The sequence below is a fragment of the Scardinius erythrophthalmus genome (genome assembly GCF_964197995.2).
Source record: "Scardinius erythrophthalmus genome assembly, chromosome: 10".
Taxonomy (NCBI): Eukaryota; Metazoa; Chordata; class Actinopteri; order Cypriniformes; family Leuciscidae; genus Scardinius; species Scardinius erythrophthalmus.
The window spans coordinates 28,874,407-28,935,568 of NC_138230.1; the positions used below are offsets into that span (position 1 = coordinate 28,874,407).

At 39.4% G+C, this 61,162-nt stretch overlaps 1 protein-coding gene across 1 annotated transcript; it reads left to right on the plus strand.

Annotated features, from left to right (window-relative positions):
- The first annotated feature begins 42,190 nt into the window (after positions 1 to 42,190).
- On the plus strand, positions 42,191 to 55,749 carry lrp12 (low density lipoprotein receptor-related protein 12). Its single transcript, XM_081376772.1, has 7 exons — positions 42,191 to 43,113; positions 45,590 to 45,646; positions 46,435 to 46,570; positions 50,694 to 50,896; positions 51,454 to 52,555; positions 52,705 to 52,837; positions 53,995 to 55,749. Exons 1-7 carry the CDS (start codon positions 43,047 to 43,049, stop codon positions 54,916 to 54,918), a joined length of 2,622 nt encoding a protein of 873 aa, XP_081232898.1. The 5' UTR covers positions 42,191 to 43,046; the 3' UTR covers positions 54,919 to 55,749.
- Positions 55,750 to 61,162: the final 5,413 nt, after the last annotated feature.

The following is a 61,162-nucleotide window of genomic DNA, read 5'->3' on the forward strand; positions in this document are numbered from 1 at the left end:
CACCTCTTCACCCTGTAACCGCACCACTCCACTGCCCTCCCTCTCATTTACGCACATGTACTCTGTCTTACTCCTACTGACTTTCATTCCCCTCCTCTCCAGCACGTACCTCCACCTCTCCAGGCTCTTCTCAACCTGCTCACTACTCTCACCACAAATCACAATATCATCAGCAAACATCATAGTCCAGGGAGACTCTTGTCTGACCTCGTCCGTCAACCTGTCCATCACCACTGCAAACAGGAAAGGGCTCAGGGCCGATCCTTGATGCAGTCCAACCTTCACCTTGAACCAGTCTGTCGTTCCTACTGCACACTTCACTGCAGTCACACTGTCCTCATACATGTCCTGCACCACCCTCACATACTTCTCTGACACACCTGACTTCCTCATACAATACCACAACTCCTCTCTAGGCACTCTGTCGTACGCTTTCTCTAGATCCACAAATACACAATGCAGCTCCTTCTGTCCTTCTCTAAACTTCTCCATCAACGTTCTCAAAGCAAATATGGCATCTGTGGTGCTCTTCCTCGGCATGAAACCATACTGTTGCTCACAGATGGTCACCTCTTCTCTCAGCCTGGCTTCCACTACTCTTTCCCATAACTTCATGGTGTGACTGATCAACTTAATTCCCCTGTAGTTACTGCAGTTCTGCACATCTCCCTTATGCTTAAAGATCGGTACCAGCACACTCCTTCTCCATTCCTCAGGCATCCTCTCACCTTCCAAAATCTTGTTAAACAATCTGGTTAAAAACTCCACTGCCATCTCTCCTAAACATCTCCATGCTTCTACCGGTATGTCATCTGGTCCAACCGACTTTCCACTCTTCATATTCTTAATCGCTGCTCTCACTTCCTCCTTACTAATCCTATCCACTTCCTGCTTTACTAACACCACATCATCCAACCTTCTCTCTCTCTCATTTTCCTCGTTCATCAGCTGCTCAAAATACTCCCTCCATCTTCTCAACAAACTCTCCTCACTAGTCAACACATTTCCATCTCCATCCTTTATTGCTCTAACTTGCAACACATCCTTCCCAGCTCGATCTCTCTGCCTGGCCAATCGGTACAAATCCTTTTCACCTTCCTTAGTGTTCAACCTCTCATACAGCTCCTCGTATGCCTTTTCCTTGGCTTTCGCCACATCCCTCTTTACCTGATGCCGCATCTCCTTGTACTCCTGCCTACTTTTCTCATCACCCTGTCGATCCCACTTCTGTTTTGCTAACCTCTTTCCCCTTATGCTCCCCTGCACTTCCTCATTCCACCACCACGTCTCCTTGTCTTCCTTTCTATTTCCAGATGTCACACCAAGTACCTTTCTAGCTGCCTCCCTCATCACTCCTGCGGTACTTTCCCAATCATCCAGCACCTCTTCACCACCACCAAGCCTCTGTCTGACCTCTTCCCTGAACCTCACACTACAGTCTTCCTCCTTCAGTTTCCACCATCTTATTCTTCTTTCAGTCCTTACACTCCTCCTCTTCTTCTTCGTCTCCAAAACCATCCTACAGACCACCATCCGATGCTGTCTAGCTACACTGTCCCCTGCCAACACCTTACAGTCTCCAATCTCCTTCAGGTTGCATCTCCTACATAGAACATAGTCCACCTGTGTGCACCTTCCTCCACTCTTATAGGTCACCCTATGATCCTCCTTCTTCTTAAAATACGTATTCACCACTGCCATTTCCATCCTTTTAGCAAAATCTACCACCATCTGCCCTTCCACATTTCTCTCCTTTAGGCCATACCTACCCATAACCTTCTCATCACCTCTGTTCCCCTCACCTACATGTCCATTAAAGTCTGCCCCAATCACCAATCGTTCATTTATAGGTACACCATCTACCACTTCATCTAATTCACTCCAGAATCTTTCCTTCTCCTCCATCTCACAGCCGACTTGTGGAGCATAGGCACTGATGACATTTATCATCATCCCTTCAACTTCCACCTTCACGATCATCACCCTATCAGAAACTCTCTTCACCTCCACTACACTCTTACTATACTCTTCCTTCAGAATCACCCCTACACCATTTCTCTTTCCATCCACACCATGATAGAACAGTTTAAACCCACCTCCAATGTTTCTGGCCTTGCTCCCTTTCCACTTGGTCTCCTGAACACACAACATATCTACCCTTCTCCTCTCCATCATATCAGCTAACTCTCTCCCTTTACCAGTCATAGTGCCAACATTTAAAGTGCCAACCCGAACCTCCACTCTCCTACACAACTCCTTTCCCTGTCGCCTCTGTAGACGTCTTCCTCCTCTCCTCCTCCTCCTTCGGCCGACAGTAGCCCAATTTCCACCGGTACCCTGTTGGCTAACGATACCTGAGGTGGTCGTTGTTAACCCGGGCCTCGACCGATCCGGTATGAAGTTCTTATTCGTGACCCGCATATTTGATTTGGCACATGTTTTACGCTGGATGCCCTTCCTAACGCAACCCTCCCCATTTATCCGGGCTTGGGACCGGCACTAAGAGTGCACTGGCTTGTGCCTCCCTAATGGCTGGGTTATACCTTAAAATTGTATAACTTAAAAATAAAACTGGTTTCCCATGCGGGCTTATAAAGACTACCTGATCTCACTCCACTGGCTCCCAGTTGGTCCAGAATCAATTTTAAGGTTTTAATGCTGGTTTTCAGGACTGCCACTTGAACAGCACCTCCCTACCTCAGTTCACTCCTACATGTGCACACTCCCTTCCGTCAGTTAAGGTCACTTAATGAGCGATGCCTAATTTTCTTCACAACTAGACAAAAAGTCACCCCAAAACCTTAACCCTCTCTGTTCCTCTCTGGTGGAATAAGCTGCCAATCATATATTTTAAAGGTCCCATATTGTAAACCTTTCTGAAGTTTTATTTTAGGTTTTGATGTCCTTAAGAATATATTTTTGCGGTATAAGTACCAAAAACCATCTCAATATATTTTTATGTAACGGAGGCCAGCTAGAAGTCGTTGTGCGAGAAAACCTCACTCCTCTGATCTCAATAGGAGCTCTAGCGATAGCCTGACTCTCATGCCGGAGACCCACACAGGGGAGTTACATTTACAGCTCCTTTCTCAGGAGCTCTGCCAAGAACAGGTCGATTTTGGCCTGTCTACTTAATATTCATGAGCCTCTCTTCTGATTGGCCTGTTGTTTTCTGAGTGACGCATGGCCAGGCCAACCACAGCTACTACATGCATAGTTTGGCATGACAAAAATGGCACAAAGTGTGCTCCCTTAATAATTCCTAAAAAGCTGATATCTCAGTTCATCACGATCTCACAAAGCTCTGTTATTATCAATGAAGCTGACTGCACAATAAATATTTCATAATGTCAACACTTCGTTTGTTATTGCCTAATCAGAGGATTTGCCAGCATGCAGAATTCAGCACTGAACAAAATCTCAGTTTTGAGTGGTGGGTGGATTATATTTTAAATGCATCTCATTGGCCTTTGCATTCAAGAAATCAACACATGTCTGTGATTGGCTGCATTGCTCAACGCTGCAAACTTGTTATAGATATACTCGTTCTGGCCTGTAAATAGTTTTTATTTATTTTTAGTAATTCTTGTTGCTTTTGTGCAACATATGAATAACAATTTATTTGTTTTTAGATGTTTTATTTTTAGATATTTCTATGTTACGGGAGTCCCGCGAATCTTTAATTCTCCCGCACACACACGAGTAGGCTACCTCACGCCCGCACTCGGCCATCACATCTAGTCCCACGCCGCAATCTGTTGCATTGGGTCCCGCGGGAGTGCAGGTCCATCGACTGAACATGCGCATTTTCTTGACATGTTTCCGTGATGTTGCTCAGGCTGTTGCCAACTATTTTCAAAGGAAAGTAGCTAACGCCTTCCCTAAAAGTCGCTAAATGTCGCTAGATGAGTATTCATGACGTCACCGCGTCGTACTTGCGTTCTGCTTGCCTAATGTGTTTTCTCTCTAAATGAATGCTCACCTACTGTATATAATATAATATAATATAATATAATATAATATAATATAATATAATATAATATAATATAATATAATATAATATAATATAGCCGAATGTCGAATAAAGCTGTTCTCATTTCATATTTATTTATTTATTTATTTATTTATTTATTTATTTGGTCAGACAGTAGAACGAATATGATATAGTGAATGACTACATTTTTTTTATAGGCCAATGTGGAAAATTATCTGAATTGAGAGAGTTCTGGAACCGGATGAACTAAAGCTCTGTGATAGTGATTATTACAAGTAATAAGCACAAGAAAAGAAAGGAAATTAAAATGGTCAAAATAAATTCTTAAATATAAAAGAAAAGGAGAAAAGTGATAAGTCCGTGGAAAAACACTGCTCATTCACGTCTATCAGATGCCGTGCGCTCAACAGAATGAATGAGCTGCTGCTCCTCTTAGCCATTCACTGAACAGGGTAGACGCAGCTGAGAATGATGGCAGGGAGAAAGCAAGAGCTCGCGCTCGCAGGAGTCAGGACTGACAACATTTGGAGGTTAGGTTAGTGAGGTTTGTCCTAAAAGTCGCTAGATTTGTCGCTAGTCGCTTTTTTGAAAAAAAAAAAAAATCGCTAAAGGGGTCTGAAAAGTCACTAAAAATCGCGACAAGGTCGCTAAGTTGGCAACACTCAGCAACGATGTTGTCTGGGGTTGGGCAAAAGGAGGGAGGGACGGTTGGCAGTGTTCGAGGTGGTGACTGAGGCGGTGACTGAGTAGTTCTGACATCACATTTTTATGGAAGTCACAACAGTACGTGAAAAAGTACTGCTATATGCAGGCTGTGTGCATTTGTCTGTGGATTGACTGTTTTGAAACTTATATGGTAGTTACATAGCCCCTAGACCTCTGCTATCATAAAAAAAAAAAAAGGAAATTTCATTTTTGACAGTATGCGACCTTTAAGAAACAGCTCAAGATACAGCTCTTTCACAAGCACTTAACCACCAAACACCCTTAAACCACTACCACACCCACACCCACACACACACACACACACACACACACACACAATCACTTTTCTACTAGTTGTCTAGTCTAGTAGTCAATAAACCTGGCATTGTGTATTGTTATGTTCCTCTCTTGTAAGCTACTTTGGATTAAAGAGTCTGCTAAATGTGTAACTCTATACTCATTAACTCTAGGTCGTTCATAAAAAAAAACAAAAAAAAAAACACTGATGCTTCCAGTCATTCAAGACAACAGTTCTTACATTGTTTTCTGACTTACTCCATCCTGTCACTGACATTTCCATCTTAGATTGAATAATTCTGTTCATTTGGCCTGTATGTTATGAATATTGAAGATGTTGGAGTCAGTTGGACATTGTCGTAGATTTTTCCCTAAACCTAACTAACTTGGTCATTTCCAATCGAAGTTCCCTGGGTCGTCTCCAATCGACGTTCCCTTTCTATTCTAAGTCTACCTGGGTCGTCTCCAATCAACGTTCCCTGGGTCGTCTCCAATCGACGATCCCTTTCTATTCTAAGTCTACCTGGGTCGTCTCCAATCAACGTTCCCTGGGTCGTCTCCAATCGACGTTCCCTTTCTATTCTAAGTCTACCTGGGTTGTCTCCAATCGACGTTCCCTGGGTTGTCTCCAATCGATGTTCCCTAAAAACTACAGATGTGTATGCTGGAGCAGGGTTGGAACTAAACTTTGTTGGACTGTGGCCCTGATTTAGATTAATTAATTAATTTAATTAAAAATGTGTACAGCGTTTTTTAAATGAGGAAATAAATTACAGAGTGCCCCTTTAAGAAAGTAAATATAGTCCATTTTAAATTCATGTTGTTTTTAAGTAGGAAAAAAATTCAACAGAGGACACCTTAAAAATCTGAAAACAATATCAAGCACTTGCACATTTAAATAAAACTGTTTTCCCAGGGGGCTTAGATTATAAAGTCGTTCATCAAAAATAAAGTGCATTGATGCTTTGAGTCGATCAAGACAACACCTCTTACATTGTTTCCATATCTTCCTCCATTCCGTCATTGACATTTTCAGCTTAGATGAACTTTGGCCCATTATCATTTGCAGTGAGACAGGTGCAGGCTTAATGAATGCTCCCAGTGTTTAATTAGCTCCCTGTGGGACAGTAGACAGGATTATCAAATGAACAACTCCATAATTACTATCCATCACATGCTCACTTCCTCTCTCTGAGAACATCCTCTTCTAGCGCTGTCACCGCTGTAGCATCTCGTGCATCAGAGCAGCGATGGGGGCAGAGAGAGTCATCACATGGGGTGAGGGGAGTTCAGAGGCCTGGACAAAAATGCCCTTCTTCCTCATATAATGCCCAGCACCTGATCATTAGAGGTTTTATAATGGCATGCCACCATTATGGTTCAAATATGCAGAAGCCGACATGTCAATTAGCCGCTGAGAGCCTTGAACTGAAGGCAGAGAATCAGTGTAGTGCTGGTAATTAACTTAAACAGTAATTAGGCTTCTGTCAGAGATTGTCATGTCATAACAAAAGATAAAGACAGCTGTTAGCGTGCGAGGAAACAATAGCTCTCAGAGTGTCATCTCTATATACGAGGATCTCTTATAGAGTTATGAAACATCCATCATTGTGCTGCTTCATGATCTGTATCATACAATGAATGTCTTTATTTCCCATTTGTTTTTACTGAAGTTTCAACTCTGACCATCATACTTACTCAACTGGCCTCAAAGAGTAGTAGCCTTTTAGACATCAATGGATCATTGCATTAAACAACAAAATTGTAACATTATTATTATTATTATTATAAAAAAGAAAGAGAAAAAGAAAGATTGCACATCATAAGACATCCAAAAAATGTTTAATAATGTGATTACACAGATAATGTGAGTATCAGGCTGGTCATGTGATTGCAATGTGTTGGGTAACCTGTTCCATGTAATATAAATCAGCTAATATGACTGGTGTCTGCATCACACTTGGGCATTAGTGATTTTAAACTTAATTTTTAAAAGTAGTTTAAGATGGAAGAAGCAATCCCTCAGGAACAGTGTATTCATTTATCCATTTGTTAAACCACATTGTCCTATGTCCAAACACACTGGATGGATTTGTCAGTACATCAGATGGTTTCAGAACAGTGTATTATTGCTAAACTTTAACATGTTAAGAGCTGAGTTTAACATGAATCATACAATAGAAATAATTGGAAACATCTGATAATTTACAATAGTGCAAGACTGAAAATCATGAAAGGGGCCTACAATAAAATGAAAGCAATTTTAAGAATGGCCTCATAGTCTATATCTAAGAAAAATAAATAAAAAATGCAATGACAGCAGTACGAGACAAGGCATTTTTAAGAAGGCTCAAACAACATATCAAATGTGTCCCCTTAATTTTAAAATAAAACGCTCCTCAGCTCAGTTTATTCATTGGTTTTGTAATTAAAAGGCCTGAAGGCATTAGAAACCGTGTGGCTCGTTGTGATTTTGCCCTTTTTCAGTATGGCTGTGTCTTGTAGGAGATAAACGCTGAAAGGGAAAATATGGGAGTAGCTAATCTTCAAATCCGTGGCATGCGGTGAGGTGACTGTGATAGAGGGAAGGGTTGCCGTCGATCTGTGCGCTGATGAAATGGAGGGGAAGCAGATGGGGGAATCTCACAGTGTGAGGTGAAGAGAGGCCGTTTTTTCAAATCAGCAGCAAAGAGAAAGATGAGGAGACACAGAAAAACATTCCGAACACTTCATCAGCAGCGGCCCACAACCCAACCCAATCTCTCTGCAGCTCATGGACAGCATCTGTGACATGATGTTTAACAAAACAATTTACCGTAATACACTTACTCTGTAAGTCAGAATAAATGTTAAAATACAAACTCTTTCAATTGCTGATATGTAAGGCTTGAATATTATACATGTTAACATGAAAGTAGAACAGTAATGAAACAGAACTTAGAACAGTATTCCCATCCCAAAAGGACAATTTTCTGAACTTTACAACTTAAACAACACACAAGGTTGCATGGAAGACAGTAAGTGCTTTAATAAAAACCTTCAGAGTTATTCCACTTTGCTACTTTGCAATCCTCAGGAATATCTTCTCCCATAGATGTCTGTTGTCCAAGTGCATTTACTATATATAAAAAAAAAGGGTTCTTGCCTGTGAAAACTCCCATGATGCTGGGTTTTTGGGGGTAGTGGTCAGAGCTGTGTTATGTGGCTGCTAGGGGTAGTTTGTAGCATATTGCTGACACATTGTGTATTCTGATGCTGTATCCGAAACCGAATAATTCCCTATTATATAGTGTGTGAAAAACAGTATGCCAAAAGAGTTGTGTGTATTACAAATACATAGTATTCGGAAAAACAGTAGGTGAAAGTCCTCGGATGACCTATACCGGAATTCTGCCGAAATTCTGAAGTGCACATTCGATGGGACAGGCCATGGGAGAGAATTTATGAATGGAAGTGAAGTGAAGCAATGGAGGCCTGTAGGTCACTTGACAGTAACGAGATGGATGTGTTACTTACGAATTTCATTCATTCAACCAATAGTCATACTATATACTGTATATCGCAAAGTAAATTCAAATATAGTAACTACCTACTCAGACAGTGTACGATTTCGGATGCAGCGTGAGATTTTTTTGGAATGTTGCTGTGGTTGCAACTTGCAAGGATTTTGCAAGGTTATTTACATCAACAGCAATTCCATTTTGAAATGTTCAACAAGGAGACCTTTTTTAAATGTAAGTGAATTTAGATGCCCCAGTTCCGAAAATAAACAGCTTTTGTGTGGTAACAGTTCATCATATAATAAATTAAATTAATAAAATAAGATACCTGGTTTCCATGACACATTTTTCAGTAAAAATTATTTGGGTTTACAATGGAAAAAATTAAGTAATTTACTTCAATTAAGCCAATGGGACTTTTGCCCATTTTATTATCAATAAAGTCACATTACCCAAATTTTGTAGGCAAAAAGGCCCATTGTTTATTGTCAATAATGCACGCACCTTCAACACGGAAGTAAACTCAGGTTGTGTATGTAACCCGGTTTGCTGAGAGGGGAATGAGACGTTCACGCTATGCGTGAGCCTGTGTCTGAAGCACGTGTCTACACAGGCCAGTTCCTGATTAGTCTCAGCCTTAGACGTCACACCCAAGTTGGCTAAACATCTGATGCATATGGCACACTTTTCTGGAAACACTTTCGAAGTCGCGATCTGATTGGTTGAATTCTACAGGATGTCCGGGTCACTTGTGTGTCGCGTTCTTTAACAGTCCGCCTGAAAACAAATGGCGTGACGCCAAAACCTCTCGTGGAAGAAAGCATTGTGTTTACAATAGAGACCTGCACTCCCGCAGGACTACCGCGGGACCCAGCACAACCGAGTGCGGTGCGGGACAATATTTGATGGGTGAATGCGGGTGCGGGCGGTAAGATATTATTGTGTGCGGGTTGTGGGAAAATACAATTATTTTATAATTATGTTATAAATATATAACAAAATAAAATAACTAGAAACAAATAAACCGTTATTTATCTAATGCACAAGCAACAAGGATAACTAAAATAAAAACGATTTACAGGCGCAAGTCAAGTCAAGTCAAGTCATCTTCATTTATATAGCGCTTTTAACAATGTAGATTGTTTCAAAGCAGCTTTACAGAGATAAACGTATAATTTATGGTAACAGAGATTGTTTTGGCTTTATAGCGGTTCTTTAGTAAAGTTATTTTCCAGCTAAATGTAGCTAAATTCACTTCCGTGGCAACAATCATTTGTTATTAAATTAGGGGCCGCTAATATGACACAATTCTCTCTACAAAGACTTTAAACGCGAACCTGTGAGAAACGCTGATGGCGTTCACATGCGCATTAAGAATTGGTTCTATAGTTATGTGCGTTTGAATATATGTACGCAGGTTTGTAATTCCCTACAAACCAAGCCTAAACAAAGTATTGGTGTTTCCTTATAATTTTTGATACAGAATTTTATTTTATCAATTCGGGGTAGATACGCGAATTGAGTTTCCCGACAACGCTTTATCTGTAGAGTGCTAAAGGGATCCTCCATAGGGAGAGACTAGTTGGCCCTTCAGCACAGTGCTGTCATCAGGTCCAGGCGAAGGTCCTTCATCAGATCTGGATACGGCCTGGATCCGGCAGGCTGCGGGAAAACCTCGGGATAAACAAAGACACTAAAATTAGCGTAGATGCCATTCTTCTTATGATGTAACGAGTACATCAGGATTTATGGGAAGTGTTCCCGGTTCCAGCTGACCTAATCTATGCAGCCATATTAGCAATATTTTAAAATTGATGCGATGTTTGATAGGGAGCCAGTGCAGTTTTGACAGAACCGGGCTAATATGGTCATACTTCCTGGTTCTGGTAAGAACTCGAGCTGCTGCGTTTTGAACTAGCTGTAGTTTGTTTATTAAGTGTGCAGGGCAACCACCCAGTAGAGCATTACAATAATCTAGCCTTGAGGTCATGAACGCATGAACTAATTGTTCCGCATTTGTCAATGAGAGCATATGACGTAATTTAGATATATTTTTAAGATGGAATAATGCAGTTTTACAGATACTGGACACGTGACTTTCAAATGAAAGATTGGTATCAAAGAGCACCCCCAGGTTCCTAACCAACGACGAAGACTTAACAGAGCGGCCATCAAGTGTTAGACAGTATTCTAGGTTATTACGTGAGGAAGTTTTTTGTCCAATAATTAGAAACTCTGTTTTTTCAGAATTTAGAAGTAGGAAATTACGAGTCATCCAATTTTTTATATCCGCTATGCATTCTGTTAATTTAGTGAATTGGTAAGTTTCGTTAGGTTTTGAAGAAATATAGAGCTGAGTATCGTCGGCATAACAGTGAAAACTAATGCCATGTTTCCTAATGATATCTCCTAATGGTAGCATGTACAGAGTGAACAGCAGCGGTCCTAGTACTGAGCCTTGTGGTACACCATACTGAACTTGTGATCGATGAGACATCTCTTCATTTACTGCTACAAACTGATAACGGTCAGATAAGTATGACTTAAACCATGCTAGTTCAATTCCACTAATGCCAACATAATTTTCGAGTCTATTTAAAAGAATGTTGTGGTCGATCGTATCAAATGCAGCACTAAGATCGAGTAACACTAATAGAGAGACACAACCACGATCGGATGATAAGAGCAAATCATTTGTGACTCTGACGAGAGCAGTCTCAGTACTATGGTACGGTCTAAATCCTGACTGGAAATCCTCGCAGATATCATTTCTTTCAAGAAAGGAACACAGTTGTGAAGACACTGCTTTTTCTAATATCTTTGACAGAAAAAGTAGATTCGAGATCGGCCTGTAATTGACTAATTCTGTAGGATCAAGTTGCGTTTTTTTAACAAGCGGTTTAATCATAGCCAGCTTAAAGGTTTTTCGTACGTATCCTAGCGACAAAGATGAATTAATGATATTAAGAAGAGGATCTATGACCTCTGGAAGTATTTCTTTCAGTAGCTTAGTCGGAATAGGGTCTAAAATACATGTTGTAGATTTAGATGATTTAACGAGTTTAGTAAATTCTTCCTCTTCTATAGCAACGAACGAATCAAAATTTTCCTCAGGGAGACTACAATACACTGTCTGATGCGATACTGTAGTAGACGGTTGCATAGTTATAATTTTCTCCCTGATATTATCAATCTTATAAGTGAAGAAGTTCATAAAGTCATTACTGCTGTGCTGCTTGGAAACTTCTGTGTTTGAAGCTTTCTTTTTCGTTAGTTTAGCAACCGTTTCAAATAAATACCTAGGATTATGTTTATTTTCTTCTAATAGGTTTGAAAAATAAGCAGATCTAGCAGCTTTTAAAGCCTCTCTGTAAGCAATCGAGCTCTCTTTCCATGAAGTGTGAAATACCTCTAGTTTTGTTTTCTTCCAGTTGCGCTCCATTTTTCTGGCTGCTCTCTTAAGGGCCCGAGTGTGCTCGTTGTACCACGGCGTTGGAATATTTTCTTTAATCTTCTTTAAGCGCAACGGAGCAACTGTGTCTAAAGTGCTGGAAAAGAGAGAGTTAAAAGTTTCTGTTGCAATATCGAGTTCTTCTAAACTATCTGGGATGCTGAGATGGTGAAACTGATCAGGAAGATTATTAATAAAGCAATCTTTAGTGGCAGAAGTAATAGGTCTAACATATTTGAAACACGGAGTCGGCTTTGCAGCCTTGGCTAAATGAAGTTTACACGAGACTAGATAATGATCTGAGATGTCATCGCTCTGCTGCAGAATTTCAACGGCATCAACATCTATTCCATGTGATAATATTAGATCTAGAGTATGATTACGACGATGAGTAGGTCCTGACACGTGTTGTCTAACTCCAATTGAGTTTACAATGTCTTTAAATGCCAATCCCACTGCATCTTTTTCATTATCGATGTGTATATTAAAATAACCAACAATTAGGACTTTATCTGCAGTCAATATTAATTCTGATAGAAAGTCCGCAAATTCTTTGATAAAATCTTTATGGTGCCCTGGTGGCCTGTATACAGTAGCCAGCACAAATCTCAAACGTGATTTATCATTTATACTATATATTTTTACATTAAGTACTAACACTTCAAAAGAATTATATTTAAAACTTGATTTCTTAGTGGTTTTGAAAATATTACTTTAGATTACAGCAACTCCTCCCCCTTTGCGTTTCAGACGAGGCTCATGTTTATAACAGTAATCTCGCGGCGTGGACTCATTTAAAGTAATGTAATCGTTTGGTTTTAGCCAGGTTTCTGTCAAACACAGCACATCTAGGTTATTATCTGAAATCATATCATTAACAATGAGTGCTTTTGAAGTAAGCGATCGAATATTCAGCAACCCAAGCTTTAGCATTTGCTCATCTGTATTATAGCTGTTTTTAATTGGTTGAACATCAATTAAATTTTTAACCTTAGATGGGTTTAAACGTTTTTTTGGATTTCCAAATTTGGGGAACAGACACAGTCTCTATATGATGATAGCTAGGTGAAAGAGGCTCTATGTGATAGGATTTATCTGACCTTGGAGACGTGAGGCCGCTAGCAGATGGTCGGTTTAGCCAGTCTGTCTGCTTCCTGACCTGAGCCCCAGATTGTCATGTTTGAGCTCTAAGACTATGAGCCATATTACTAGAGAGAAGAGCAGCACCATCCCAGGAGGGATGAATACCATCTCTTTTCAACAGGTCAGGTTTGCCCCAAAAACTTTTCCAATTGTCTATAAATTCTATATTATGTTGCGGACACCACTTAGACAGCCAACCGTTAAGCGAACACAATCTACTAACTATCTCATCACTCCTGCGAACAGGAAAGGGGCCAGAGCAAATTACAGTGCCTGACATCGTACTTGCGAGTTCACACACCTCTTTAATATTAATTTTGGTGATCTCCGACTGGCAGAGTCGAACATCATTAGTGCGACGTGAATAATGATCTTAGAGAATTTACGATTAGCATTAGCCAGCATTTTTAAATTTGCTTTGATGTCAGGCGCTCTGGCTCCCGGCAAACATGTGACTATGGTGGTTGGTGTCTCTATTTTCACGTTCCGTGTGATCGAATCACCAATTACTTGGGCACAATCATTCTCAGTGGGTGTTTCACTGAGCGGGGCAAATTGATTTGTTATGGTAATCGGAACGGATGAGTGTTTTTTTGATCTGCGACTAGAGCGATCCCTCACTGTCACATATTTGCCCTGCTGCGCAGGCACTAATTCAGCTGGAACCGCATCATGTAAAGAGTTCACATATCCAAAATAGTATCTGAAGCTCTAGCACTAGCAATTAAACTTAAATTGCTCTAGCAATTAAAGTTTGGATGCGTGTTTCTAGTTCTGAAATCTTCTCTGTCAGCCTAACTGTCTCCTTGCATTTATCACATATAAATCCTATATTGCCGACAGAGAAGGCTATGCTAAACATGTGACATGAAGTGCAGGTGACAATAACAGGACAAGACATTACTCACCGTGTTTGTTGAGTGATTCTTACTCACCTGAGCTTTTATGAACTCGTGCGAGAAAGAAAAATAAATAAATAAAAATAGCTGAGCGCACGGGTGGCACGTTTAGCAGCTGACAGGCTAGCAGATTACTAGCGTGTTGTGCTTGTAGTAACGGAAGCTAGCGATGTCAGGTTAATCTGAGATGTTGGGTAAGCTGTATTTAGTAGTAGTATAAACAACTAGAAATTGTAGTAAATGATGGTTCAAAACAAGGAAATACGAGGCTAAGACGGAGCTTACAGCACCGAAGCAAACACACTCACAGCAGGCAGCGAGGCAGACAGGAGCAATCGATCAGGAGCAAATGATCGTGTCATAAAAGAGCTTGATACTGCAAGGTCGGAAGCTAACTCTCGCGTGGTTCATAGACACGAAACAGCCAAGCCTTACACCGCATTACTCAGGTGGATCGTTTTGTGTTACAGATATTAGTTCATTATTAAAGAAAGGAACATGCAAAACTACAAAACCAAACAAAGGAAAATTTGATATTTGGAAATGTTTTAGTATGCAACAGCGATGGAAAGCACCTTCATTTTGCAAGCTGTGACAAATGCAGCAAAATACTCACAAGTCTGGAACTTCAGGTCTGAAGCGTCATGTGTGCACAGTTTTGAAAGGCCAAACTTCCCCGACGTTTACGGCAAGTCAGTCGAAAGTGTCAAGTGCACTAAAAGATGTAGAATATGTATTTTTTTTAAAACTACTTATACGTAGCCTGACATCGTCATACTCAGATTCTAGTCAGAATGTGAGTCTGATACTGGTCCATTGAGCTTTGATTATGGGGCGTGTTTCAACCGAACCAGGAAAGAAAATGCCTCTGCACTTAATTGGATAGACCTACAACCAACAAATGCCTTGATCGCGGTTCTCTGTTCCTCTTTTAAAATTAATTTCCGAAAAATTAAGTTACAAAACTTGATTTTTGTGAGCGGGAGCGGGAGAAAATTAAATTTTATTTTTGCGGGAGCGGGACAAAATCTTGCGGGAGCGGGCGGGAGAAAAATCCGTCCTGCGCAGGTCTCTAGTTTACAACTGTAACAATGAGTGCTTACCAGGATCAACTAAACGCTGGATTTTCAAAAGTATGTTAAGTTCGCGGCTCCATTATCACAGTAAAATTGTACAACGTTCTTGAATTAATAATTTATTAGATGCACGCCGGTCTGTTATTGTAGGGACATCAACATTATATTGTCCAGCACCTAAACATGGCGCAGAACAAAACGAATTGTGATTGGTTGTGTTACATGTCAGTCAAACGTCCTCTTGGGCGGTCCTTGGCCAAGAAAAGCTGCGATAGAGTCCAGACCTTCTGCCGTCAGTCTGAAGGTCTGGCTACGCGAGACTAGTTCCTGATTGGCTACACATGATAACGTTGTGACATAACAAAGCCACGGGATAGTGCCTGCCCAACAAGGCTGTGTATCTGCACAGACAGTTGTTGAGAGCTCAGGCTGAGTCCAGATGAACCCTGAAGGACTTGACACCCTGGGGTTGAATCCATGTCCAGACTATAAAACTTATAAGGATGCACCCCTAGCCAGAGCTTTGAAAGACACACAACTCCTAGTGGAGTGGGCCCTTAGCCCTGTGGCGAAGCCATACCACGCTCTTTGTAGGAGAGGATGATTGTGTCAGTGATCTAATACGAGATACGCTGCTTGGTGACCATGTTTCCTCTATTGCATCCACCAAAACAGCTGAGAGGATTTACGTCACTCTCCTGAGCGGAGAACATAAATCCCCAGAGCATGGACCGAACATAACAGCTGCAGACCTTCTTTCTCTTGCATCTCATGAGATGAAGGGAAGAAAGCCCGCAGGACCACTGGATGACCATCCATAGAATAATTATATCTCTGTACTATAGCTATACGTATTATAGCTATAGCTATACGTATTATAGCTATACGCCAATGTATAGCTCTGACATCACTTGGAGCAAAGTCTAAACAGGAAGAGGCTACTGACGGGGCCTGCAAGTCTCATACTCTCTTAAGGGAAGTCAATGCTAGTAACAGAGCCACTTTAAGAGTCAGCATTTTTTCAGAGACTGACTCCAAAAGCTCAAATGGGGCTTATGCTAAGGCTCCCAGGACCAATGCTAGGTCCAAGAAAGGTACTCACAACCGACAGATAGGCCTCAGCCGCCTGTCACCTCGCAAGAACCAAGACACCAGAGGATGTCTCCCAATAGAAACTCCATCTAAAGGTATGTGGCTAGCAGAAATGGTGGCCAAGTGGACCTTTTGCATAGCAGGGTCAAACCTGTTGAAAGCCATTCTTGAAGAAACTCCAACGAACAGGGCAGCTGACTAGGTTCAGATGGTTCTGCTTGCACCATGATACAAAGAGTCACCTTTTTAAGGCATACAGCTTCCTGGTGGAAGGGACTCTAGAACTCAAAATTGTCTCAATAACCTCAGTTGAGAGACCAGAATCTATGAGCTGGTACCCCTCGGGGGCCAGACCCAAAGTCTCCAGATCTACGGCTTGGGGTGGGGTGGGATCTCCCATGAAATCCTGTCTAGGAGAGAAACCAGGTCCAAGAACCATACTCAGAGCGGACAGAAGGTGGACTCGGTCTTGGCGAACCCTTGCTAGAGTCCCAAGGAGCAGAGCTATCGGAGGAAAGGCTTACAGATGCAGCCTCGGCCATGTCTGTACCATGGCATCCAGCCCCAGAGGAGCTGAAGGTGTGAAGGTAAAACAGAGGGGACAGTGGGTCGTCTCCTTGGAGGCAAACAGGTCCACTGATTCCTGAAAAACCCCGTAGCTACTACACCATTGAACTGAGGCGGATGGGAGGCAAACTGCATCCTGTAACCTTTTTTACGTTATTCAGTACCCATTGAGAGACATTTGGCAGTAGCTGCCACACTGCCAGAAAGTCTGACAGAGGGATATTTTTTTCTATAGAACTGGCCAGCTCGACACCATGAATCTTTGAACTGGCAGGGACCAACTGTCATGAAAACTAAAGAAAACTAAGGGAAAGGACTCAATTGCAGAAAAAGAATTTATTAACAAACTGAAACAAAAATCAAAACCAAAACCAAAACCCACAATGGGGAAAACAAGAACTCAACAAAACAATAACTTTAGAAACAACACATACCAGGGTTACACATGAAGCGGGAGACGTAAACCAGACAACGATCCGACAAAGACTGCAAACACAAAGGAGCTTATAAAAGGGAACCAATCAGGCAGGATAATGAAGGAACAGGTGGGACAAATGAAACCAATAATGAGATAACAAGGAGGGTGGGGTCAAAACAGTGACAGGAACACAAACACCACATGTGCTACACGAGACAGGACAGGCATGTGACATTACCCCCTCCTTAAGGAGCGGCTACCAGACGCTCCACTAGGGACAGGAGGGACAGACCAGGGCGGGACGGGAGGGACAGACCAGGTCGGGACGGGAGGGACAGACCAGGGCGGGACGGGAGGGACAGACCAGGGTGAAACAGGGGGAACAGGAAGGACAGACCAGGGTGGGGCAGGAAAAAAAAAAAAAAAAAAAAAAAAAAAGCACAGTTCAGGAGGCCAGAGCGGAGCTGAGAGTCCATCGGGCGGCCAGGGCGGAGCAGACCTTCCCTCGGGCGGCCAGGACGGAGACTCCCCCTCGGGCGGCCAGGGCGGAGACCTTCCCTCGGGCGGCCAGGGCGGAGACCTTCCCTCGGGCGGCCAGGGCGGAGACCTTCCCTCGGGCGGCCACGGCGGAGACGACCCCTCGGGCGGCCACGGCGGAGACGACCCCTCGGGCGGCCACGGCGGAGACGACCCCTCGGGCGGTGGAACTGGCACCACCGGCTCAAGCACTGGAACTGGCACCACCAGAACTGGCACTGGAACTGGCACCAACGGCTCAGGCACTGGAACTGGAACAGACACCACCGGCTCGGGAACTGGAACAGACACCACCGGCTCGGGCACTGGAACTGGCACCACCGGCTCGGGCACTGGAACTGGCACCACCGGCTCGGGCACTGGAACTGGCACCACCGGCTCGGGCACTGGAACTGGCACCACCGGAACTGGCACCACCGGCTCGGGCACTGGAACTGGCACCACCAGCTCGGGCACTGGAACTGGCACCACCAGCTCGGGCACTGGAACTGGCACCACCGGCCCAGGAACAAACACCACCGGCTCAGGAACTGGAACTGGCACCACCGGCTCGGGCACTGGAACTGGAACTGGCACCACCGGCTCGGGCACTGGAACTGGAACAGACACCACCGGCTCGGGCACTGGAACTGGAACTGGCACCACCGGCTCGGGCACTGGAACTGGAACAGACACCACCGGCTCGGGCACTGGAACTGGAACTGGCACCACCGGCTCGGGCACTGGAACTGGCACCACCGGCCCAGGAACAAACACCACCGGCTCAGGAACTGGAACTGGCACCACCGGCTCGGGCACTGGAACTGGAACTGGCACCACCGGCTCGGGCACTGGAACTGGAACAGACACCACCGGCTCAGGCACTGGAACTGGCACCACCGGCTCGGGCACTGGAACTGGAACAGACACCACCGGCTCGGGCACTGGAACTGGAACAGACACCACCGGCTCGGGCACTGGAACTGGAACTGGCACCACCGGCTCGGGCACTGGAACTGGCACCACCGGCCCAGGAACAAACACCACCGGCTCAGGAACTGGAACTGGCACCACCGGCTCGGGCACTGGAACTGGAACTGGCACCACCGGCTCGGGCACTGGAACTGGAACTGGCACCACCGGCTCGGGCACTGGAACTGGAACAACCGGCTCGGGCACTGGAACTGGAACTGGCACCACCGGCTCGGGCACTGGAACTGGCACCACCGGCCCAGGAACAGACACCACCGGCTCAGGAACTGGAACTGGCACCACCGGCTCGGGCACTGGAACTGGAACTGGCACCACCGGCTCGGGCACTGGAACTGGAACAGACACCACCGGCTCGGGCACTGGAACTGGAACTGGCACCACCGGCTCGGGCACTGGAACTGGAACTGGCACCACCGGCTCGGGCACTGGAACTGGAACTGGCGACACCGGCTCGGGCACTGGAACTGGAACAGACACCACCGGCTCGGGCACTGGAACTGGAACTGGCACCACCGGCTCGGGCACTGGAACTGGAACTGGCACCACCGGCTCGGGCACTGGAACTGGAACAGACACCACCGGCTCGGGCACTGGAACTGGAACTGGCACCACCGGCTCGGGCACTGGAACTGGAACAGACACCACCGGCTCGGGCACTGGAACTGGAACTGGCACCACCGGCTCGGGCACTGGAACTGGCACCACCGGCTCGGGCACTGGAACTGGAACTGGCGACACCGGCTCGGGCACTGGAACTGGAACTGGCGACACCGGCTCCGGCTCAGGAACAGACACCGGCTCCGGCTCAGGAACAGACACCGGCTCCGGCTCAGGAACAGACACCGGCTCCGGCTCAGGAACAGACACCGGCTCCGGCTCAGGAACAGACACCGGCTCCGGCTCAGGAACAGACACCGGCTCCGGCTCAGGAACAGACACCGGCTCCGGCTCAGGAACAGACACCGGCTCCGGCTCAGGAACAGACACCGGCTCCGGCTCAGGAACAGACACCGGCTCCGGCTCAGGCTCAGGAACAGACACCGGCTCCGGCTCAGGCTCAGGAACAGACACATGCTCGACGGCGGCCATCTTGTCAGGGGACACAGGCTCGGCAGGCATGACGTGAAAAGGCTCGGCGGCGGCCATCTTGTCCGAAGACACAGGCTCGGCAGACGTGATGTGAACACTCTCGGCGGCGGCCATCTTGTCCAAAGACACAGGCTCGGCAGGCGTGACGTGAACAGGCTCGGCGGCAGGCACCTCCGGGATGGTCTCCGTGTTAGGAGCCACCGGATTCGGCATCACCGGACTCGGGACCACCAGACTCAGGACCACCGGAACTGGGACCACCGGAACAGTTACAGAGGGAGCCTTTCTCCTCCTCCTGTGTTTCGAGACCACCGGAACTGGGACCACCGGACTCGGGACCACCCCACTCGGGACCACCGGAACTGGGACCACCGGACTCGGGACCACCGGAACTGGGACCACCTTCCTGGCCTCCCGCTCCTGAAAGCGAGCGAGACCCTCCACCATACCTCGAAGGTACACCCATCATACGCCCTCCTGAGAACCCAGTCCATGGGCTCATTAAGAGCGTAAAAAAAAAGGTCCTTAAGAGGCCCATCATTAAGTCTTAAACCCTCCGCCGCTCTAAGGAATTCCCTAGCGAACTTCCTCAGGTCAGTTCCTTGTTGGCGGAGGGCACTTAATGACTGGAAACGTACAATGCGTTGGTAGTGGGGGCACGAGACAGGAGGGCCTGGTGGGTGACGTGACTCTTTCTGCTGAATCCTAGACATGGTCGGATCGTTCTGTCATGAAAACTAAAGAAAACTAAGGGAAAGGACTCAATTGCAGAAAAAGAATTTATTAACAAACTGAAACAAAAATCAAAACCAAAACCAAAACCCACAATGGGGAAAACAAGAACTCAACAAAACAATAACTTTAGAAACAACACATACCAGGGTTACACATGAAGCGGGAGACGTAAACCAGACAACGATCCGACAAAGACTGCAAACACAAAGGAGCTTATAAAAGGGAACCAATCAGGCAGGATAATGAAGGAACAGGTGGGACAAATGAAACCAATAATGAGATAACAAGGAGGGTGGGGTCAAAACAGTGACAGGAACACAAACACCACATGTGCTACACGAGAAAGGACAGGCATGTGACACCAACTGAGCCGGCCGAAAGGAAAAATTACTCTTGAGGGAAGATGGGGTGAATAGCCCCATTTGCCACCTCTCAAAAACAGAGTGATTATGACAAAACAGAGTGCATGATTATGATAATAAAATAATATGACAACAACAACCAGTTTGCAACATTAAGCAGCATAACAGAAAGTTTTTGTACAGCTAAAATAACTGGCAGCGGATGACACCGGATGCCTCACACATTAAATTAATATCCACACCTGCTCTTATATCAAAAGTAAGGTGTATAAAGCACAGCTTACACAGAAGTCACTTTAAAACCAATGAGCTTTCTGTTGGTCAATGCAGCAAACTCGCATGATCAACTTGAACCTGTTGCGAAATTGTCCTCACACAAAATTCCCAATCACGTGGATTTCTATTGAAATGCCTGGATTTAGCCCGTGAAAATTCTATTAATGTGACCACACCTTAGGTCTAAAGTATTAACACACCTCAGCAAGTCAAGTCAAGTCAAGTCAACTTTATTTATATAGCGCTTTTCACAATACAGATTGTATCAAAGCAGCTTCACAGTATTAAATAAAATAGTACATCAGTGTATGTTTCTGGTGTAAAACATCCATGTTTGGTAATGCAGATCAATAGCACTGTTGAATCGATTAATCAAATTAAGTATCCCCAACTGAGCAAGCCAAAGGCAACAGTGGCAAGGAACCGAAAAACTCCATTAGGTGACCTAATGGAGAAAAAAAAACCTTGGGAGAACCCAGGCTCAGTCGGGGGCCAGTTCTCCTCTGGCGTTTATGAAGTAGAGACCGGATTTAACTGTAAGATTAAAATATTATATGAATGCCTGGCTGAAGAGATGCGTCTTTAATCTAGTTTTAAACTGGGAGAGCGAATCTGAGCAACGAACAGTATCAGGAAGGCTATTCCAGAGTTTTGGTGCTAAATGTGAAAATGCTCTCCCTCCTTTGGTGGATCTGGATATCCTAGGTATGACCAGAAGCCTCGAATTTAGTGATCTTAAAGAGCGCGATGGATTATAGGGCGATAGAAGATCCGTTAAATAAACTGGAGCTAAGCCGTTTAGGGCTTTATAAGTCAGTAGCAATACCTTGTAATTAATACGGAACTTTATAGGTAACCAATGTAGTGATGATAAAATTGGTGTTATATGGTCAAACTTTCTTGATCTAGTAAGAACTCTAGCGGCGGCATTTTGGACTAACTGTAGCTTGTTTATTGAGGATGCAGGACAACCAGCTAATAAAGCATTACAGTAATCTAGTCTCGAGGTCATGAATGCATGAACTAGCTTTTCTGCATCAGAAACAGATAGCATGTTACGTAATTTAGCAATATTTCTAAGGTGAAAAAAGGCTGTTTTTGTAACATATGAAATATGATTTTCAAAAGACAAGTTACAATCTAATATAACACCCAGGTCTTTTACTGTAGAGGATAAAGTAACAGGACACCCTACTATGTTAAAGTTGTATTGAAGGAGGTTTTGTGGGCGGTTTTTTGAACCGATAAGTATTACCTCTGTCTTATCTGGATTTAATAAAAGAAAATTGTGCGTCATCCAATCTTTTATATCTTTAACACACTCTGTCAATTTGGATAATTTAGCGTTTTCATCCGGCCGTGATGAAATATATAGTTGAGTGTCATCAGCATAACAATGGAAACTAATTCCATGTTTCCTTATAATATTTCCAAGTGGCAGCATATATATTGAGAATAATAGAGGGCCTAACACAGATCCTTGCGGCACTCCATAGTTTACTGGAGTTATGATCGATTTTTCTCCGTTTAAATAGACAAAATGGTAGCGGTCAGATAGGTATGATCTGAACCAGCTTAATGCTTGTCCTTGAACACCGGTATAGTTTTGTAGCCGATCTAAGAGTATTGTGTGATCTATAGTATCGAACGCAGCACTAAGATCAAGTAAAACTAGTATTGAGATACAGCCTTGGTCAGAAGCTAAGAGTAAATCATTTGTGATTTTAACGAGCGCAGTTTCAGTGCTATGATGCGGCCTGAACCCAGACTGAAACTTTTCATAGGTGTCATTTTCTTGCAAGAAAGAGCCCAGTTGGGCAGACACAACTTTTTCTAATATTTTGGACATAAAAGGAAGATTTGAAATGGGTCTATAATTTGCTAGGTTATTTGGGTCTAATTGTGGTTTCTTAATTAGTGGTTTTATAACTGCCAATTTAAATGTTCTTGGAACATGACCTAAAGATAAAGACGAGTTAATAATATTGAGGAGAGGCTCTTCCACTATAGGTAACACTTCTTTCAATAGTTTAGTTGGTATGGGATCTAATAAACATGTTGTTGTTTTAGAGGAAATGATAAATTTATTTAACTCTTTTTGTTCTATAGTTGTAAAGCACTGTAATTGTTCTTGCGGGGTGATAATCGAGGCTGAATTATAAGGCGCGATTGAAGATTGAACGTTTACAATTGTGGATCTGATGTTTTCTATTTTCTCAGTGAAAAAATTCATGAAATCATTACTACTAAACTGTAACGGAATATTTTGTTCAGGTGACGCTTGTTTATTTGTTAGTCTAGCCACGGTGTTAAATAAGAACCTAGGATTGTTTTGGTTATTTTCTATTAGTTTGCGGAGATGTTCAGCCCTGGCCGCTTTTAGGGCCTTTTTATAGCGTGACTTACTGTCTTTCCAAGCGATTCTAAAAACCTCTAAATTAGTTTGTTTCCATTTACGCTCTAAATTACGGGTTTCTCTCTTTAGAACACGAGTAGTATTGTTGTACCATGGTGCTTTAATTTTCTCTCTGACCTTTTTTAGTCTCATAGGTGCAACAATATCCCATTTTCCAGAGAGAACGGTGCTCATAGTGCTGGTTAGTTCGTCTAGTTCATCTGTTTGTTTAGGTTCAGGCAGCAGCTGAGACAGATCCGATAAGCAATTTGAAAAATTATCTATGGTGGATGGAAGGATTGTTCTGCCTAATCGATAACGCGGCGCAGCATGATATATTACCGGGGTACGTAATATGCAAGTTACCATGTAATGGTCAGTTACATCATCACTTTGCGGAATGATATCTATATCGGTTGGATCGGTTCCATGTGATATAATTAAATCGAGTGTATGATTAAAACGATGAGTCGGTCCGGTAACGTTTTGCTTAACCCCAAAGGAGTTTAATAAGTCTATAAACGCAGCCCCTAACGTTTTATTTTGATTATCTACGTGTATGTTAAAATCTCCAACAATTAATATTTTATCGACATTGACCAATAGATCTGAGAGAAAATTTGCAAATTCTTTTAGGAAATCAGCGTAAGGCCCTGGTGGTCTATATACGGTAGCCAAGGCTAAAGATAATAGGGATGTTTTTCTATCATCTAAGAGCGTAACATTTAGTACAAGTACTTCAAATGAAATAAACTTATAACCCGTTTTCTGAGTAACATTGAGAATATCTCTATAGATAGTTGCAATACCGCCGCCACGACCAATCAGACGGGGCTCGTGCTTATAGGAGTATCCTGATGGAGTAGACTCATTTAGACCGAAATAATCATTTGGTTTAAGCCAGGTTTCAGTAAGGCAAAGTACATCTATGCTATTATCTGTGACTATTTCATTTACAATAACTGCCTTAGGTGTGAGTGATCTAATATTTAAAAGACCTAGCTTTAGAAATTGTTTTTGTTTACTAATAGCAACATTTTCTGTTTTAATAACAATTAGATTTTTCCTAGATCCTGCAGTAGATTTATTATTTGATCGCACTAAACGAGGAATAGACACAGTTTCTATGCAATGTTCTACACTAGTATTTATATCAGTTAATTTGGTGCAGCAGAGACTATGATTTGGACTTTTGGTTACTAGTCAAAAGGTATTTAACGTTTTGGAGATGTTATCTGACAGAAGATCCGATCCGAATCTGTTTGGGTGTAAGCCATCAGCACGGTATAGCCTAGGACGCTCCCAAAACAGATTCCAATTATTTACAAAGAGCAGTTTCTGCTCATTGCACCATGACGTTAACCATTCATTTAGCGCGAATAATCTACTAAACTTGTCATGTCCTAGACGGTACGTGGGAAGCGGTCCTGACACAATGATCGTTATATCAGGCGATGTGCTGCGTACCGTATCGATCAGATTCCTGAAGTCTTTCTTCAGAACTTCCGTCTGGCGCAGCCTGATGTCGTTCACTCCCGCGTGCAATACCAAAGTTCCGACGCGCTCGTTATCGTTCAGAATCTCGGGAACGCGAGCAGCGATTTCAGAAACACGAGCACCAGGAAAGCAGTGACTGTGCACCTTATTTTTACCTGATGTAGCATGGACGTGCCGAACAATGGAATCACCGATGATCACAGCATCGCGTTCTGTTTCGCGAAGAGCGGAGAAGCGGTTTTGTGTGGATAACTCGAAAACCGGGAGGGTCGGAGAGGGTCTTGGTCTAGACCTGACTCGCGTCTTCCGCTGCGGAAATATCCAGGCTTCGTGGTGGCGTGTTGGAGCCGGAGTGAACGAGACCATGGCTGATCGCGACCTTGGCGCTCGGAACCGATGCCGAGTAACGCACGGAGTAGACGAGGTCGGAGTCAGCCGGTTAGTAACATTAATCTCTGATTTGTGAGCATCAGCGCGTGATGTTTCAAGAGCTAAACGCCGGTCTCTCAGCTCGGCCTGTCTCACTAAAAGGTCGTGGATCTGTTTCTCAACAGCTTCCAGCTCAGACTGTACCGCGTGCAGCTCAAATGTGTCCTCACCTGCACCAAAAGGTAGACTACTTGCATCTGATATATTCGCCATTTTAACAGATGGACAGTAAGTTAGCAACGACACTACCAGTGATGCTATCAATTAATACTAATTTCTGACAAGCGTCTTAGATATAATCCGTCTTTTAAGTGGTACGGGTGTAGAGTAGACGCACGATAGGTGAAAAATGTTTGTAAGTGAGTGTTGAGAAGACGCGTTCAGCCGTGATCCCCGGGAGTAACCTATAAGAGTATCCAGTGTAGAATCACTAACAGGCTTGAGACACGTCTGCTCAACAGTCCGCGTTGTAACTATGAGGTTTGAGCAGTAGTGCTTCTCAGTGAGGAAAAGTAGAAAATGTTTGTTGTAAGTAAGTTTAAAGAGTAAAATCAAGAATTATAAATCAAATCGATAGAGCTCCAAAGACAACAACGCGTTCAGACGCGACGCATGCGCATTCGACAACAGGAAGTATCAACTACTCGATTCTGTGATCTGTGTAACCACACACTTCCTCTGAGGAAGTGTGTGGTTACACAGTCTTAAGATTTAAGGTATGATTCATGTATGTAACACAAACATTGAAGACAGGTTACACACCAAAGTTTAATACTTTAAACATTAGCATTAGGGCTTTGTTCACACAGTATATGACCAATAGTAATATTGATGCTTGCTTTAGCCAGCCCAATAAAAGAGGGGGAAATCTTTAACATGCAAACTCCTTGATGCTGATGAAGTCTTGGCTAAAGAATGACATCAGACTAAGCAAAGGTTCATTAATAGCAGGTGTGCGATGCCTTTCCTCCTTATCAAGTTAAGCCCGGCAAGAGGACTGATAAGAGACTAATGCAAATTCACTGATAAGAACTGAGTGCAAATATTTATGATGTACCTTCAGAATGACGCATACGTGAGCCAAAAACAAGAGCTTTCTTTGTGTGGTCTTGAGAGATGAGCAGAAAATAAGTTTAGTGGACGCTCTATTCCTGCAACCACTTTGTGTTTTGTGTGTGTGTGTGTGTGTGTGTGTGTGTGTGTGTGTGTGTGTGCTTTCTGTGTGCTAAGCTGTTCATTTAGAGAGGGTAATTAGTTACGGTAATTACAGTGATGTCATTGGCTTAATTGTTTTTGAAACTGACTGTATGCCTGTAAGAAAAGATTGCTGGGCCCTTTACAGGATTTGAGTCGGAAAATGTTCACTTCAACACCAAAGTCTTGTTTTTGTAGGATCGACTAAACAACCTTTCTCTGAGGAAAGATGTGTGTGAGAGAATCAGCTAATTTAGACTAATTAGCAAGCGTAATATGTGCTCTTGGATTAAAAACTTGAAATAAACTAAGGTTTGAATGAATTACTGGTGGGGCGAATGTAAATACAATGAGTTGAAAGTGTTTTGCACATTAAAAGTCTGGCAAGGTAAGAGCGAGTCAGTGGCTCACTGCTCTAGCACACAGCGGTGTTACAACAGACAACATAACATCATTTAACCTTTACAACGCTCGTATTGATTTGTTTTGTGTTTATCAAGACTGCGATCAGAGCTCGCAGCTGGCTCTGATGGTGGGTGATTGGGTTAATTGAACGGTTGCGAGAAGACAAAGAGATCCACCATGTTAGCCTAGCCTCTGGGAGTATACGAAAAAGTTAGCAGTAGCAGTTAGCGAAGTAAGAACGGCTATTGTAGTGAAGCACGAATGTTTAGGGGCTTATCACATGCTTGATTCCATACAATTTAACCAAAAAGGGGACTGTTATTTACAATACACACAATATAACAAAGGTGGTTCAAACAAAACCCTACGGCTGTTTTTCCCTCTCTAGCGAACTTCCTTCAGGAGATCTCGGGACAAAATTGGGAAGGCACGTTTTAATTAAATCCCTTTTGCAAATAACTACTGACCATTATAAATCATTTGGTATCACATAAAACTATTTTACTCTTCTCTCTGTGGTGAGCAGAGTGAAAGGCCTTTTCAGGTCTAGATAAGTGTTAATAAATTACCCATGTTTCCCCGTTAATGGCTGTCAGCCTGCCTTGGAGAGATATCATTGTGTGTCATGAATATTTTGATGTTGTGATTAGATCAAAAATGCTGTGAATTCCTAAACAGCTCGACGCAGCACCGCTGATCAGAAATGGCTATTTCACCCAAACAGATTATAGTGCTTGCATATCTGCAGATAGGGAATAATTAGAATGACACCGGGCCTGTATTCTGCTGTAATAGCCCTGCTACTTTAGCCTATCCCTGTGATCTGGAGACTGCACGGAAACGCACGTGTTTCTGAGATTCAATGTACCTTGGCAGCTGAGATAATGACTATTCTGATGCATAAGCAATTTGTATTTACTGGAGGAGGGGAAAGAAAAATAAAATAGGGAGAGAAGAAGAAATAAACCCAATTCTCATCCCTGTGAGAAATTGATTAGATACTTGCAGCCATTTGTGTATGGTAGTTTCATTGCCTGTCCTCATTATTTGTGGAAGATTATCATCGCACAGCATGCGCGCATGCTACTTGATGTTTTAATTGACAGGCACAACAAAGGAAGAAGTGAGCTGGATCTCTGAACAGCACTGCAAGACTATTTTTGTGCATTTATTCAGAAATATCACATTTGCACCATACTGTGCTTGCTATTTCAGGTTAAAATAACATAAGATATTTTCTGAATCTCATTAGCTTCCTCTAGCATTGTGATAAAATGGTGATCAAAATGAGACTTTTGATTAAATGTCATGGACTTTTTCTCTTGAGAAAAAATATCCAATTTCACATGTGTTTCCTGTAAAGTTTCGAAAGAGAAATCAAAAGTGTCTCATACTGTGCTCAAATTTGCCAAGATGCTAAAGTCTGCAATTAAAAGTTTAAATGCCATCAAGATTTCAATATGAACTGAGATGTGCTACCACATTTATTTTTGAAGCTCAATACTTGTGTCAACGATTGGCTAGTTTGTAATTACCCTGTAAAGCCTGACATATGAATTAATTGTCAGAGAAAAAAAAATCTTTAAAAAAACTGTTTATTAAACCTTTAGATGAAATATAAAAAATTAAAATGTTTGCATTTGTGTTTTGAGTATCATATTTGGATCAGAAATTTATGGCTCAGTATGACATGGGAACTGAAAAAAACATCTAAATTTTATTTAGAGACCCAAACTGAGGAAAAATTGTAATTTGCTGCAGTTACTGATATTTATATGGCCACAAAGCAAGATGAAATTCTGATAGCTTGTAAAGTTAATCAATGAGATCTTTATCAGTATAGCAGACTACTGTTATAAGTTATAATTGTTATACTGTTATATATGCTTTATAACAGTAAAGCATATAAATATCAGTTGTCACTGTATAATAGGCTATGTGTTAGTAAGATGATATTTAGTTTTATGATCAAAGTTATTTATTTATTTATTTGTTGGTTGGTTGGTTGGTGTTGGCAGGACACGAGTCATGAAATAATGATTTAGATGTACGTTCCTCAAAAGCCATCATACTTCATACTCAGATTTAAACAAAGATATGATCAAGTAAATCTAAGTGGTAACACTTTAGAATAATGGTCTGTAACTATGCAGGAAGTAATGCTTTTAACTAATATGGAAACAAGATTAACCAATAGTAAGTAATATTACATTTATAAGTTCCTTATTAGGTAATCAATAATTACGAATTAATAATTACTAATCACTTATGTGAGCATACTCTCAATGTGGTCATAAAATGAAATTACTCAAGTGTTACCTAGTCACTCTTCAAGAACTACTAGTGATCTGAGCCATTATTTTAAAGTGAAAAATACACTTTTAAAGTAAAAATGTAACAATTAAGTAATTAGTGATGCATGACTGGTAAAAAAAAAAAAAAAAGATGACCAATTATGTCTCAGACACACAGTAATGTTGTGGTTAGTAATTTATTGGTAATTCTTTATAATAAGTTTATTGTAATTGATGAGGCTAATCTCATTCAGTAATTCTTTGCAATTTGTCATAGTTAGTTATTAGTTCTAATCTTATTCAGTAATTATTGATTACAAGGAACTATCTCTGTCCTAAATTTGATATCACTTACTGATTAGTTAATAGCAGTAGCTGAAGTGTTAATGTAGACTATACACTAAAACATAATTCAGTGGCTTAGTAAATATCACAGTAATAATTAACTTTATTAACTTAATAAAACATCTCTGAATATCATTTACTTGATTGTTTGAGTTAAACATACCAAAATAATTGACAAAAAATCCAACAGTTTAATTTTGTCTAAAATGTACAGTTAAGGTTTTTTTTTTCACTAAAAGAATTTAGTATTTGACCAATTATTTATTTATAATACACTTAATATATTTCTGAAATGGAGAATTGAACTGATCTCTTTCAAGAACCACAAAAATTACTTAATTCAAATCAATATTATTAATATATTTAACATATTATTAAGAAATTGAGTAAGTTTACTCAATTAAAACAATGCACCCCTCCCCCCACCCTCTGACATGACAACAACTCAATGGTTGAGTGAGCGCGGGCTGTTTGAACTCTCTCCGGTCTCCAGAACAGTCCTCTCCTCTCCTCTCCTCTCCTCTCCTCTCCTCTCCTCTCCTCTCCTCTCTTCTCTTCTCTTCTCTTCTCTTCTCTTCTCTTCTCTTCTCTTCTCTTCTCTTCTCTTCTCTTCTCTTCTCTTCTCTTCTCTTCTCTTCTCCTCTCCTCTCCTCTCCTCTCCTCTCCTCTCCTCTCCTCTCTTCTCTTCTCTTCTCTTCTCTTCTCTTCTCTTCTCTTCTCTTCTCTTCTCTTCTCTTCTCTTCTCTTCTCTTCTCTTCTCTTCTCTTCAGCGTATAATTGGTGCATTTCCACTGTGAAATCCAGGTGTGTGTATGTTTTATTTTATCTATAAAATCATTACTGTGCTTTAAGTCATTTTTTTATGCAAAACAACATAGCCTACTGACGCAATGTGAGTCACCTAAAGGAGTGTGTCACGTCTGTCTTTTCGCTGATTGAAATGCCTGATCCTTTGCATAAAACACACTTTATTCCTAAAGATAATGAATATAACTAATTTGGATGATAAAATGTCCTCAGAACTGTGCACTGTTTGTTTATTGGCAGGTTATGGAGTCAGTCGCGTCGCAGCATCTTTTGGATCTGAGTGAAAAGCAGGACGGCGGTCTGAAGTTGAAGTTCACCCGCAGAGCGCGAGTTCGTCTCAGGCACGAGAACCAGCGCTGATCTGGTGGAAACTGGATAACAGACCAGTTGATTACACTTGAATTACTTTTTTTTTTTTTTTTTTACTTTTAATATTTTTGTTATATGAGTTTAAATGTAGGCAATGGTGTAGGCCTATACATGTTAAAACATGGGTAACACTTTATAATAATTGTCTGTCATTAATAAGTAACTATGCAGGAAGTATCAGGACTAATGAGTAGTTCTATATTAACACTTCAGCTTCTACTATTAACTAATATGGAAACAAGCTTAACTAATCAGTAAGTAGTAATATAACATTTAGGAGATAGTTCATTATTATGTAATCAATAATTACTTAATGAGATAAGCCTCATTAAGAACTATTAACTAACTGACTAATTATTAAGAAGATTATATTGTGCGTCTGAGATGTAATCAGTCATCATTTTTACTCTGCATGTAGTCATAAAATGCATCACTAATTACTCAAGTGTTACCTTGTCACTCTGCAGGAATTACTAGTGATCTGGACCATTATTTTAAAGTAAAAAAAAAATATGTTTTTCACTTTAAAATAATGGTCCAGATCACTAGTAGTTCCTGCATAGTGACTAGGTAACACTTGAGTAATTAGTGATGCATTTTATGACCACGTTGAGAGTAAAAAAAAAATACAATTGCTAACGTCTCAGACACGTTAATGTTGTGATTAGTAATTAATTAGTAATTATTTATTATTTGTTCTTAATGATGCCAAGATCATTAGGTAATTATTGATTACCTAATAAGGAACTATATCTTAGTCCTAAATTCGATATTACTTACTGATTAGTTAAGCTTGTTTCCATATTAGTTAATAGTAGAAGCTGAAGTGTTAATGTAGAACTACTCATTAGTCCTGCATTACTTCCTGCAGTTACTTATTAATGACAGACCATTATTATAAAGTGTTACCAAAATATGCTGTATTATATATTATATAATATGATGAGTAGCTGTAGGCTATACTCATCGACAATAAAGGCTGATGACATGTATAACATTACCTGTGGTTGTGTGGAGTATTTTACAAAGGTTTACAGGAAATTAAAAGTAAATTTTACTCATAAATAAAAACAATTAATATTATTGAGTTTTCCTCAATTATTTCTACTCAATTTTATTTGTTAATGTACCAAATACAGTTACTCAGATCTACTTTTTTTTTTTTACTTACATTTACTCAGTTCATATGTTATAATGTAATTGATTTCATTGCGTTAAAATGTAATCAATATTTTTAAGTGTAAAAAATAATGTTTCGCCAAAAATTTTTAGTAAATCATAGTAAAAGTTTTTAGAGTGTAGTAGGCCCACTCATGCAGAGTTACCTATTAATGACGGACCATTATTCTAAAGTGTTACCATCTAAGTTGCTTCAGTTCAGTTAATGTTCTTGAAATATTACTAACAATATAATATCTTAAAATTACTTCATGAAAATCAGTAAAGATTTCACAGCAAAAAGAAACATGTATCACAACCTTGGAGGATGTTTTTACAATTAAACCAAAAGGTAATTTAGCCTATTTGCTTAAAAAGTATAAACTAGCAAAGTTTTGATCATGTTGATAATTTTTGCATCAAATATGATCCAGTAAACTTATAGGGTTAAAGGGAAAAAGTTGGTATTCAAATGATAAAAAGAATATTAGATGACTTAAGAAAACTTTAAGCATACCTTTTCTTCATTCAGTGTCCGGTAACTTTTGTTTTTAGTGTGTGTGTTGCTCAGCCTGTTATTTGAATTATTATTATTATTAAAACTTTGTGTTGAAACTCTATTCTTTGTCTGTTTGCCTGCAACCAGCTGTGACAAATAATTCTCCTGAGCTTTGAAAGAGCAACTTCAGAATAAGAATTTCCTCTGTATTCTTACATTGATATCTCAGTTGTTTCTCCTAAACAGAAATTATGTCAAATAAAGAGCTATAATGATATTTTGCTTAATATCTTGCTTCTCAGTGTCCTTGTCTTTTTTTTTTTTTTTTTTTCTTTTTTTTTTAGAATTGTAGAACATTTGAGATAAAGTTTATGCTTAAAAACATCTGAGCAATAGCCTACAATTTTCCTCTGGGTTAATGCGAACACACAAACTTTAATAGATTAAGAAGTGTCTTTTAAATTGTTCAACTTTCTAAAGTAACTTATTTTTATTCGTTAATTAGTTTGCCCATATGCCACACATATGCATTCACTTTAATCCATATGGTACTTCCTTTATAAACAAATCTGGGAGTTATTCTGCACGATGGGTTGATCCAGTCTAAGCAACAGAAGACAACAACAGCAAACTTCTAATTGTGCATGTGTGGAAAGAAACCAGTAATCTGTGCAGATGGTTGTCAAAATTGATGAATACTTCAAAAGAGATGCATCAGTCGAGATTGGCACTACAGTACGAAACCACAATGCAGTGCCCCGCTCAGTTTGTACGCTATTTGCCCGCAATCCCGCTGAAAGTGAGAAAGGAGATGTTGGGAAACATCTGGAAAAGCAAATCCCAAATGGCATCCTACGAGATTCTGCACTTGTCAGTCATCAGCCGTAATGGCGCTCTCTGGGTTGACAAGCTTTCATCAGAGAGGACGATGTTTATCGCTTCAGCAAACTGACGCGTGGCAGCTGTGTACTGACTGTTACCAGCACGGGCCATTTGAGCTAGTGACACTGAGGTATTACTTTGCACAAATGAAGTTAATTTAAAGATATAGAGGAACATTTAATTAGTGGTGTTTGCTGAGGCAAACATAACTCTTCGGTTTTGGTGTATAACGTCTTGCTTGCACTGTTTGACTAGGAACTAGCCTACCTCAAATAATGCAGCTTGATGATACGAAGTATGCTATTACTTAAGAGATCAAACTTACTGTTTGTCTAAACTTTTAAATATAAAGGTTCCAAAAGGTGTTTTTTGCATGCCACAGAAGAACCATTTTGGGCTTTGCAAAGAACCTTTCAGAATCGTTTTGTTTACTCAGTGTGTAGGACATTTAAAGGGATAGTTCACCCAAAAATGAAAATGTTGTCATCACTTACTCACCCTCAAGACAACCTCTAAACCTTCATGAGTTTTTGTTTTTGTTTTGTTTTTCCCTCCGTTGAACACACATAAAAATATTTTAAAGAATTTTGGTAATCAAACGGTAGCCATAGTAGGGGGAAAAAATAGCTACCGCCAACTGTCTGGTTACCAACATTCTTCAAAATGTCTTCTTTTTGTGTTCAGCAGAAAAAAAAAAAAAACTCATACAGGTTTGGAACAACATGAGGGTGAGTAAATGATAGCAGAATTAAATTTTTGGGGGGGGGAACTATCCCTTTAAAAGAGACCACCCTGAACACCCTAGCACTGCAGAAGTATTTTTGCTTGTATAAGTGTCATTCCAGGGGAGAGGAACAACATGTTTCTCTGTCAAATATAGACTGCAGTACATGACACTGATAATTCTCTGCAAGTATCTTGAACAGATTCAGACTGAAGGTTCACATGGAGTTCAGGGTCACTTCCTGATGTTTAATGTATCTTTCCATTCTTCTAAGTCATTTATTCCCTTTCTCCCTCTCTATTTCTGCTTACCTTCTTATTGTATGGCAGGGTTACTATTTTTAACCTTCCTCTAAAGACCCTTCATCTGAGCACTGAGATATGACTGGGGTGACATTTTATGGAGTCAACAGTTTCTTATCGAGGGCTGTGTCTTAAGCTTTTCTCTCCAGGGTTTACTAGCACTGAGAGTGCGCTGAACTGCTCTGATAGCACTACTGATCTTAACAGAGGAAGACACTGATATGTAGAGTTCTGAGCCCCTTACTGTCATCTAACTTCAGTTTACATTTTGTAATTTTTTAAAAAGAAAGGTTCAAAGGATTATGATGATTGCAACTGCGCAGTCACTTAAATGATTTAACCTTAATTGTTACGCTTTTGAACATTTAAAAAAAGGTTTCAATTGGAGCCCTCTCATAAAAGTGCATTAAAACACCATCAGAATTATTTTGAGAATCTTTTAATGTCAATTAATAATAATATATTATCTATTATCTCAATATTAGGTGTATATATCTAAATATTAAATGTTATAATATTATCATAATCTAAATATTGTTATAATATTTTAGAACTTTTTGATGTTTGAACTCTAAATGTTTTATCTCTTCTAAAAGGGCTGGTGTTTCTGTTTCCTTCCTATTAAAAGGTTTATTCTTCCTAATTGCCGAATTTTACATTGTTTGTTCAAAGATAAACTAAAAACATTATAAACTAAAAAATGTATGCACCAGTAATGAGAGGAACTGTTCTTCTTCTTGTGTGGATGGGTCCAGCTCGCCAATGATTAGATCAAGACCAATTCTGATTCTTGGCAGATTTAATGATATGTAAAATGTCTTTGAAAGAAGAGCTTGGTGGCATTTTGGAACAAACCAGCTTTAACTATCTAGACGTGTTTGAAAAGCATTTTCAACATTATCAAGTAACACTGAAAAGGTCCTTGTTGATTTGAAAGTGATAGGTGCAAATATCATGTCTCCTTTATAAAGCTGTCAGGGTTGTCTCTCAAGATTGTCTTTATCAGACATGTCTTTACTTTAAGAATATCAGCTGATCAGATATTGGTTTAACATTTTTATACAATAATAAAGAGATGTCAACAAGTCAAGGGATGCTCTGCACTACAGAATTAAGGAACTAACAGCACAACAATGCTACCATCTAGTGAGCAAATGGTATAGGACTCTACAGTTTAAAGGGAGGTCTGGACCAAAGAATGATTTAAATAATTCCCTTTGCTGATTTGTCTGGCAAAATACTCTCAATGTTTCTATGAATTTGATTATAAAATGATTTCAATGTTTCTTGAGGGAACGCATAACTTTTGAGTTATAAGCATTGAAATATATTTGTACCTCCCTTGTTTTTCTCACATCACTGTGCTCATATGCTCTGTATAGGCTACATTATACACTCACATAAATATGTTTTACCAAATGCTGTTTTTAACTTAATACCAAAAGGACTTTTATTTTGACATACTTAGTTAACCCAAACTTGTATTTGGAACAATAATGCTATTCTGCACAACAATTTTTTTTTTATTTTTTTTTATGAAAACTGGGTTCAATATATTTTTTTCCCCCTTTTGGACACGATGGACAACTATTGTAATGTTCTAAATTACAATGATTTTTTTTGTTTTTTTGTTTTGTTTTGTTTTTTGTAAATGTCATACCAAAAAACATGCATTAAAATGGGATTCTTTCACACTGGGACATTCTCTCTCCCATCTCCTTGTCTGGGTGAATTATCTTGAAAATCATGCAACAACAAAGAAGTGTCTTCATTGAAAGACACATATAATTTTCAAAGATTTTAACCCGAAAGAGGTGAAGGAAATGAGGAGTTATCTTACCTTTCCAAGTCTCCCTAAAGTGAAAGTATTTTCCTTTTAAAATAATAAATAACATATAGCCTACCCATCTAAAGAATTCCTTAACTCAAAATTTGATATTGGAGAAAACTCTTGTCAATTTTGTGAAATTGATATTGAAACAACTGAAAATATTTTCTTTTATTGTAGGCCTAATTACTCAAAGTTGTTTTGGTCTCAATTGTGCAGTAAAAGGTTCTGTATAATGTGAATCCCCTTGAATACAAACAAATTAAGTTCACAACACTATTTGGTCAATAACCTTTTTGAACTTGCTAAACCCCGTCCTTTCCTTATAATGAACTTAAAGCTTTTGCTACTTCTCCTTCAAATTAAAAAGCTTCTAGCCAGTTTCTTCAATGAGCTATGTACTCCTTGCAATAACTTACTTTGCTATAAATGTTGTTCTTTCAATCATTTAAATTATATATTTTTTAATTCATTTATTTATTTTCTCTTCCTTGCCTTTCATGGTTGTAAATATGATTTGAGACTTCATATGCTGTTATTTATTGTAATTTGCAACTACGTCTGCCTTTTGAGAATTGTAAATTGTTAATAGCCTATTTGTTCAATGCCCATTTTGTATGTAAATTGGTTTATTTCTCAAAAACTTTCTTCCGCCACCTCGCAAACAACAAAATTTATAAAAGAAATGCCCCAATTAAAAATGGTGTAAAAAAAAAAAAGCCTATGTATGTGATAATTTTATTATATAACATAATATGATACTATCACACGGGAAGGGTGTGAAAAATATTTTTTCTTTCTTTTTTGCTGTTTTTTCAAAAAAAAAAAAAAAGTTCCAAACACCACAGAACCGTTGCGTGAAAACACGTGGTGTTTTCTTACTGAACGAATCAGTAGCCTATTTGAACGAATCGTCTGAATTAATGATTGAACTCACTCGTTAAGACGGTGGCTTGGTTGGCACCACCTACTGGCTGTTTCATATTTAAACGTAGCCTATCATTTATTGGATTCTATCATTTCATATTTCAATATTCAAAATGTTATATTACAATAGTACCCAATTTTTATCTCATAACATTATTTATGCAATTGTAATTGCAGTGTAAATGCATCCATGGCTCCTCTACAAGTCTGTGTAAATAATATTGAATGCCATTTAGAGTCAGCGTCCCACATATGCAGTGTAAAGATTGATTTTGTTGAAACTGATTTTATTTTACTGGTTACAGCCCTATAGTAGTGCCTTATTAACTGAATTGATCAGTTAAAAATTAAGAACTTATAGGCTACATGATGATGCATATAGCCTACTATTTAGTAAGCTTTTAAAAAATGCCCCAGGAAATCAATTTATAGCGGAAATGTCACCTTTTTATGGAAAAGTTTGTTTCTGTTGCTGTCAACATTGTTTTTGAATGATACATTAAAAATGCAGTTAGCTTCTGTGTACGGATTTACAATGCATGGCATGAAATGTGGTTAATAGTGGATAATTTCACACGCTTCCGTGTCAAAGTGTCTGTTATCAGCAGATTCTGTTCATGGGTGCCCAGACATTTTAGAAATACCGACCTGCTGATGTTTTACGGCCATGTCCGGAATAAAGAGTAGGACCATGTATGGTAAACCTATATACAGTTAGGGTGATATTAAAGGACATAAACCGTGATATAAGAGTTTGCCCATCTCTAAGTCATTTATTCCCTGCGTGACCTGTAAAGTCAAGTCCACAAACCTCTTGCCTATTGTTTGGTCACACCACAAAGTGTCACTGCTGCCTCAAAGCTTCGCACTGCCACTCTGAGCTCGATTGCTATGTCTGAGGTAAAACATGCCCCCCTCATTAGCATACAAAGCAATAAATGTATAAATAAATAAATAAATAAATAAATGTGGAAATAAATAAATGTAGACACAAATACATATGCATAAATAAATAAATGTGGAAAAAATATATAATTATACATAAATAAGGAAATAAAAGTATTAATAGTCATTTATTTTTGTTTTTTATATATATATTTCTTCGCATATTTATTTATTTATGTATTTATTTATTTATTATTAAAGGAACACTCCACCGTTTTTTTCATATTAAACTATGTTATTCCCTTAACTAAGACGATTTGACACATACCTCTCTCGTCTCAGTGCGTGCACTCAATCGCTCTGGCGCGCGGCGACACTTTGATAGCACTTAGCTTAGCCCAGTTCATTCATTAGGGACCAAACAGAGATAAAGTTAGAAGCGACCAAACACCTCCACGTTTTCCCTATTTAAATACAGTTACACGAGTAGTTACACGACCAAGTATGGTGACACAAAATAAAACGTGGCGCTTTTCTAAGCGGGTAAAAAGGATAACTATAATGTATGGCGGAATAGCACTTCGACTCGGCGCAGTAAAAAGGTCACGTTGGTTCTAATGACAGAAGTACTGCGCCGAGTCGAAGTGCTTGGTCGTGTAACTGTATTTAAATAGGGAAAACGTGGAGGTGTTTGGTCGCTTCTAACTTCATCTCTGTTTGGTCCCTAATGAATGAACTGGGCTAAGCTAAGTGCTATCAAAGTGTTGCCGCGCGCCAGAGCGATTGAGTGCACGCACTGAGACGAGAGAGGTATGTGTCAACTCGTCTTAGTTAAGGGAATAACATAGTTTAATATGAAAAAACGGTGGAGTGTTCCTTTAAGTCAGGTTTGGCATTCCATAGTGCCAAGGGCCCGAGCTTGTGCAGTCAAAATGCTGTAAGATGTGAGTCGTCATTGTCAGAGATTGGTCCTCGAGGTTAGATCTGATGCCTTGTTTTGCTGCTCTCAGCATGTTTTATTTAGGTTTTGTACCATCTATTTTGAGTATTTTTGATGATTTGTTTTGTTTATTTTGAACTTCATTTGGAGCACGTGTGCAGAGACAGCTGTCCTAAAAAATCATTTGGACGTTAATGATCACATACGTTGTACTCAACTTATTCCATCTTTTCCCGGGCCTATCGGCAAACAAATTTACGTTACAACTCAGGGTAACTGTATACAACCAGCCCTTTGCGCCTTTCCTACATCAGGCGGCAGTGTTTGCAAAAGCTTCCCGACAGGGGAACTAATCATTTGTGTTTTCAAATAAACAAAATAACTTAAATAAAATTTAGCTAATTTTGCTGAATTAGATTAGAGTGTAAAAATGAAACAATTTTTCCATTGCTACAGTGAAACGACCTCTTTTCATGTTATTGACTGGTTTCTGGAGGGGTGGGACTGAATCTCTGGATACTGAACAACCCAGACGCTTTTCACATTTCCAGGTTTCTCAGAAGCAGAAGCCGTCATAGTTGGGTAAACCTGAGAGAATACATTAAATATATATATATATTTTTTGTGTTCCCATTTGCTCAAATAGCAATGTCAATTTTACCGTCACTCCCACAGCTGCTGTATTAGAAACACCCTCACATGCAGCAGCGTTAACTAGATTTTTTGTAATTTGATGCAAAGTAATATGATACAAAGTACAGTGTTATAAATGTACATCCATTTTTTAAAAATGGTTACTGATTACTGATTACAAAAAAAGTTCATCCATCAGGAAAATAATCCATACATGCTCCAGGGGGTTAATAAAGGCCTTTGTGAGAAAAATATCCATATTTATAACTTTATAAACTATGATCACTGGTTTCAGGTAACGGCCGTATGCGAGTCAAGAGCCGTATGGATTACTTTTATGATGGATGGATGCGCTTTTTTGGGCTTCAAAACCCGAGTTACTATTCACTCCCATTACTGTAAAACCCAACAAGTTAACTCAACTCAAACCGATTGAGGAAACTGATTGCGGCAAACCATTTAAGTTTAAAAATAAATACATATGAGTATAAGTTCACAATACTCATATGTATTTATTTTTAAACTTAAATGGTTTGCCGCAATCAGTTTCCTCAATCGGTTTGAGTTGAGTTAACTTGTTGGGTTTTTCAGTGTAAGCTTGGAAGAGCCAGGATATTTTTTTATATAATACCGACTGTGTTTGGCTGAAAGAAGAACGTGATATACACCTAGGATGGCTTGATAGTGAGTAAATTAACTAACCCTTTAAACACAAAGTGGCTCTTTCAATATATTTGTCATGCAAACAAATCTGTAATTTCTACAACCAACTGGCACAGAGCAAGATGGCAGAGCATTGAAAACTGCTTCAGGGGATTTTAATATTTGTAATTATATATTATGAGAACACATCAATTCAAAAAATTATTAAGCATTTATACTTAACTGCAATATTCCATAAAAATTATGAAGTGCCAGTTTTTATTTCATGGTGAATTTAACCGTTAGGTCCATTCGGTGTTACATTTGTTTGTTTTTATCTATAAAAAAGTTTTCAGTAATAGGGGTTTTAAAAGTTATTTACCACTTTAATTAAAAAAAAATAATTATATCAACAAATAAATATTTTCCAGTAGCTTGGTGGAATGAGTGGTTTGTTGGTTTAAATTATTATTATTTTTTATACATTTTTGTAAAAGTCGATCATGTTGCATGTCTAATTTTAGTTTGCTTTTCAAATGTTTTTATCTAGATATTATTATTATTTTACCCTTGTCCCAGACCCAGACTTGCAATCTTACAATATGAAAATCCATCATAATAAAATATTACATTTTAACAAGGAGTAAAATAATCAATTTCAGTATTTATTTGTGAAAATAATTTAATTGTTCCCACAGTAGTGGTGTCATTTCCATCACAACAAAGGATGCATTTAGTAGCAACACTTCCGAAAATCCTTTGTCGTCTTGATTTATGATGTTATAATTAAATATATTTTCTTCAGAATATTACAGAAAGCATAAGCCAAAACACTTAATGACAGGTCAGTATGAACATTACACAGTGTACTTTGAGAAAAACTGATTTAGGCAGCTGAAGAATTACATAATAAAATACTAACTCCAACAGCTTTTGGACACTGAGAACAAAAAAATTCAAATAAAAATCCTGAACCATCTGTTTACTTCCTAACGGATTTAACCCCGTCATTGGGCATGCGTGGATGACACGACATCTGTCACTCTGTAAGGGGCACGTGGGCCGTTTGAATAGAGACCAGATGTTAGTTTTTCAACCCATGATGTCTGAGCTCAACAATACAGGGGCGCTTGAAAACAGTGACCTCTCTGACTATGAGAAGAAGACCCCGCGGTCAAAGCCTTTGTTAAACAAAGCGGCTAGCTCTCTGTAATACTACATCAGTTGCTGTATTATCTTCAGAGTCCTTCCACATAAGCCCTGTCTCTTCTGAACTTTGGAGAGTAATTAAAGACATTAATAATATATATATTTTAAAATGTTAAATGTGAAAATCACAGAAATACATAACATAATATCAAAAGAGCACAAAAGACAAATATTGAACAAAGTTAAAAAAGTTACAAAATGTAACATTTTGTCATCATGAAAAATTAGAGGTTCCTTACTGTTTGTAACAGGATAACAGGATGATATGTTTTCTAAGTGTTTGTATTCGAAGGTTTTGACATTTTATTAAAGGAATTAAAAAGGGACTTTAGGCTATATCAGAGGAGAACATTGTAAAATTGGGATTACAGTGAATGGTTCTGGCTTTGTGAAGATGAAATTTATACATAACCATTACAGTAGGAGTCATTAGAAAGAATTGACAATCACTGGTGTTGCAAGGTTGACTGGGCCCCTTGTTGTTCATTATTAGCCTGTCCTGGCCCCATGTAGCCTATAGTCCCCCGTCTCGATCCATGAATTTTGAGTTAAAAAATAATAACTGTGCGAAAGTTAATGGCTCCTTAATTTTTTTTTTTTTTTTTTTTACGTATTACGAGAGAGAGAGAGAGAGAGAGAGAGAGAGAGAGAGAGAGAGAGAGAGAGAGAGAGAGAGAGAGAGAGAGAGAGAGAGAGTTGTTCAGAGGGGGAAGGGCTGGTTTGTGGTGGTAAATACCCGGCTGTAACAACACACAAGCGATCGGAAAGGCCAAAATTCCGCAAGTAGATTTCAGTCAGAGCAGCAGAAGATCATGCTATTGATTAAGCCTGATGTTTAGTTTTATTTACAGTATTTGGTTAGGTCAGATTTCTGTTAGCGACATCATGGAGTAACGTTAGATCAGTGTGTGGCTATATTTGTCTGGATTAGGGCTATTTGACACCTTTAAACTCTTGGAATTAGCGCTTTCACGTTGGATCATCGATAGATTAGTGTTGATCTCGTCTCAGGCTTTTAAGGTCACTTTGTGTGTGTTTTAAAGGAGCTCGTGTGCTAAACAAAAGCGCTAGCACAACCGGCTAGTCAACACTGGTGCATTTAGTCAGTTTATATCGAAATATTATCAATAATGGACATCGGAAAGGATTTAGCTGCTTTACTAATTAAATAAATGTGCATTTCACCCCAGAGGTTCATTAAATGAATCAATGGGTTTTATAGTAGTAGGTTAGATTAGAGGTGTAGGTTGACATTAGCATTACCCTGTTAGCATTAGCGACTCCTTTGTTGGGAAGACTGATTGTGATTTTACTCACTTTGCTTTTTGTTGAGGGAAATTATCGCTTTTATTCAAACGTATTAATGATTTTATTATTTATACATTATTATCGTTTATCTAAGACGTTCGTTTTTCTGTAACATAAGTGTTATATCAAGATAGAAGTAGGAAACGAAAAGAAATGTTGAACAGCTAGTGTTTCTGGTAATACTCCTCTATAGAACACACATTGTGTATACATAGCGATACTAAAACTACAGAGTAGCACATTTTATCATTTAAAGCTATTATGGCCTACATTTTGAACTTAAACAAGATCTGTTTGCTATGGACACATCTACTCTTCATTTTCATGGGTAAGGCACTTCTCTACCGTTTATTGATTTATAATATAATAACGTTATATACATGTTTATTATATTTCTCTACTTGCAAATCTCCCTGCATGTGTTTTTCTCGCTATTGTTTGGTTATGTTAAAATAGCATTAATGTACTAGTAATATGCAGTAAGCTATTTCTTTCATGCTCGGTTATAAACTAGTTGTGTGGTGTTGCAGTGGTGCTACTATGGGAAAAGTGTGCTGCTTTTCATTCACATACATTGAGGTTTCTCTAATGGTTAAATTGGGTTTGATTTAATTACTGCCATAGAAACTCTGACACGCTTTAAACGTAACGTTAGAGTGAATGTGATGACATGGCTTGTGTTTGAGATCAGATCCGGGTGAATGAAGGGAACAAAGACTTCTATTGTTTACAGCATGTCTGTCCATCTCTGTGATTGAATCCCATCATCTTGACTTAAAACAAAACAAATGAATCCTTTTGCCCTTCATTCTCTCGTTTTATTTCCCATCCACCTCTCTTTATTTCCCCTGATGAGGGATTTTCAAACATTTACATCTCATGGTTTGGGAATTTTTTTTAAATTTTCTTTCTTTTCCTCTTTCACTTTTGATTATGTTCGGAGGATTCCTGCTGTCTAACTTTCTATGTAAAATAGATCAGGGGTGTTTTTTAATGTGCAACATTACATGGAAATGGTACAGCTAGTTGAATGTAACTGAATGGCAGCTATAAATGCACATTTACTGGAAAACAATAACATACTGTGAATTTGCACATACGTTTCAACAAATCTCAACAAATTTTTGAAATTGACACAACTGAGCCCTGGCCATCCTTAATCTTGCAGTAATACTTTACAATAAGGTCTAATTTGTTAACATTAGTTAATGCATTTTTTAACTAACATTAACAATGAGCAATATATTTTTACAGCATTTATTAACCATTGTTAATTATAGTTTATAAAGTTCTTATTCGTGTTAGTTCTCAGTGAATTAACTAATGTTAACAGATGCAACATTTGATGGTAAAAAAAAATATATTATACATGTTGAGATTAACTAAATATAATAAATGCTGTAGAAGTATTGTTCATTAGTTCATGTTAACTAATGTTGACAAATGAAACCTTATTGTAAAGTGTTACCCTTCTTACAGTTGGCGTTACACTATTTTATTATTTAGGCTAATAGATAAATCCGTGTAAAGTTTAATTGTTAACCACACTCTAGTTATTCATAATTGCTTGTAAAGTATCATAAAGACTGGTCCATCTGTTCCAGTTGTCAAATTTGTCGCTGGGGATCTTACAACTGACCTATTGATATTGTATCCATCAGTTGTTGTACATTTGTTGTATAGCAGCGGCCTGGTTTGCATGCCTGTGTTTGAATGTGGACTGTTTCTCCTTTGCTTTACATCCCATCATGCCCTCAGCTGCTGTAAGCCAACAGACATAAGTGTGGGAAACCCCAACAGATGATGTTTTGCAAGCTCAAACAAAAGGGCTCTTCGGGGCTTACCTTGTTTTTTGTGTGTGTGTGTGTGTGTGTGTGTGTGTGTGTGTGTGTGTGTGTGTGTGTGTGTGTGTGTGTGTGTGTGTGTGTTTATGCATACAGAAAAGTATATACTAAATAATATGTCTACAGTATATTGCAGAAGAGTAGGATGCTTTTGTACATAGCCAGAGATTTAATTGCTAAACCCCTAAGTTATCTAAAAGTCATCTTGCGTGGCTTTTAGATCGTACTAGTTGCATCTGATCAGTTTGTATTGGTGTTGGATTTTGGCTGAAGTTGTAGGTACTACAACGTGCCAAAATACTGAGTAATCACTCATTTAAGTCTATGTATTAGATAGCAATGTTTTTTGTAAAGCATTTCAAAATGTGAACAAGCAAGTGATTCACTCTGGGATGAAAAACCTAGCTAAGTTTTGGTAAGCATTGGCCAACAACGATTTCAATTTTACTCCACTGAATGAAGAATGGAGGGAGTTTCCCTAAAAATGGCACTATAATGATATTGTGAGAGAAACATACTGACAGGAAAATTCTTATATGGATTAGATACAGCAGTAACACCCAGTCTGCCAATTTTGAAGAGGTCTAAATTGTGATTTACTTTTCCTCTGCTTCCTTTCCATTCTGATTTTGAAGTAAAGCATTGTGTCTTGTCTTCAGAATTACTGTGGGTGTTTGAGCCAAATTTCTCTTTGTTGCTTGAAATGTGGGTAGCATTCTGGGTCAGTCTGTTGCTCACAAATGCGCTGTTTTAAAATTGGTTTGATTCCACATTGTTCCTAGTGGATCAAATTTAGACTTTGTTTTTTAAAGCTCTGCTGCACACTAGATTGAGTTTGAAGGATCATGTCTTTTTGCACCCTTTAGGTTTTCATCTACACATACTAATTTTTGCAGCATCATATGGTATATCTTATCTATAAATGAATATCTGTTGTTGTTTTTTTGTCTTTTTTTACAGAAAATGCAGTTTCTTCGGAGCACAGCGAGAATGTATATGTATCAGGGATGTCGAACGGTAAAGTCTTGAGTTCTGTTTTGGTTTACATACCAAGGTTATAGATCTTGTTCATCTTCAGAGCAAAATAGACGCTTAATGAGGTTAAACTGTGGGTGACTGATTTCCAAAACATTTTTTCAGAGTCCTCAATCATAGCTTATAGGGAGCTGTATGTGTCTTTGCAGTTCACTTTTTTTTTAAAGGAATGTAAGGCTCTTGATATTTAGCCCAGATTAGTCTGCTACCCACATGTTACCTCTTGCCTGGCTAACTTTTAACTGCTACTCTTTCATCCACCCCGTTTAATTAGTATGCCAGCTTTATTTCTAGCATTTTTTTGAGAGTGAATTCTGGAACCCACATTTTTTAGGTTATATTTCACATGTATTTAACAATTTACTGTTATGGTGTCCATAATTCAGTGAGCTAAATGTAGAATGCCGAAATGTTAACAAATATTTAATTCCCTAATAAAAAAGGACAAAATGGTTTAAGCTAACTAAAAATTAACTTTTAGACTAAATATTTGTGGTATATTTTTATCCTTTTTTTCTTGAAATCAATTTGGAATCAATTATGAAATGATCTGCTTGCTTTACATGAAGAGAGCTTTTTGTGTGGAGCATATGCAATGTAGTATGTCCAAAGAAGAAGACTAATTTACAAGGTTTATTATTGGTTAAGATGCAGTGAAGTAATCAAGACGGCTCACTTGGTTTTGGACAGTGCTATTGTGTATTAATCACCCTTTATGTGTTGAAATCTGTGTACAGGGTCCTAATCTTTGTTTTTGTGGTCTTCTCCAGCCTGTGGAGATGTAGCAGAGCAGATAAGGGCGTCCAGTGGAGTGATCACCAGCCCTGGTTGGCCCTTCGAATACCCTTCTCGCATCAACTGCAGCTGGAACATCAGGGCCAACCCTGGAGAGATCATCACCATCAGGTAACACCTCACCACAATACTGCGATATTTTGCCATTCCATGATCAAAAGCAGGCCAAGAATAAAGATGGTGCTCACAGTTTGCCTAAATTACAGGCTTCAGACCATAGGCACTATAAATTCTTCCAGTGGTGGTGGAGTCTGGCACTCTGTACCAATTCAAGCTAACATTTTTTCATAGTAACTGCTCTTGCTGAAGCAATCTGCCTCTTTTTAGATACAGATGAAAAATGGTGGTCAACTGATATATCGCCAAAGCTGATATTTGGCTTAAAAAAAAAAAAAAAATATATATATATATATATATATATATATATGTCGCGTCGCGACTAGGACAACTCGAGGTATTGCACGCCGCACATTATTAGTTTATGCCCAGCAATATTGTTATGTTTAAGGACATTATGAAACTAAGATAATGCCTGTACTACGTTATGATTGTACTGTACAATTAAATACAATCGTTGCTGAATCTGCAGTCTGAACACTTTACCTCATGGCTTACGTTAACTGAATTAATTGAGAATCTCACCTGAAAATCCAATAACATCAGCAATCTTCATCCACGCTGCTGATTTCTGTAAATGGATGTAAAACTAAATGTATCTTGCAGCACAGGGTGAAGTCAGTATGTACATTAATGATGATTTGAGACAAATATAATGTAAATTTAATATAAAACTATGTAAATGGCACTCTGTGCACTGCAGGATTTTGAACGGGGTCCTGGGTCGTAGCTGGGCGTCACAGACAGATGCCGAATGTTACTGCCTGTGTGTGTGTACACTCATAAAACATAATGTGTTAGAATTTTAAAGATTTGACGCGGCGCTGCACTTCTCGTCCGGTGAAACCCCCTTAAGACTTTTTGGTAGCACTTTACTTAAATCTTTTATGTGTAATGCATTATAAAAGTGTTTTCAATGCATTAATTATGCCTTGTAATTCACCTTATAATGCATTGTATGGTCTCATGAATAACAGTAACCACAGGTATAATACACTTTAATACTTATCTAATCATTAAACACAAGTATAATGCATTAAAACACATGACAAACAACCAATTTCAGAATCTGAAACTATTATAATGCATTTTAGCTTTGGTTACAATTATTTCTGAAAAGATATAATGCATTATAACATACATTACAAATACTTGTATAGTTTCTAAAGTGTTACCGACTTTTATTCATCTTCGGAACACAAATGAAGATCTTTTTAATGAAATCTGAGAGCTTTCTATCCCTTTCTTGACAGACTATGCAACTACCGCTTTCAAGCCCCACAAAGTTAGTTGACATCATAAAATTAATTCATGTGACTCCAGTGGTTTAACCCTAATTTTATTAAGCGATGTGAGTGCTTTGTGCAAAAACAACAACAATAATTTACCACTTTATTTACAAAATATTAATTTCCAACCCGTATGACTTTCGTTTATCTTTGGTACACAAAATATATTTTTAACTAAATATGAGAGCTTTCTGTCCCTCCATTGACAGCCTATGCAACTACCACTTTCAAGCCCCAGAAAGGAAGAATTAAAGACATCATAAAAGTAATCTATATGACTCCAGTGATTTATCCTCAATTTTATGAAGTGACGCGAGGGCTTTGTTTGCGCAAAAAAGAACACTGTTTAGAAATGATTCATCTCCAACGCACGTCCACGCAACAACGCGTCAGCTCTCACGTCAACAAAACGCATGAAGATGAACGAAGGTCTTTTACGGGTTTGGGGTGAGGGGTGAGTAATAAATGACAGAATTTTCATTTTTGTGTAAACTAACCCTTTAAGCATAGTAAACGGTATACAAAATATTGTAGCAATTTATGCTATATGCTTATATAATTGCTTGTATATTATTAGTAAAAGTACAGCAAACACTATAACACTTTCTCATTTACCACGAGCATGCATTAAATACGCATTTATATAATTTACAAATCTTTGAATATCTAAAACTTTTCAGTGCGCAAACCTGGCTTGCAGACTTGGTTGAATCATGCTGTGTGATCTTCTGAAGTGTGCATTTGAAACCTGCATACAAACGCTTTACTCTGTGCTTGACAGTCAGTCTGTTTGAATTGAATTGAGCGTCTCGCACGACCTACAAACTTGAAACCCTTGATTTCAAACTATGCTGTGCTTTATCCAGTTTCCCACTAAGTCTAATTTATGTCATTTTTCACTGTACTGTATGTAAAGTGTAAAGAAAAATATTGGTTGACCACTAATTAAAAACATTGGGCATCTGTTTGTTTTTATTCTTGTCATTTTTAAAGCTCTTGTCTCTTGGAATTTTCATTGGGATAAAATTGTATTTTGAGTGCTGGTTCAAAGGAGTGAGTGAGTGTTAATATAAATTATTTATTTTTTCGGTTACTGCCACCTCAAACAAACTCCTTTGAAATAGTTCTTTATTTCTATTTTTATGTTCTGCATCTGCTCTATTCTTGTACAGCCTGTTTGCCTCAACTAGAGCATTTGTTTGTGTCTTTATCTGAGAATGGTGTCCATGGTTACTGGCACAGAAATAGACCCAATTGGTCTTTCTTTCCACAGGATGTGATTTTTGTGGTAAACACAGAAACTCACTAATTTTGCCAATGGAAGCGGTCTTATAGAGATGCGATTGGTCCAGTTTTCAGTAGGGCTGAATGATTTGGGGGAGAAAAAAAAAAGTTTTTTTTTTTTTTTAACAAATGATATATATTAGTAGGGCTGCACACTTTGGGCCAACATTTTGTGCTTGTATATTCATATGACTAATAATAATAAATAATAATTATTATTGCTCAATAGAAATATTTAATAAAATAAGAAATATTACTATTAAAATAAAAATTTAATTTAATTATTAAAAAAATTAGTTATTTAAGAATAAATATAATAATAAAAATATTAATATTTTGCGGAAAACGTATTTACGAAAAACTGCAGGGTTACCTGTTAACATGCAGGCAGCCTATGACTATAAATCATTAGAAAGGTCTAAGGATTTATTTATATTTCTTATAATTTCTTAATTTTTGTCAGGAGGAGTCCATGTCTTTAATATGAAGTATGAGCCATTTATGCATCGAATCTGGGGGGAAAAACTCCTGTACACTAGAGAAAAACATGGATTATTATATAAATTTCTTTGGAGAGAAGTATTATTTTTCCTAAACACGCTTCTGTTTCATTCATCCTGGAAGCCAGGGGGCGCCCTCGAGCAGAAACTCCACATTTGCCTCAGAGAAGTAATATAATGGCATTATCAGGAAATCCCTAATGTGAAGCTAGCACTGTAGCTGAATAAAAAGAAGATAGAAACGCTTTGATTAAACATGAAGACAATAAACACATGACTGCGACATTATATGGTGTATTTGAGTCCTTCAGGCCTTTTCTGGTATACTATTTTCATCATAAAGGATATTTATAATGATTGCTAATTGACATAGACTTTATCACTGTATAGAAATATAAAACTATAAAATAATATATTGTCTGCCTTGTTCTGTGATAAGAAGCCACATCAGATCTCAAAAGGAAATTTCAAACACTCAACTGATGATATGAATTGAGTAAAAACATGTTATTAAATGTTGTCTTTTGTTGGACAACAGGTTCATGAACGCTTTACAAGTTTGGGAAGATGTTTGAGGCATGTTCCTTTTTTTAAATGCATGTTATAAGTGACTCAAACTAAAAAAAAAGTGTATTCAGAGATGGAACAGCATTTATTGCTGATCACAGACACTTGTCTAACACGCTCTGCATATATTTATTTAATACAAAATTGCAGCCTTTGCAATTAATCGCATTAAGCCAAATCGCGATTTTGGTTCGATTTCAATTAATCGTGCAGCCCTTGTATTCAGCAAGACACTGCGTCCCACATATACCTCTTCCTTTATGTCTTTAGTTTGGTAGAGTTTTTCCCAGCATCATGTTTCTTAATTGGTACTATTTAATAATCATACATCTGGAAGTCATGATCTGTTGCAGTTTGAGATATAAGATGCAACAAGATGTAATCCTGTGTCTAATGTCAGTTAACTTATTAAATAAATATATATATTATTGTGCACATACCTGATATTCCTTTACTTAAAATTGGTTGTACTTTTAGTTTTCAGGACTTTGAAATTCAGAGCTCGCATCGATGTGGTTTAGACTGGATCTCTATTGGCACCTACAAGAACCTGGATGGGTACCGGGCCTGTGGCTCGTCTATTCCTGCCCCATACATCTCCTCTCAGGATCATGTGTGGATCAAGTTCCACTCTGATGACAGCATGACTGGAAAGGGCTTTAGGCTCTCTTACATAACAGGTAGACTTGCTATTTATATCCCTTTAGATTCAACTGCATCATAGAGGATACAGTTACGTAGATGTCTTAAACACTGTCTTGGCACTGCCATGCAACACTTGTGAAACAATTTTCACTCTGTCTCTCAAAGGCCACATTTACATTGCAGGTCTTGATGGTCAATTTCGATTTGTTGACTAATATGATTTTTTGACAACCAGCTTATACATTTTTAAAGTGACCCATATCCGATATCTGCATTTTTTTCTTGCATTTGCTCAAACTTAAGTTTTGAACAACTCCTAACCTATCATTTCCACTCGACCAATTTTAAAATGGGATTAGATCTCAGATTTGCATTGAATAAGGGAAATAAGTCCTGTCTAGAGACCAGAATATAATAGACAATTTAAGGTTTTAGCTATTTAGATTTCATGCTGAATATAGATCACAGACTTCCCCTTGGCTGTTGCACAATAAACTTACTCTGCAACAAATCTTCCAAAAATGTATAAATCAAACATTACTGCTAATGCCTATGTCTATCCAAAAGGGTCAAATCTGTTTGTAATTGTTAGGTAAATCGGAAGAAGCCAGTTGCAAGCCTGACCAATTCCACTGTGCTAATGGGAAGTGTATCCCGGAGTCATGGAAGTGTAATACCATGGATGAATGTGGCGATAACTCAGACGAGGAGCTGTGTGTACAGCCAAACCCCTCCGCATTCTTCTCCTTCCAGCCCTGCGCTTTTAACCAATTCCCTTGTCTCTCACGCTACACCCGTGTTTACACCTGTCTGCCAGAGTCCCTCAAATGTGACGGTAGCATTGACTGTCAAGACTTGGGCGATGAGATCGACTGTGACGTGCCCACCTGTGGTGAATGGCTGCACAATTTTTACGGTACTTTCAGCTCACCCAACTATCCTGACTTCTATCCACCTGGTAGTAACTGCACCTGGCTGATCGACACTGGTGACCACCGTAAGGTTATCTTACGCTTTATGGACTTCAAACTGGATGGCACAGGTTATGGCGATTATGTTAAAGTCTACGATGGATTAGAAGAGAACCCCAGGCGTCTGTTGCGTGTGTTGACTGCATTTGACTCTCGAGCCCCTGTAGCGGTGGTGTCATCTTCAGGACAACTTCGGATACACTTTTATGCTGACAAAATCAATGCGGCTCGAGGCTTTAATGTTACGTATCAAGTAGATGGCTTTTGCTTGCCATGGGAAATCCCATGTGGAGGGAACTGGGGTTGCTACACTGAACAACAGCGCTGTGACGGCTACTGGCACTGTCCCAATGGCAGGGACGAGCTCAACTGCAGCAACTGCCAGGAAGATGAGTTCCCATGCTCACGAAACGGTGCCTGCTACCCACGTTCTGACCGGTGCAACTACCAGAACCGTTGCCCAAACGGCTCGGATGAGAAGAACTGCTTTTTCTGCCAGCCTGGAAACTTCCACTGCAAGAACAACCGTTGTGTTTTTGAAAGCTGGGTGTGTGACGCGCAAGATGACTGTGGGGATGGAAGTGATGAAGAAAGCTGCCCAGTAATTGTACCCACACGAGTAATCACTGCCGCTGTTATCGGGAGTCTGATCTGCGGCCTGCTGCTGGTCATTGCTCTGGGCTGCACCTGCAAACTGTACTCACTCAGGATGTTTGAGCGCAGGTAAGTGAAGAAGTTTCTTGGGTAGATAGCCAGACTAAAGCTAAAATAGAAATTGATTGGCAGGGAAAATGATTTAGCGGCTTATTAGTGCATGTTTCTGTGACTGTTCTCTTGTCAATTACCAATTAATGGGTTGGTTGTTCTTCCAGGTCATTTGAGACTCAGCTGTCCAGAGTGGAAGCAGAGTTACTGAGAAGAGAAGCTCCTCCTTCATATGGGCAGCTGATTGCTCAAGGACTGATCCCCCCAGTGGAAGATTTTCCTGTCTGCTCTGGAAATCAGGTAAGAAGACTGCATAATTATGTACTTAAGGCCCGTATACAAAGAACAATAACTAAATTAGCATACACACCAACTTTTGCGCTGCAGTTTTGTCATTTGTCGCTTTTAATACTCTAGCTTGGTGGATTCTGATTGTTTTTTGTTTTTTTTATAGTTTATCAGCAGGAAAAAGAAAGTGATTCCAAATATAATGCTGCCATCCCTTGTGTCATGTGGAATTCCCTTTTCTCATAGGATTAGAACAATTATTAAAGCTTTATGGTTATCATTATAGTTATCGTCCTTGGTGTGAACGGGTCTTTGGATCGAGACAAAAGGACTTCTGGTTGTTTGGACAGAAACTACAAAGTCTAGTCATGTCCAAAAGCAAAGTTTTCCAAAAGCCTTCTCTATAATAGAGTTGGTAAATTCGCACAAAGATGCTATCTGACTGATCTCGAGACGTTCCCAGACAATAGAAAGTATGATGTTTGACCTGCATGTAATGGATGACGTTAGGTAACGTGGCTTGGCGCTTACTTTCTTCCCCAAGGAGCACATGTGCTTATGAGTTGGTAAATTTAGGAGCGCATTAAAAAACTTTTGGGGCACAATGAAAATTTATTTAATATGCATTTTACCTTAATAAAGGGAAACAAGGATGCATTTACAAGCAAAATTGTGTATATTATAGACATGTCACAATAATTGCTAAAGCTTTTATCATGGTATGTGGTATTATCACAGTAATGAATTTTCTTCTAGCAAAAAAAAAAAAAAAAAAACTCAATTGAACATTTAAAATATAATAAAACAAAACAAAACACAAATGTTTCCAACAGATTAAAGTGCAAATTTTTTTTTATAAAGAACATTAGCTCTTTACAATAAGGTCTCTTTAAGTATTAAGCATTTGGTGATGAGATGAACACAATGTTTTTTGAAACCTTTAAACACTGTGTTAAGAAACAAAGTAGCAGCTGCTTTGTTTATGGGGTAACAGCTTTATGGGGTAAAGACCTCTTAAAATGATAACAAAGGTTTGTTTAGAGATTTTATTCACACTCGTGCTCAAATACATTTTACATTTTGCACAAATCTATTTTTAGTCGCAAATGCGAGTGAAATGTTTGCACTGTCGAGCCCTGGGTAACATTCCCTGTTGTTCTTACTTTCAGGCATCTGTTTTAGAAAACCTAAGACTGGCAGTTCGTTCTCAGCTGGGATTCACCTCAATCCGACTTCCCACCACAGGGCGCCATGGCAACATCTGGAGACGCCTGTTCAATTTCACACGTTCACGGCGATCTGGTTCTCTTGCACTGGTGTCTGCAGACACTGAAGAGGGTCCTGCCGGCAATGCCTCTGCACGCGAGCCGGAGAGGCTTGGCTCTCACCGTGGACTCTTGCCCTTGGACTCCGATGACACAGACACTGAAAGTGATCACCATCCCCGCAGGGATGTCCCTGGAGCTGTTGGAGGCCTGATGGCCCCACTACCACAGAAAACTCCCCCTACCACAGCCGTGGAAGCCATCGTCTCGGTGTCTGCCAGCTCTGCCCCACTGGTCAGCCGAGAGAGCAGCATCTCTGAGAGCATCTCAGAAAGTTCTGGAGTAACTGGACCTCTGTGTTCTACTACTACTACTTCTGCAAGGAGCCCCTTCAGCAGTGCTTTAAGCCGGGTCACACGCAGCCTCCGCTGGATTCGTTTTTCTCTTGGTCGCTCAGGTGACGGAGGGTCAAGTGGCATTGGGCAGAATCACAGCCCTCTGCGGCAACTGGAGCAAGGAAGTGCAGGCTGTACTGGTGTCGGTATTAGGGGCGAGGATGAGGATGACGTGGAGCTCCTCATTCCTGTCTCAGACTCCGGCTCCCTGGACAGTGATGAGAGCTCCAGGCCCCTGCTGGAACAAGGCTTTGAGCAGGCTTTTGTGCCCCACCTAGCTCCCGCTGCCGTCTCTCTCCGAGGCCGGCTGGTGGGTAGGGACGGCCCCTGTGAACACTGTGGAATTGTCCATACGGCGCAGATCCCAGACGCTTGTCTGGAGGCGACAGCGAAAACAGAAACTAGTGATGATGAGTCACTGCTGCTCTGTTAAGAATTGCCCATATGACTCTAAAATGCCCCTGCTCACAGCTTGCCATTTCTGTTATCGCCCCCTAGTGGAGCGAAGGTTGAATGTCTTTTAGACAGGTGTCCTCTTATAAAACGAAGAGCTTCAGAAATCAGGTACTTTTAAAGACCAGTCTGTAGAAATCATACAGAGTACGAGAACTCCCCAATCCCACTGTCCCTTCCACTGTGCAATATTAGTATTCGTTGAGATGTTTACCAGGTCAAAGTCTATTTTTCTGAAGAGTCAAATTAAGCTCACGTTGAGTAGAGAGTGAGCCACTCTGCAGTTCTCAGTATGGGAAAGCAGCACAAACAAATGCATCTATCCTGGACAGTGTGGAACAACGAAAGACTGAACACATCCAAGCGCTCTGAGAGTTTTGTTACCTAACCTTTAATTTATTTGTACATTTGATGTCAGACATTTGTTTTATTAAAGGAATGGTTGACCCAAAAAATGAAATGTCTACTCACTCACCCTCATGTTGTTCCAGACATACTATTTGTGGAGTTATTTTGAATGATGTCCTCAAAGCTTTTTCCTATACAGTGAATGGGGACGGGCTGTCAAGCTTTTAAAACGATGATAAAACAGCACTTGCACAAATGGCGTATGAAGGTACATTGTGTTAGATTTGGCATCAAATGTCATTGGTTGAGGACAATTTTCAACGATAATATAGGACATAAGTCATATGGACTTGTTTGAGGGTTCTTTTTTGTTCTTATTGTATGGAAAAGAGCAGCTTGGAGATTCTGCAAAGTTTTTTCCCCTTTTTTTAAGGAGTAACAGATGAGCAAATAACAGATTTTTAATTTTGAGTAAAATTATTATTTTAACTGCTTGCAAAAATTGGGATATCAACCAAAATTTGGTACGGTTGTTCATTTCAGTGTGAGTTTAGTCCCTGCTGCAGTGCTACTATGTGCGTCACATGCGAATATGAGCGAGGGACATTTATTTATAACAGAGTATAATCTGAGAGGGAGCTACTATTTTTAACGGATGTTGCATTGTATAACAGCCACTATTGTTTGTTGTATTTATTTTTTGTTACCGTTAACCTTTTGGTAACCTTACTGTTTTGGTACTGAGAATTGTGTGAGTGTGTATATTTATTATTGGTTTTCATTTCAATAGTGTTTACTTGAAAAGCATGTCCAGCTGTCTTGTGCTTATTTCTTTTTCCATTTCATAATGCGGTGTTAATATATCTATATAATTATATACATACACACATTCACAAACATGCTAAATATATAAATATATATATATAAAGATAAAAAGAAAAATGTTTACTGCACCAAGAGAATAAAAGTGTTCCTCCCACTTGTTTATGTATGACTTATTTTTCTCTCGTTTTTTATTTTTCTTTTTTTCTGAAGTGAGCAATAATGGTCATTGGATTTTGGTTTGTAGCAAAGAGGAAGCATTCTAAAAGTCGTCTTTGGACTGCAGAAAATTAACTACACCAGTGTCTACTGAAGGCCCTAGACACACTGAAACAAGTACAGGAAAAACAAAATTTAAACCTCACGGATAGAGAGGGGAAAAAAACATGACTTTATTCTTGCTGCTGTTTCCACTGGGTGGAGCCAAAAGCCAGTTTAATTTTGTAATATAGTCGAGGAGTTATTTTAATTAAAAAGCTAAACACATTTGTAGTTCTATCAAATATTAAGCCAATTTAACCCCTAACCAAACCAATGTCTGGATTTTAAAATGCATATATAAATGAAAAGTCTAAAATGTTACCTCAGAGGAGACCACAGCAATTTCTGATGCCTTTTACAGGTTTTACAATCACTAGGACATGTTTCTCAATACTTTTCAAAACTCCTTGAAAAGAGATGCCAACTTTCAGCTTGGCACAGCAGTTAATTTCACTTTCAAAATGCATTAAAACTACCAAAACGCTAGCAGTTTTTCACAATTGCTAAAACACTAAACCCCATTATCTGAACCAAATGCTCAGTCAGTGGCCTAAACATATTTTTCAAATAAATCAATTTTGGCAAAACTTTAAACAAGTTCAGGTATAGTTAGACACCATTTGCAATTATCATGCACTCTTTTTGCAAAACTCTAGTCTTAATACAATTTTGTCAATACTGACTAAAGCAAGATGCCATCTAGATGGACAGAGAAGAACATTAGATATGACTAGACTGGAGCTTTTAAATAAACCTAAGATTCAAATCGACCAAAATATTACTAAGAGTTTTATAACTTTGGTCTTAGAGAACACCCTGAATAACATAATCATTGGATGTAATATAATCTAGCAGCTCCATGACCAGCTCTCTGCAGGGCCGGAGTGGGGCCACTTTTCAGCCCTGGAGTTCATGCCCAAGACCGGCCCACTTTTTCCACGGTGGAATTCCAAATTAGCACTTTTTCCAATTTGGATAAATGAAGCAACAGTTCAGTTGTTACTATTGTGTAGTTGGTATTAATACCATAGTTCAACAAATAATGTAAAGGTTAAATAATAATTCACTTAGACTTTATAAGAAGCAATTGCGATTTTATATCACACAATTCAGACTATATCTCGCAATTCTGTATTTCTGACTTTAAAAAGAAGCAATTGCAACTTTATTTCACGCAGTTCTGACTTTATATCTTGCAATTTCTGACTATAAGAAGCAATCGACTTTAATTCACACAATACTGACTTTATAACACGCAATTGCGACTTTATATCTCACAATTTTGACCATCTCGCAATGCTGACTTTATAACACGCAATTGCAACTTTATTTCAGGCAATTCTGACAGTTATATCTCGCAATTCTGACAATTGAGACTTAATATCACGCAATTCTGACCATCTCGCAATGCTGACTTAACACGCAATTGCAACTTTATTTCAGGCAATTCTGACTTTATAACACGCAATTGAGACTTTATTTCAGGCAATTCTGACTTTATAACACGCAATTGAGACTTTATTTCACGCAATTCTGATGTATTCCGAAATGTAAACTCGCAAGTGTGAGATAAAAAGTCGCAATTATCTTTTAAAACGTTTTATTCTGTGACGCAAACAAGCTTCCATACCTCCTGGCCTCTTCCCAGCAAACACATTTACGTTGTGGCAACGTCTCTGGCACGTTGCATTTCTGCTATGGCAACGTCGCTGTCTACGTGCTCGCAACATTGTAACAATGTAGAATTGTAAGACGTGACAGGGCTGTAGCAACGTTGTTGCGCGACATTCATAAACTGAGAGACGACGTTCTGACAATATGGTGCATTTTGTTAGATAATTATATACTTTTATCGTTTATTGTTTATCTATATTTTTATTTAATAGGGCTATCAACTACTGCAAGTGTAGCCTACACTTTGAAGAGTAAAAATGACAGAAAGTTTAGTTAATTCAACTTTATTAAAACTGCATTTAATCAAATTGCACTTCCAAAAGTCATACATTTGTGAAAAAAAAATAAATAAACAAACGAATATACAAATTTATTTTAAGTATAATAAATAAAACATAAAAAGCAAAGGCAGATCAGAACATTTAATGAACAAAACCGGGTCTGTATGCAGACAGTAGCCGAAAGCAGGTGTCACTGGGGAAACATCCACACATCCAGAGGAGCAAAGAAACGAATGAGACTAAATAGCGGAAAAATCAAATGACAAACTAAACAGTGCGAGCGAGGCTACAATCACATTAGAAATTAAAGTTGTAGGTTGTGTTTGATAGCTGAGGTAGGCTAAACGCAATACTCACGTATCCTTGCTCGATGATGAATGAGAACACAATGAGCCCAACAACAGGTGGTTGGAATTAAAAAGTCTGATTTTCCCGCTTCAGGGCAGTGACGAGTACATTATGTAGTCCAGTGGTTGTCCTGACAACCTAGGCACAACCTTAAGCAATGGCCCTGAACGGTGGTTTAATGTCAACATTGTGACAACGCTGTAACAACCTTCACTACACAACGTAGTTATAGCAACCTTTTGGCCACGTTGTTAAAACGTTGTTAGAAGGTTGGCTACGTTGCGCCAACGTTCTGTGTTTGCTGGGTTCCTCCCAGCCATCCTCCCTGACGCGTACCGTTACGGTAGGGCCGGCCAGGCGCGGTAGGCGCCGCCGATGCCGCGGACCCGCGGCCGCAGTAGCCTACCTTAAACGTTTTGGAAAAGACTGGCTGTGGACCCAACCAACTCTATAGTAGGGGAGGGGAGAACTCCCTCACATGGTACAACCCATGCAGAGGCAGCGCGCTGCAGTGGAAGGCGGAACGTGTAATGTTACTAACGTGACATTGAAATGTGAAAAAAAAAAAAAAAAAAAAAAAATTCCTCGACCGGCCCAAAAGTGAAGCGGCCCACCGGGAATTCTCCCGATTCTCCCGATTACCCAATCCGGGCCTGGCTCTCTGTGTCCTGCTTCAGTGCTTTTACAGGACAACCCACGTTTCAGTGATACTAGACAAGACCAAACTGATCAGAGCACATTAATAATGACTAATATGCTGACTGTGGTTGGGCATAAAGAGAAGCACATAATTTTAACACAGGGACTTGCAGAGGGGGGGTTGTGAAAAATAAAGTGAAGGTAAGGGTGGGACCTTATCGTCTGTTTCTAAAGCTTGGGAAGCTCCGCGAAGGTCTATCTCCAGTCCACACAAAAACAATAGAGTGCAACAGTTCTGTAAAAAATCTTTTTCTTTATAAGGTAATTGATTTTTAACGAAACCAAACTATTAAAGACATATTGTGAGCTACAAGGTTGGTAATTGATGGTTTTCTGTTGAAGCTGTCAGCCTGCATTATTAAATGCTGTGATGAATTCCACCAATCAGAGTGGCACACTTCCAAGAAGCTCTACGAATAACCTAATCGAGTTCCCAGATAGCAACATTGTGTTGGCCCACATCTGGCACATTTGTAATGATGATCTGGCCCACATGCTGTGTTGAATGATGGCACTTGGGCGGACCGCTCCTGTTTACCAGATCTAGGCCGCAAGCTGGCCATAGCAATGCCACATGTGAGCCAAGAGCAAAGAAATAAACCAGAACTGGACCTTATCTGAGCCACAAAATTTGTGTATATGAAATATGGATTCATTTCAGCCTTAATAAGCCTGTTAACAAGCAGAATCACTGAAGGAAAGAAGAGAACTGAAAAAGAGACGAGCAGAAACACAAAAAACTACAACTGACTTCCAGCCACAGCCTTAGATGAAATCAACTGAAGATAAAACAAGACATTAAATCTCTCATGATCTCAGCAGATGAGGATTAAATAACTTCACAAACAGCATTACGAGCCTCACTTATTACTAACCAGATTGACTTTATTTCTGTCATACGTCTACAGAAGTATTTATTGAGAATTAACAGTGGTTTAACTCACCATAGTCACCATAACGGTGATTAGTGTCCACATTAGTCAGGCTCTTAACTCTTATTATTATATCTTTTGACTTTTTTGGCTGCTGTGACAGTGTGTTTGTCAAACATTTGCAGTAGCAAAGGAAGCTAAAGCGAAATGAGATAAGGTGATGAGGGTTACCTGTTGTAATAATAGAAATAACCTGCTGATGTCATTTGAATCTAATAGAATCTAACAATTTTGTTGTGCCATTAATATTTACATTACAAACCCTGTGTTACTGCAGCATGAGATCCAGCAGTACTGCAGTGATCAGGTAGAAGATTTTAATAAACACAAAAGCAAGTAATAAAAAATGCACCCACTATTTCAACATTTACAGCGTGTTTGCTCAAGTGTGTGTGTGCGAGTCTGTGAGTGTGTGTGTGCATGTGTACGTGTGTGTGCAGGGCGGCATGCGTGTGTGTATTTGAGTGTATACGCTGATTTCACGCAGCCGTTATTTTGAAATCGAAAGCGAGGCTCCGGTGGGAAGAAAACCGGAAGTGTCGCCTTTAATCATAGGAGAGTCGTGAATGCGATGGCGTATTGTTGTGTTTAATGATGTTTTGTCAATTCTAAAACTGTACATACATTTCTTTCATACTTTAGACTATATACAGTGAAATTCATTTATAAATAAAATATTTTTTTTATGTTATTCAGAAAGTAAAAAAAGAAGCAGGAATGAACTATATGAATATCCTATATTGGATATTAACATCCAAAAGTGTAAATCGCGGCAGCAGCTTCAGGCTGGTAGTCCAAAGCCATTGTTGTTTATCTTTACTTCCGGGGTTTTTCCCACCGGAGCCTCACTTTCGATTTC

Coding starts and splice junctions, on each gene's coding strand:
- lrp12 (XM_081376772.1), top strand. CDS start 43,047: ATGGCCTACATTTTGAACTTAAACAAGATCTGTTTGCTATGGACACAT. Junction 46,571..50,693: donor GGAGAGATCATCACCATCAG/GTAACACCTCAC, acceptor TTGTACTTTTAG/TTTTCAGGACTTTGAAATTC. Junction 52,838..53,994: donor CTGTCTGCTCTGGAAATCAG/GTAAGAAGACTG, acceptor TCTTACTTTCAG/GCATCTGTTTTAGAAAACCT.